We start from the raw sequence: 72,089 nt of genomic DNA on the forward strand, positions 1-72,089 counted from the left end.
TACGGGACAGTCCCTGGAATGCTTCAATATTACAACTAATGATCATAATAGTTGCCCGGTAGTGGTTTTGTGAGTTGTAAAACTTGCGAACTTCATGGTTCTGCCATTTTAAAAAGTTCTGAATTGACAAAAAAGTCCTTTAAATTATCTAACCAGCTCTCAAAATTTCACGAGAATAGGTAAACAAATGCGATCTGTAGAGAAGAGTGGGATAACTGGGCAGACATACGATATGAAAACATTTTTACCTTAATTTGCGATTCACGCTTGCTCTATCATTTATAGCAACAGACTGAGCGCTTATTTGCACCGCGTATTTGCCACCGTGGTCGTATAACAAAAGGAAGTAAGCTTGTGTGATAAGTAAATTAGAAAGTAGTTTGGTTAGACATTACTGTTGATATTAATATGATGTGCTGACATTTGTAATAAGGCCGGGTCAAACGTCAGGGTCGGATTGATACATCACCGAAATGGAGCAATTATATTCGTTATGAAATTAAATCTAAGGCAGACCCATAATTTATAATACAGCCTTTGACTGTGAGTACGCCCACTTCTTTCCTTAAGAGTCCCTAGCAAGCTCGGCCGAATTCTACCTTCCCATACAAACGGAGTTTCGTACTCATTATAAAACTACGTGTTCGATTGTAATGAAACCTACCACAAATACCGAAATTCGCAAATACCGGGCATCTTTTTCTGTCACTCTAATTACGCCTTAATTGGAGTAAAAGAGAACGATGCCCGACATTTGCGAACTTAGGTAGGTGTTCGCGGTAGGCCCTCAGCATCCGATCGATGTAAAGCCTGACCAGGAATATATGATCACGCGCCATGTTGCGGAATTTCACTGGAACTAATTTTTTCATACTATACTGAACTGTCACAAGGGCTTCTATCGATCGATTTAGGCTTTGCTCCTGCCAAATGCCTGGCATATAAAAACCTCCTCAGTCCCAGAGTCATTTTTGCATTTTGAATTCGGAACCTTCTTCTATTTCCTTATAGTTTAAAATTCGATTTGATTTTGTTCTTTTAAAACGACATCGGGACTCAAGAGGAATTCTTACAGATAACTAAACCATTACAACAATTTAGAATTAAATAAAAACGGACAAGTGCGAGTCGGACTTGCCCACCGAGGGTTCCGTACTTTTTAAGTATTTGTTGTTATATATAGCGGCTACAGAAATACATCATCTGTGAAAATTTCAAGTTTCATGAGATACAGCCTGGTGACAGACAGACGGACAGTGGAGTCTTAGTAATAGGGTCCCGTATTTAGTATTTACCCTTTGGGTACGGAACCCTAAAACGATCGCTATATAGGTATATAGGACCTCCTACAACTCCGTGCGTTATTGTACTAATTGTTTAAACCCTAATTATCTATTACTCAGCAGTTACATAATTCTACATGATTAACGATTTATTTCAAAGACAGCGAATATTAAATTATCATTATCACACCAGTAACACGAAAGTTAAAAGCTCTAATGACCCGAAAAGCTGTAAGCGCTGTAATTGTAATAAAAATTTGTGTATTTCATTCACTTCGAAATACGACTGAACTAAACCTACATAAGTTCTAGGCAAAAATTTATTTTTTGGTACAAGCTTTTATCGCTGACTGTACTTTTCTTTCGACAAGCAACGAATACTCACCGAGACAATTCTAAAAACCCCAAACACAATTAGTTTGCGTTGTTTCATCACAGAATTCCTATGGCCACCTCCTGTCTCCATCATCAGATCAGCTCGATGCTATAATATTGCATTGTCATCCGACTTACACATGTATGCAAATTTTCAGCCTCATCGGAAACTGGGAAGTGGGTCAAATTTAATTTGCAAGATTTGACCCTTACAAACATGTTACATACATATTACATACATACTTACATAGGTACATTGCAAGTTAAATAAAAGCTTGTAAAAAGCACAAAACTTTAATAACTAAAACTGCTATCACATCATGCAATATGCATGCATGAATACAAATATATATTTTGGTATAGCAACGTATGTTTTTCTGCAAAACTATATTACGGAAATAACTTCAGAAATATTTATTATTATTTATTTATTATTTAAAACTAATAATACATTTTTAATGTTGTTTATGACAAATTGCAATGATTATAACTTAAAAAAAACCATTTTACTGTAGGTATACTAAATTTTCAAAGTCCAAAAGCTCAAAGCTCTGACCGATAAAGCTATCACAATACGCATGCGCAAAAACCGAACTTTATTTATTAGGAAAAGTAGTCACATTATTATCTAGGCGTTTTGCAACCGCTCTCAAGTATATATAGGAGGAGCGCTCGTTGACTGTACATTCGCAGGTTCGACTCCTAGGTTACCACACGTACTCGTAAAAATGAAACTGGTGAGTTTTTTGTGTCGTCGTTTATAATACGAGTAATATTACTTTGTATTAATAAAAAAATATATATATAATTATTGGTTTTGTAAAAAAAATCTTTTTATATAGGTATAGGTTTTGTTTTTAGTGATTTAGAAAAAAAAAACATAATAATTAGTTATTCAAATATCCACTTGAGTACCTACTCGTATTGCATTAACAATTGCATCGTGATTATATTATATGAACTTTAATAAGTAACTGTCAAGACTATAATGAAACAAAACATTGATATAATCTAATTGCATCTAATTAAACATAACAAGTTATAATTATATCGTCATGTAAAATAATTCAAACTTAGCCAGCGACACTTCCACGCCCGCTAATAATTATAGTGATATAGATACCATAGATAGGTAATATAGGCTCCTCTTAACACTTTAAGTATTCTTGTATGTTTTTTTTACAAAAATTGAAAATATATCTTTATCCCATTTCAAAATTTTCGATGTTATCTGAAAAAACTAACCTTATGAATTCGATTTTTTTTACTCAGAATCATAAATCTCGTTGCATCTTAGCAATAATCCTCATTGTGTTATAAAATAGACCAAAATGTAAAAGAAAACTTATTAACAATTTTTTCCTAAAGTAATAAACAAAAAATCAACAACCAAAAATTTTTTTTACAGGATTGCGTTATTCAAAAAGGTCGATTTTGACAGTAATGAGACTTCCTTACAATCCGTCGTAACATTCTCACAAAATCTAGCTCAAAATAGAACAATAGCTCATCATATACAATAGGTTCATAACCGCCTAACTATATAATTAATAACTCTAATGAACGTATAAGTTTCTTATAAATAATACAGGACTTATACCCGTTTCTAATTCAGTCAATTATTACATTAGGTTTAGCTTTGTTAGATAACAAACTTGACATGTAGCAATGACAGGTCATGCTCGTGCTTTAGGCAATATGTTATATGACCATTATTTCATTTTGCAACTGTGTGCGGTTTATTAATTGATTAAGCTTTAATAATAATAGTGTAAGATGTATTTTAATGGCTAAGGTGTGGTGCCGGTATAATATTTTGAAATTAAAGCCTGACCAGTAATATTTATGATCACGCGCCATGTTGCGGATTTTCACTGGAACAAATTTGTTCATACTAAACTGAACTGTCACCCTATACATAAGAATAACAGCGCCCTCTTGACAATGATCATATTCATAACTGGTCAGGCTTTATTCATAAATCGATTCGGATTTTTTAACGTTGCAAAAGTATCATTTAAATTTTAAAGCGATAATACATGATCTGTGGTAAAACTCAGTATTATTTTGTACAGGCAGTCAAATATTTCATGAAAATCTTAGTGCCAGATATATCGCAACACACCCCATGAAATAAAGGATGTGTTGCGTTTTTATTGGGCCATTTTGGCTATTGCCAACTATTAGGTGCTGACAGTACTAATGAAGATTAACAATACCATTACAGTAATTTTGCATAGCCCACTCCTCTCTGAACTACCTTAGATATTGCCTATATGCCCCTCATTCGTAGGGAACTATTACTCCCAAAATCGGAAATATATTATATAAACCTATATAACCTAACCATCATAAGGATAAATTTGCCTTAGTTCTTCCTTAATGTAACTGCAATCTATCTAGCTTTTTACATTACTTATCATGATCCATTTTTCCCCCAGCTCCTGATCTCCGCTCTCCTCGGCGTGGCCGCCGCCGGCGTTGCCCCAGCCTACCCCGAGCAGTCCAACCGGCCCCAGGCCTCGTTCGAGAGGAACGCCAGGATCCTGGCCCTGGACTCCGATGTCAAGGAGGGCAACTTCAGATACAACTACGAGACAGAGAATGGAATTAAGGCTGAGGAGCAGGGCCATGAGGTAAGCCCATAAGATATCACATAAGATACATGAATGAAAAATATTTTATAGTGTTTTTTTTTTTTATTTTTTATTTTTTTTTTTTTTTTTATTCATGCAAAAATGTGAAATCCACAATTTTTTGTACCATCTTAGTAAGGATTCGAGTAAAAACGTAAAATTTTAACATATTTTTTTATTGCGCAAACGTACGAGGCTAGATGACACATTTTCATTAATGGTATCAATCGATCAGGTTTATTTTTAGGATCAAATGTCTATATGGGACCCATCAAAAGTCAGAAATGATAGTCAAAGTCTGACAGTCGTACTTCACTCGCGAAACGCTCCTAACAAAACCATAAGTGAACGTGACGTCAAGTTCACTGAGAGCCCATTTTGAGTGTATGGACAAAACGAGAAAATTGCTTTTTTGTCGGTGAAATATTGCGTTTATGTATATAGTTGCTATACAATCTTTTTATAGATAAAATGTAAGGAATCGAATAGTACCCTTACTTTTTTCCTTTTTGGAAGTTAAAAAATTACTTAAATTTCGAAACTTTCTAGTCCTGTATTTTTGTATTATTTCCATATATTATTTTAATATCTACATTATTGTGATAAATTTCTCATTTGACATCTATGTTACTAGATTTCGTTATAAAATTCAACATGTGTCATCATCCCTATTATATTAAACACTCGTTAAATGCTAGGGTACATTAGATAGCAGCTTTATCTATTCAAAATATATTATTAATCTCACGGGAAATAGAATCGATTGGCAACTTTCAAGAACTTATGTATAAATATTTATTGATTTATTGACACATTAAACAACAATAACACACTTCCACTTGCACTTTCTTTTGACAATATAGCTAATTGCGCTTGGATCTTCATCTTGATAGTTGGCCGCTCCCTGGTATACGTAATAGGTAACAAGTATACTTATTTAAGAACTACCGTAAAATGGGGTGAGTAGGTTTCGCGGGGAGAGTTGGGTTATGAATGGGGAGAGAAGGTTTAAAAGGGGGGTGAGATGGGTTTTTAGGGCTACTGCTACAAAAATAATGTATTCTAATTTAAAATGGAGCTATAGTAATACTCATAATAAAAAAAAAAGATCCAACAATCTTCCAAAATTACCTTTGTATGAAAACCCATCTCACCCCAATTACGAGGGGAGGGACGACGGGGTGAGGCGGTTTTTCCTGTTTATCGTCAAAGTTATGAAATGTAACTACCCAAAATAAAATAAAAACTAAAATACAAACGTCCGGAAAACTTAACTTAAAACTTAAATCAAGAGTGAATAGACATCTTTTAGGTAAGCATGATCCATCCTAGACGGCATCGGCACTTACCATCAGGTGAGATTGCGGTCAAGTGCTTGCCTTTTTGTAATAAAAAAAAAAAAAAATTATATACACCATTCATTTTGCAATATGTACAAATAAAATGTTATCGAGGTTTGAATGTCAGTTTTGATCCTACTCACCCCATTTTACGGTACTGAGATTCTTATCAAAAGCAAAGCAGCGAATCATCCATCAAATGAGCCCATTATTCAAGAATCGCCAATCGTGAAAGCTTGACATACGGTGCAAAAAAAATGTCGGATGGTTTGCAAGATCGTAATGATATGACCGTACAGGGTTAAAGTTTGCGTAAGGCACTGATGAAACTTTCGGCAGGATTAATGTTGATTGAGATGATAATGATGGATTTGGGACATGATAAAATGACTTGGGTCAGTTGAGGTGGTATTACGTGTTTTTTTTTGTGATAAACTTAAAACTAAAATTACATACAAAATTATAACTAAAACTATAGGAGTTTATAAAATAGGTAGGAGTATTTGTATATATAGACGACCGGTCTGGCCTAGTGGGTAGTGACCCTGCCTGTGAAGCCGATGGTCCTGGGTTCGAATCCCGGTAAGGTCATTTATTTGTGTGATGAACACATGCAGATATTTGTTCCTGAGTCATGGATGTTTTCTATGTATTTAAGTATTTGTATAAGTATTATATATATCGTTGTCTGAGTACCCACAACACAAGCCTTCTTGAGCTTACCGTGGGACTTAGCCAATTTGTGTAAGAATGTCCCTATAATATTTATTTATTTATTTATTTATATTTATATTCATATCTTTGTTTTTATAGATTAACTATTTAATTAGTCCTTTTTCTAAAATGTACATCATAATCTTGTATTTTGTGATTCACAATTCTCGAAAGTTCTTGCTGTTCCAATAAACCAATAAACAAAGGTAGGAGTTGAAGTTTACCACGAAAATGGTCTCGCCTCTGCATAATGCTGACCCGAAAATCAGCGCTGATCTTCCGGCGGGACCATTTTTAAACGGGAACTTTTACTTGGCTATTGGCATAGAGTAACTTATACTACAGCGGTACTCATAGTAAATTTTGTAAACCCAGTAAATTCACTGCCATCTGTCGACACACTTTAAAACTAAAAATGAAGATTTATAAAAATACGATAAAATGTATTTAAATATGGATAAATGATTTTTTTTTATTTGCATTAATTATTTTTATGATTTTGACCCATGTTCTTTCACTGATATGCGTTAAAATTGTTAAATAACAAACGAAACTGTCAACGCCATCTATACGACAGTAGGCCAAAGCTAGTAGCGGCCTCTGAACGAGAATCAAATTTTCTTGATTTTCAAGGCACGTTTTTTCCTTAGACTGAATCCATCTATTACGGAGTTATATCTATCTTTGCTATTGGCAATAGAGTGAAATATAAACGATTCATGCAGTAGAGAAGAAAGCGCAAAAAACAATCTTATCTTTATCTAAAAAATTAAAGCTATGAAATTATACTTAAATGGATTGTATAGCGTCTTATTTATGCACCTGAAATCTAGATCTCTTATACGAGACATTATAATTAAATGACACGGTCTTTTTGGTAATTAAATAACATGATGTTGATTGAAAGAGTTATCGTTTAAGTGGCAATCAACCTTCACATATACAGGCTTGTAAGTACTAATGCATTTTGATCTAATTTTATAACTTCGTACGCATCATATAATAAAGAAGTTATTTTTTAACGATCAATTTATTTACATACAAGATATATAAAGAAGCTTTAGTTTTAGTAGTTTTATTTTGTAAGTAATCATAATTTTGTTTTAGGTATACAATTAATCTAACCAGTAATATTGTTCATGAAAAATGATACTAGCCACTACAACACTGCTGAGATGTTATCTTATCACTTCATGGTTATAACAAAGATAGATATAACTCCGTAATAGATGGATACAGTCTAAGGAAAAAACGTGCCTCGAAAATCAAGAAAATTTGATTCTCGATCAGATGGCGCCACTAGTTTTGGCCTACACTCGTATAGAGGGCGTTGACTGTTTCGTTTGTTATTTATAATTTTAACGCATACCAGTGAAAGAACATGGGTCAAAATCATATAAAAATAATTAATGCAAATAAAAAAATCATTTATCCATATTTAAATACATTTTATCGTATTTTTATAAATATTTATTTTTAGTTTTAAAGTGTGTCGACAGATGGCAGTGAATTTACTGGGGTTACAAAATTTACTATGACAGTAACGCTCTAGTATAAGTTACTCTATGGTTATAATAAAGAAGGATATACCTAATAAAATATAATATATGGAGACAAATTAGGTATGCGTTACACTAATTTAAACTTTCTCGATTTCTACACAAATTACGATTACGATTTCAAATTATGCGTTTTTGTCTTATCGTTAAAAATAAAGACAGTTTTTCATCACACTTGCTCGTAAAAGGTGTTATTACACGTAGGTGATGCGGTCCGTAGATCCTAAATTTCGACCTAAGCCTACAGCCCTAACTTCTGCCCAATTTCTTACGTAAATTACAATGTATAGGTACGTAATAAATTGGGCAGAATGATGCTTTATTTATTTGCCTTTTTTTCTTCACAAGTGTGATGAAAAACACTGTGTGCACGGGTGGAATTATCAATTCGTGTTAATTAAGCCTTCGCTTTCGGCTTTGGGCTTCAATTCACTCGTTCGTAAATTCTTGTTTACCACTCTTAATACACAATGTACTTTTGAGAATATAAACTTGGTACATTTGTTCTTTGGTCAAACTTTGCTTTTGACCGCAAAATGGTTCATTTCAACACCCGACCACATTCCAATGTCAATCTCAGAGAGACGCAAACATAATTATTAAAAGTGCAAATCTATTTGAACTTGAAAATTACCTGACACAAGGCTGTGGATTTAGTAGATTGTTAACCAAGGGATGAAAGGCACTCATTTCTGCCGAGGTATTTTGGCACTCGAACGCAGTGAGAGCGCTAATAGTCCGAGGCAGTTAAACACTACTTTTCATTTCGAATACGAGAAAAGTAAAATGTATATTTGTATTTTTAAAAAACATGACTAAGTATACATTTTTATAGTATTTCTTGAGGGTACTTTCAATTAACAGGCAAAAGTATTGTTATTTATAGAATGGAGAGTGAAATATTTGAATGGAAATTGTATAACAAATCCATTGAAACTCAAATTTCAATTGCTTATCGTAAAAAAATTAAAAAAATCGTACTTCGTACGTAAAATGCTGTAATGCAGACACCATAGAGTAACTTATACTAGAGCGGTACTGTCATAGTAACCCCAGTAAATTCACTGCCATCTGTCGACACACTTTAAAACTAAAAATAAGTATTTATAAAAATACGATAAAGTGTATTTAAATATGGATAAATGATTTTTTTATTTGCATTAATTATTTTTATATGATTTTGACCCATGTTCTTTCACTGGTATGCGTTAAAATTATAAATAACAAACGAAACAGTCAACGCCCTCTATACGAGTGTAGGCCAAAACTAGTGGCGCCATCTGATCGAGAATCAAATTTTCGTGATTTTCGAGGCACGTTTTTTTCCTTAGACTGTATCCATCTATTACGGAGTTTTATCTATCTTTGCAGACACGTATCATTTTCTGCACACCTTTTAGAACAACAATGGCCCTCTTTCAGAGCATGAGAAATAAAAAAATAACTTCTTTGTGTTGTCTTATTAACCAAAAATAAACAATTTTAACATATTTGACGAAATATACTAAGAAATCGTATATATCATTTGTATTCAAGGAGAGTGAACTTCGAATTACTTACTCTTATTATTACTATATCTTTCATCAGTCAATCAGTACCTGCGATGAAGTTGGTAATGTTTCATGAAATCGGTACCTCCTTATTCAAATATCGTTTCGAAGGTTTAAGTAATCACTAGAGACATTTCATGGATTGGTATTGGTAAAATCACATCAAGCAATTAGCATTTAAAGTTAAATGATATGCGGTCCTAATCAAACCAATAAATCTGTACTAGCGCTGCCATATTGACCTTTGTGTCTGTAATGGTCACTGGTCACTGCCCTTTACGCTCCACGGCAATCGCACGTAGGCTGTAGGTCGATTTGAACCGGATTTGATACACTATTTCAGTAACTATAGCCCAGTACTATAAATGTGGTCCACAAGCCACAACTGTACATTGTTCTGTAAAAAAAACATCACGTAATGAAGTACCTATCCAGAAAATTCTCTTTTTCACCTCAGCAGCTCGAACAAGCTTACTTTCATCACTCCCTGGAGTGAGAAAAGTGAGACTTTCCTCACCCCAGGCAGTGAAACAAAGTAGCTTTTTAATTTAGTGAAGGCCATGAACCACTTCATTCTTCTATTACAAATTCGTTTTTATTTCCTCTGTATTATTCTGTGTAATTCGAAATACATTTTAACCTTTAATATGTTCTCACTACTGAGATGAAAAATGATATGTGCAACACGAGAGCAAAGTTATTTTACATCTCGTGTTTTTGAGTCCCTCGCTGCGCTCGAGATTCTAACTTGGAATCAGTCGCTTCGCTCGTGATTCAATTATAGAATCTTTCGCTTTCTCGGGACTCAAGATAAACACTCGCAAGAAAAAAACAACTTTCCTCTCTTGTTGCACAAATGACTATTTGGTGTTTCCTGAGTTTTTTCTTCCTTTTATGAAACTGTTTTGCCTCATCTTAAATAATTTCGGTGCTTGCATTTAATTTTCATGTCTCAATTATAACACCAAATGCGTGCGGGTATCGGTTATATTAAAATTATTAATTATTAAAAGTGCGCAAGGAAGTTGTATGCTGTCATGGATGCTTCATTTTAAGTATACTTACCTAATGTGCAATCCGATGATGCCACATGTGCATGTACTTCACGAAACAATAGCGCATAAAGATGCTCAAAACTATATATTTTGCTAACGATACCGATTTGCAATACATTGTCTAAAGTTAGGTATTAAATCAAGGCACAAACTTTTTCTAACATCATTTTTTCCGACACTAGCGCTATCGTAAAATCATTCCCAAAGTGACAAAAGCATGTAAAACTGCAAGTTCCTTGTACAATACTAACAAAGGTGAGAACTGCATTGTGCCGACACAAAGGCATAGCCTGTTATTGAAGGTCCTGAACTTTGGATGACCGCCGACGTATTCGACGTAGAATCCTAGAGTATCAAGGGCACATTCTAAATGTTTTCCTGTTATGATTTGAAGTCAAAAGGCTGAGTTGTGGAAAGGTCACGTAGAAATTGAAGTTTGCGTGGTTGTACTCAAGGACATTATGATAAAAGTTTTTTAATGCAGCTTAAAGTTATACTTTTGGTTGTTTCAATAGATTAAAACCAAAATTTGCAAGTACACATATCCTCTTAAAAAAATAAACTGACCCAAATACCTAACAGTTATAGGTTGGTTGGTTTAATTAGTATAACATGTATATCGAGTTACGTATAACAACCGTAAGTGCCGTTGGAAAATTTGTTAAAAATATAAAAAATACGGTGGATAATGGGAGAGAATTAAGAAATTAATTAATGGATCATCAGATCGTCGAACTATAAATTTTGTACGGAATCAAATGATACAAAGTTTTTATTTGACTTTCCAGGCTGACGGTATCGAGTCCCAGGGTGGTTTCCAGTACACCGGCGACGACGGTCAGGTGTACTCCATCTCCTTCGCCGCCGGCCAGGGAGGCTTCCAGCCCCAGGGCGCCCACATCCCCACCGCTCCCCCCGTCCCTGAGGAAATCCTGAAGGCTCTGGAACAGAACGCTGCCGATGAAGCCGCCGGGATCATCGATGATGGTGAGTACGAGTATCTTCTTCTTCCTCGGTCCCCCATTGCTGAGGATCGCGACCATGTCATGCTCTCCATATTGTGCGGTCATAAGCCATATGGGTCACGCACTGCATGTTGCCGCCAACTACCCTCTTCACAGCATCAGACCATCTGCTGGGTGCTTTTCCTCGGGCACGCTTGCCATCCACTTGACTCAAGATAATCTGCCTTTCTAGGTCATGCTTTTTAAACTGCATGACATGACCAAAAAAGCTGAGTGCGCCGAGTTCCCATCTCTGGATCTTTTGGCTTCCTTAAGAAGCTCTCAAAAATCATGATCGTCCGTTCATTACATTGACTCAAAGGTGATGCTTGGATGTCAATACATAACAGTTGCGATGTATGTATCTATAAACTCTTTATTGTACAAAACATAAATTAATGGTACAGGATAGGCAGTACAAAGACTGCGATGTTACTGCGACGGCGTTAATCTCTCCGCTTTATATGTTAATTTCCACGATTGACAGATTTAACGTCATAAAATCGCTGCAGTAATGACAGATAGAGCAGCCCCTTCAACGTCGCCGTAGTAATGTCGTAACAGTAATGCAGCTGCAGTTGACATGCGAATGTCACCATTACTTGATTTACTAGACCCTTTCCTCTCCTTGGAAAGTTCAGCCATCCAGATTAACTAACAGTGCACTATTTTATCCTCGCTCATTAATCAAGTATTCATATTCATAACAATTAAATAATACTTTCATATCAGACATTCACTGTTAAGAAATGTGTCATTACGAATGTCGAATGTCTTGTGCCTATTCAATTTAACTACGAGAAAATGTTCAGAATATCACACGAAAATTTAATTTCCTGGTCTTAACTGGTAGCTCATATTTCCATTAAAATTCTGAAATCCGTTTTTCTAATTACGACCTTTAAACCTAATTACCTGTATCAAAATCTAACCTACAAAGAACGTTAATAAAACGGCTGCAAAATTACCTGAGATAATTCCATTCTCTTACAATTCAGGCGAATCTTTCAATCCAGCATAATAGTGGTCTCTGATCACTTATAATTGTTATTGATATCCAAGTCATACTATACTGGATTGCAAAAGATTTCGATGTTGTTCACTCAATCGGTCCGGACATTTGGAGAGTAATTTATGAACACACCTGTTGTACTGACCTTTCGATGTTTCACAATGACCCCTCACTCTAGATCTTGGGAAACAGTCCATTTGCGCTCCGTTCCTTAATGCTATACAATTAAAGGTGACATTACCTTGTTCAATTGGAATTTCGAGAAGATCGTATAAATGGTGGGATGGGAATTTGTGAAGGATAATGAGCGGGTGACTAACAAGTAACAATACGTTAGTGAAGGTGTCCTAATAGATGTAAACGATTATAAAGGTGTAAAACATGACGTTAATGAGCTACCTTAAAATCATGAAATAAACATGTCTGTGTTGTCATTATCATGTTCTAAAGTTTTTTGGGACATTGCTAATGATCTTAAAGTACGAGTTTCTTTGAAACTTTGTTAGAGATATATTAAATCTTTACGCCATTGCTATGAGGTTGAACCGGTACATTAATTCTACAAACTTCGATGTTTGTTATGAAAATTATTCGTAAATTATACTTAGCTTTTTGATTTTTGCATATGATAAATTTATTCGCAATGAAAGTGACCAGTCTTGGAATACTGATTTACAAATATTGTTCATTTAATAGATTGTATAGGCTATGCCAAACCATGCCAAACTGAATAAATAAAATTATTTAATTAATTGTTAACAAGCAGAAACGTCTGTGAATGATGCAATTAAGCTTAGAATAAATTTAAAAGTGGAAAAATGACTGCCTTGGGTGAGACTTGAACTCACAGCCTCTGGAATATTACCAAGTTAATACTATCCAATTGTAAATCTGTCTCAAGTCAACGTTCCATGCCAAATAGGCAAATTTTTTAATTTAATTAAATATGCATTTATTTCAGGCACGACCCATACAAATATGTGTTAGTAACAGACATAAAACCTAATCCTAAAACATAAAATTTCATAAAACCTAACATGCAAAACAATTACCTACTTAGGGCTAGGATACAACCGAGTGAGACTTATTCGGTTAAGCTTATTTTAACAAAATTCCATTTTCAAATTCTAGGTCAGTACAAGCCCGAGCAGCACGGCGCCGGCGCCGCCTACGGTCACCAGCAGCAGCAGGGCTTCGCGCGTGCGCAAGCCAGCGCCGGCTACAGAGGCTAAATAACGCTGTCTCGCTCTAACTGTAAGGTTTCAACTACAAACCAAAACGCTGTCTCACTCTAAGGACAACAAACGAATACCAACATACGTAGACAAAACAAAGATGGTGATAATAAACATACATGACAATAGGTAGAAACAATTGAAGATAAAGATTCAAAAGACATTAAATACAAAGAAATAGTAACACACGAAGAATCAATTGAATTCAAAAATGAAAATGAAAGTAATTGTGAAATATATGAAGCAATATGATTCACAATTACTTACACTCATGCTCACAAAATACCTATTGATAATAATGTTGAAATCGTTGAAGACAAAAGTAGAATAGAGGCTGTTGAAGTGACGTTAAAAAGAACCAAACCAAAAGAAATAATCAATATTCTAAACACTACAATTGTATAGTTGGAAATTCATGATTTCAAAATAGTGTTATGAAAAATCAAACGTAAAGTTTGAAATTGTACGTCATTTTAATAGACTCTTCTGTTAGTTTTGTGGTTTGTTACAATGGTTAATACTCTGATCTTAGCAATAATGACCATGATGATGTGGGTGAAATTATTTATTCTGTGAATAAAAGGACATTTTTTTATAAAAGCATCGTTTTCATTTTTGCCCTATTAGCCTAATCATAAAAACAAAGGACATTTAAATGGATAACGGTAAAAACAAAGAAACAAATAATAATCTCGCAATTCGCAATGCCTACCATAGATTAGTATATGTTATATGCCTACTTAGTCGACAAGTTAAAAATGATGAAAAATGCAGATACTACTCCTAAAAACACATGTGATACTGATATTACTGATACCTAATATAAATTGTTATATACAGATGTCAATCAAAATGATAAAATCGACGAGGATCAACTCTGGTCGACGTGGGACTCGAACCCACATCCTTGGATTGCCGGTTTGGTTGGACCGATACAATTTATAGATTGTAATGTGGTACGTCCCACAATAAAAAAGCAAAAAATATTAACATTTACGTGTGACCTCATTGGATTCGGAATGATGAATAGAAAAATGTATTCGAAGCGTTTATTAGCCCACAAAAAAATTCATAATTATAGAGAAAAAGAGGCAAACAAAAGATATTATTTATTCATCAATATCTCAAAAAGTTAATATTTAAGAAATATAAAAAAATATAATTAAAGAGGAGAAAATTTCAAAAAAAAAGAAGTTTCACCATTACTGAATACTCAACTACAGTTACTACAAAAACCAAAAATCTTATAGTCCCTGAGAATGTGTTTTTTCGATAGTTTAGAAAATGTTAAGAAAAAATATTTGAAACTTTTATGTAATTCTCTTGGGGACCACAGTTACATAATTTAATTAAATGCGCTCGATAGTAAAATTTGTTTTAACAAATCGTACATAACTTGATGATAGACATCAAAATAAACGTATATGATGACGTCAGCAATGTCGGGAATAATAATTATTGTTCTATTTAATTTGTCAGTTATGTTATTATGTATTTTTTAACGAAATTTTACTATACTCGTACTATATGCTGTAGCTATCCCTCAGCATATTCAAATCCTCTCTTCATAGCACAATCGGATTAGGACTAACTTCGAAATCTCTAGAACAGTCCTGAAATTTGGCATGTATGTTAATTAAAGGTCTTTGAAAGGACGTAGTAAAGTTGGAGGAATGTAAATTCCACTTTTGTCTATACATTTGTACATGATCTACCCCAATATCAATATTTTACTAGACTGTGGCAACCAAAACTTTCTGGTTAAGTCACAGTCATGAAGATATCAAACAAAATTAAATCCAAATGAACGACATTAAATATTTATCATTAAAATCATCATTTAAAAGTCAATTCTACCAACTAACATAAGGAAACAACTCAAAATTTGCATTAATCGCACTTAAACTATTGTGAGACATATTTCAAAATATTTAGATCAGTAACACAGATTAATAAATAGTGTACGGTTTTTACTCACTATTATTTTTAGTCGCTTTTGGCGACATGTTTCGGATTCTTTGGGAATCCTTCCTCAGGCACGAGTAAAAACCGTACTGATCTAAATATTTCAAAATTTGCATCTCAAAATTTGCCCCACATGTGGATTAAAATTAAATGCAACTTTCTCATCTAGTGGAAGCCGCCATTTTTGAACAATCAAGAGAGTCTACGACCAGCTGGTGTGGTGAAAATACTTTTGTAGGGATGTAACAAAGCGAAATACACAACAATAAAAAAACTGGACAAATGTATTTAATAAGGTATTTATTTCAATATTATGTTTTAATTATGCGTAGGAAGAAAATAGTGATTGAATTTGTACACTGAAGTGCAAATATGCCTATATTACTTAAGTAACGTAAAATGGGCATATTTTGCTCCCAACTTCGAAATTTTAATTTTTTCTTTCAATTATTATATTATCAAAATGCATGGCATTTTCTATGAAAAGGGACCTTATTGTCGATGGCGCTTACGCCGCACAGCGTCGCGCGGCATTGTATTTATTTCGGAGCAGTTTATAATGGCGTAAGCGCCATCAACAATAAGGTCCCTTTTTATAGAAAATACCACATATGCCGATTTAAAGTAGACGATCACTACTATCATGTTAAATATGACGCTTAAATAAGGTTGTGATATAGTTTTCCTATATAAAAAAAAACTGTTGGAGCCCTATGTGGGTAGCATCGTAGGAACATTTTACGGTAGATATTAATAAAATTAATTATATAAATAAATAAAGAAATTAATAAATAAATATTATAGGACGTTATTACACAAATTGACTAAGTCCCACGGTAAGCTCAATAAAGCTTGTGTAAGCTTAGACAACGATATATATAAATTCACGTAACAAATAACAAATCTATGACCAGAGAGAATGCCAAGTTCGTCGTTTAAAAAGTAATTATGTACACATGCAGTCTTTGAAAGTAAGGTAAAACAGTGAGCATCAATAGTAGCGTAGTGTAGCATTTTGTATTAACTTACCAAAAAGAGATATATTATAAAACAAAGTCAACTTTCAACAAGACAACTTTCCGAGCTGCTAGTGAGGGGAAAATACTTTTGGCACTTTGTTATCAGCTACTATTTATTATTGATGATTACAGTACCTATAAAAAATTGCCTACATACCAATTTATAATTAAAAAGATAGCAAAAAATATTTAAATTTTTTTTTTCAAAAATTTTGTTTTTGTAATTAATTAACAAAATTAAATAGCACGGGTGTACGAAAATACAACTTAATAACGAAGTAATTTAAATAATATTAAAAGAGGAAAACAATTCATTAAATCAAAAATCGAATGCTCGGAGTCCAACAGAGTGTAAAAGCGGCACAATAAACGTACAATTCCTGTGAAGATAAGACGTTCATGGTGCCGCTGCCACACTTTGTTGCCGCAGAGCTAGCTTAGACGGATTTTAGTATTGTCATTTCGTGTACATCAATATTTGTATCCAGTGTTAGGGTTGAAACTGGTCTGATGGCTGGATGATCCGAAGCTAGATGCTGATGATGACGAGTGGTAGGAGGAGCTGAACCCTGACCCTGATGAGCTGGAGCTCATTCCACCGCCATGCTTCGCAGCGTCATATTTTCCTGGAACAATGAAAAACATGACAAAAGTCAGCTATGATAAGATCCTATTTTTTAGGGTTCCGTACCCAAAGGGTAAAAACGGGACCCTATTACTAAGACTCCGCTGTCCGTCTGTCCGTCCGTCTGTCCGTCTGTCCGTCTGTCTGTCTGTCACCAGGCTGTATCTCATGAACCGTGATAGCTAGACAGTTGAAATTTTCACAGATGATGTATTTCTGCTGCCGCTATAACAACAAATACTAAAAACAGAATAATATAAATATTTAAATGGGGCTCCCATACAACAAAAGTGATTTATTTGCTGTTTTTTTCCGTAATGGTACGGAACCCTTAGTGCGCGAGTCCGACTCGCACTTGGCCGGTTTTTATTATACAGGGTTGGTTCACTCGTGACCTCACGATGCTCCCCAATAACGGCAGAGAGGGTAACGCCGCAGGGGAAGTTCGTGGGTATTGTCCTCCCCTCCCTCTAAGTAACAGAGGGAATACCGGAAGAGCGAGTCCTACATACCACCCCATCCCCAACGGGCCTTCGCAGCTCGGGGGTGAGATACGTAAATGTATTTACCCCTGCGAAAAAAAAAGGTGACGCGATCAGGACCAACCCTACGCTCTCATTAATGTACAGTCGCCATCAGATATATCGAAGCGGCCAAGGTGCTCACAAATATCTGAACACGCCTCTATTGTCAAGGCGTTAAGTGCGTGTTCAGATATTTTTGAGCACCTCGGTCGCTCCGATATATCTGATAGCGACTGTAGCAGCTCCGTTCGTGGCCCACAAAAGATCAGCGCTGAATTTTGGGTTAGCACTATGCTGAGGTGGGACAGTTTCGTCACGTGGTAAACTATTTATTTATTTTGTTTATATTTATTTGTTGTTATATACGTGTGTTTGTTATAGTTTATCACGAATAAATGCGATGATTAATGGATTGATAAAAAACCGTCCAAGTGCGAGTCGGACTGCAACCACCGACCGAGGGTTCCGTGCAAATTTAACTTTTTTTTACTTTTTTTTTACAAATTTACATTTTTCTGATTTATCCATGTATTTGTAGTGTAGGACGATATAACTTGCCAAATTTCATAGTTCAACGGAAAGTTGTTGATTCCCTTGAGCGTGTAGAGCGTATATACGTTTTATTGCGGAAAAAACGGTCGTATCATTTTTTCACGTTAACTTAGAAGTTTGATTTTTGTTACATTCTATACTCATACTCGCTCCTCCCGTTCATCCTCTGTTAGCCCCAGGGAGGGGAGGAGAATACCTACTAACATCCCCTGCGGCGTCACCCTCTTTACCGTTAGGGGAGCGTCATGGGAACGCTTGCGGCAAGGGGGGCTGTGTGTGTGTTGTGGGGGGGAGGGGGGGGGGGTTAGTGTGTATATGGTTTTAATTTCAACTCGATCCGGCGGAGAACAAAGTGATCCTATAAGGGTTCCGTTTTTTCCTTTTGAGGTACGGAACCCTAAAAAGGCTTATGCCCATAAGTCAGGAAAATAGAAAGTAACAAAAGATTGCGACGGAAGATTTGGCGATTGCGTGGCTTTTAACGTCTTACCTCAATAACTCTGAAAGTATATACTAATATACTTCAAAGTATTTATATACTTAATTTTTTTTAAGTATATTAAAAATTTGCAAGTCAAATCCCTTGGCTATATCACCATACTATACTAAAAGCTTGCTTGTTAAATATATGTATAGTTAGTTTGCTTGTATTCTACGTTGAATGTTATGACTAAGTTCAATAGATGTCGCTGTTGTGCTTATAAATCTCCAATTAAGAATCTTCTTTGTACTGTGCACTATCGCGTAGTTCTCGCTATTTCTCACAGATGGCGCTAAGAACCATAGATAGATGGAATCATAGTACCTAAGCAATACCTAAGTAAATGTTCATGTTGTTAATAGTATTCCATTTTTTTTGCTTTTTTATATAAGCACCGATCGGTAGCAAAAAAACATACATCCCGCCATATATGGCAAGGGATTAGCGTAAGTTACGGATGCTTGCCACTTTAGGGGTGTATTTTCCACTTTGGTGACCCTAAATAGAGAGATTTGATGGTAAGACCGTCCTAGAGATGCAGGTGTCCATAGGCTACGGTGACCGTTTAGCGTTAGGCTGGCCGTATGCTTGTTTGCCATTAAAAAAACTTCACGATATGTAACGTAACTTACCGTCGTCAAAAATGCCAGCAGCCTCATCCTTAGCGTTCTGCTGAAGAGCTAACAGTATAGCCTCAGGGGTGGGGGGAGCTACGGGTAAGTGCGCCCCCTGGGGCTTGTAGCCCCCCTCTCCGGCGGTGTACGTGATGGTGTACGTGTGGCCATCGTCCCCTTTGTACGAGAAGCCGCCTTGGGAGTTGCCAGCATTGTTCGATTCTTCAGCCCTAATGCCGTTGGAGGTCTCGAAGCTGTAGCGGAAGCCTGGAATATGTACATATTGGTTTATCGCCTACCAAGAAAACATGGAAATAAGTACCGTGAACTTACCGTACATTGTTACCAAGTAACATTTTGAAAAAACATTGATTGTTTACTCATGGGCGTAACCTATCTGCCCCCAGTGGCAAAGCAATTTGATGCAAATTTTGAGTTGTTTCCTCATGCTAATTGCCTGGTGGAATTGACTTTTAAGTGATTACTTTGAATTATAAATATTTAATAGCGTTCATTTCAATTTGATTTGTAATGTACACTTAGTATTTTCCTCGCGTTGATGTGTTAAAAAAATGTGTGTTTCACTCAGTAGCAAAGTTTGTTTATCTCTCGCGCCTTGCAACCCGCGAAACGCTCAAGATTTCACTTTTTTTATTTTGGAATCTTTCACTTGCTCGCATATCAATATTAACAGGAAAAGTTAAACAACAGCTCTGCCCCCTTTTAAAACAAATAACTATTATTACACTACACATAATATACCTTCAGTCACATGAACCATGATGTACCTGCTCGTAGCTCAGATGGAATCAAGGTCTTGGGCAAAGTTACAAACTTATTATTTATCTTCCGAGTCTTGTTTCAGGATATCAGTATTCTTCTCCGTCTCCTGCTGTGGACGTCTGTTCCTAGTGTCTCCAGAGCTGTAACTCTCGAAGTCACTGAAGGTGCCCTGGCTCTGGAAGCTACTAGCCTGGGACAGAGCCCAACTGGGGAGGTACCTCCACCTTACAGAAAACCGCAGCGAAATAACACTAGACCCTACTAATAGTGTTGTGTTCCTGCCGGTGAGTAAGGTTGCCAGAGCTCGAGGGAGAGGAGTGTTAGGGTCGGCAACGCGCATGTAACTCCTCTGGAGTTGCAGGCGTACATAGACTACGGAGACTGTTTAACATCAGGCGGGCCGTATGCTTGTTTGCCACCGACGTAGTATAAAAAAAACGAGGGCAGGTAGTTTCAGTGCTGACTTACCAGATTCGCCAACTTCCGTGTTCTGTTTCAAGATATCAGCATGCTTCTCCGTCTCCTGCTGCGGACGTGTGTTCCCAATATCTCCAGAGCTGGAACTCTGAAAATTGCTGAAGCCTCCCTGGCTCTGGAAGCTACCAGCCTGGCCGGGGCAGCTAGTTTCATTGCTGACTTACCAGATTCGCCAACTTCTGTATCCTGTTTCAAGATTTCAGCATGTTTCTCAGCCGCCTGCTGCGGGCGTGTGTTCCCATTGCCTCCAGAGCTCTGAAAGCTGCCCTGGCTTTGGAAGCTGCCTTGGCTTTGGCTTTGGGATGGAAGGTAGCTCCGGGATGGCAGCTGGGCGCTGGAACCGAGGGCGATGATGGCCAGGAGCGTGAGGTTTAACTGAAAGTTTAATTTAGAATTAGTCGTATAAGTCACGCATTGCGTTACAGCCCTACATGTAGGCAACGAAATGTATGTGACATTTGTTGTATAATTTCAAACATCATAGCCGATAGTGTGACTGCAGACGGAGCCGGCTCTGTGTTGTCATATCCCGCATACTAAAATGACAGGTCGATTGGTCAATTTCACGACCGTTCTGGCCTTCTGGTCTGGGTTCGAATCCCGGTAAGGGCATTTATTTGTGTGATTTCCACAGATATTTGTTCCTGAGTCATGGGTGTTTTCTATGTATTTAAGTATTTAAATGTTATATATATCGTTGTTTGAGTACCTATAACTCAAGCCTCCTTGAGCTTACCGTGGGACTTAGTCAATCTGTGTAAGAATGTCCTATAATATTAAAAAAAAGAAGTAATTTTTGGATTTTTGTATTGATTGATACATATTGATAAAAACTATAGGTACTAACTCAGTGATAATACGAAAGCTTACCTACGCATGTCTAATCTTATATTTACGAGTTCTAAATCCTTTGAACAGATTGAAGCAAACAGATTGAGTTTGTACCTATTTAACAGTTTAAATAGGTACAAACTTGGAGAGGAACCCACAAACAGGAAATATCTAAACAGTACTAGTCCATTATACGCGGTGGCTAAAAAATAAGTGCATTCCCGTTGCCAGGGAAATTTTGGGATTATACTGAGCAACTTTTACTATGGGACCAACCCCGAAATCGCAAAAAAAATTGGCTGTTTCAGTTGTTTCATACATTTTGGCTGGTCCATTTTCTATGGGAGGCTAATTATTTTTCGCGATTTCGTAGTTGTTTCCATAGTAATTAGCCATCCTGTATACCTACCCGAATTAACCATTATGCCACATCGTTCCAATTTATTCTTAATTTCTTAAGCCCGATTTAGACGGTTCAGGAACTTGCATGCAATATTTGATACACTGCTAACTAGAGATTACAAAAAATTCAGTCGATCTACCTAATACCGCAATGTAACGAAAGTCGCAGGCAATTTTTTGAACCGTCTAAATGGGGATTTATGCTTCCGTGTTAAAATAAGAGTTCCATAAAAATACCACTTACTAAATACATGATTGTAATCGAAGCACAACGGATGACACCTAGAATCGAACTGTGCCCGTTGACCCTATTGGGGCACTTTTATACGGTTTCGAAATTACCCTTATTACGCTAAAACGGAACTCTGAAACCTTGGTACTAATGTAATGAGAGAATGCTGTAATTGCGATTGGGAGCTACTTACAATGTGCGACAGAAAGGTTCCGATACGATTTAAATGTCACGACTCACGATTAGTCGATGACGACGACATGACGACATTTTGAATTAATTCCCAACATCTCAACTATGACCATTTTTGCGCCGAGGTTATAAGTACAAAAAAAATAGTTATTTGTGCAACAAGAGAGGAAAGTTGGTTTTTCTTGCGAGTGTTTTTTTTTTTTTTGTTGCTATGTGATTAATTGTTTATTGTTTATTTATTTATATCAATCAGACAGCACTAACAGATAAACCTTACGTGCTATTTGGCATTATATTACTTATTATCTAACATGCATTAATTACTTTAAAATAGAAGGAAAAAATACAATATTTGGCAAGACAAATAGGGCCGTTAATTACCGTAAATAAAATAAATTTAAATTAAATTAGATTGAATCAATTAATTATACATAACCGAATACAGAATTAGGAATAATGAGTTAATAATAATGTCACAATTTTCACAATTAAAAAATAAAATAAAATTAAACTCATCTTGAGTCCCGAGATCATTTTGAGTCCCGAGAAAGCGAAAGATTCTATAATTGAATCACGTGCAAAGCGAGTAAAATAACTTTGATCTCGTGTTGCACACATAATTTTTCACCTCAGTAGTGAGAACATATTAAAGGTTAAAATGTAATTCGAATTACAAAGAATAGTACAGACAAAAAAAGTAGTAAAAGTATGAAGTGGCAGTTCATAGCCTTCACTAAATTAAAATGCTACTTTGTTTCACTCCCCGGAGTGAGGAAAGTACGACTTTCGTAAGTAGCGACGAAAGTAGGCTTGTTCGAGCTGCAGGCTGCAGAGGTGAAAAAACAATTTTCCAGTCCCCCGGAAAATGATTTTACCCCCGGCCTGACAGGAGCACGTTTAAAAAGTACGAGGACAAATAACTTAGATGTTTAAGTCGGCGGCCGATCATAAGATCAGACATCGTGAAACGTGAAAATCCTTGTCTCGTTCCCTGAATCGACGGGGCTCCGCGTAGCGGGGCTCCTATTTCTGGACAGTTTGCCCTTTGGGCATCTGAAGGTCCTAACAAACATATCCTACCTATCTATTGGTTTAATGTGACTTACCGTCAAAACATTACACAGGAACATTACGATCTGCCTGATCTTACGATATACGATACGATCTTACATTCGATATTGATAAAAATATGACATATCACAACACCGTTATGTAATTTACACTAAGTAAACTAAACAATAGTTATTTGTTATACAAGGGTGCAAAGTTGTATTTTACCGGCGAGTGTGGAATTGAAATACGAGCAAGCGAAAGGATTCTATAGTTGAACCACGAGCGAAGCGAGTGGTTCTAAAATAGAATCCTGAGCGTAGCGAGTGTTTCAACACACGAGAAGTAAAATACATTTGCACCCGTGTGTAACACAAAAATTTTCCCCTCACTATAGCGAGGAAAGTGCAACATCCACAGGCGTTAGATTATCTTCATCACTGGAATCACTAATTTTTTTACGATAATACGATATTATAACAGAAAACTCTGGAAGTTGTATATTTTTACGTGTCGGAGTCGGTAAGAAATTTTTTGTTTTGAAATTGCATCGACTCAACTTGTGCGTTCAGAATTACAATCAACATCATTAAAAAAAACAAATGTTTCTTATGGAATTATAAGGTGTATGACTTAAAATTATTAAACAAATCTAAATTTGGTAATTTTTAATAAATTCTCAAACCATTTATTTAATGATAATTAATATCGAACAAACCATTATTATGAGCATTTTACGTTTTGTTATCTGTCAATAGCTACTTAAACACGCTCCATCCAATGTCAAATTACTTTCCCCACTAGTGGATAAAATGCGTTTTTCCCCGCTTGTTTTAAAGGATAAAAGACGGCTTTCCGAGCTAGTGAGGGGAAAATAATTATTCATCATACCGAAAGTTGAAAATCGTATAGTCTAAATATGAGGATGTCCACAGAAAACAAACAGAATTAAATTACAGCCTCGTTTGATACAAATAAATAAACCCGTTAAATTAATTAAAAAAAACACAATGGAGATTCCTTTGTTTAACATTTAATTAATTAGAGTACATAGCTGGGCTAGGCTGAGCCTCCATAAAACTCGGTTTCCAACTGGCTTGTCTATTTTGAGACCATTTTGCATTTAGACAGTTTTTTGGTTCTGTCAAGTTAGCTGCAGTTCAATTTAAACATTATTTAAACAGGTTGTCTGGAAGAGATCGCTTACAGCGATAAGACGTCGATAAGAAGTCGATATCTTTAATAACAGTAAACTGCAATTCAAGAAAAAAGTACTGAAATTGGCAATGGATAGTTAATAAGAGATCATAGGCATAATACCTACATAGTAGCTATATTGTGAAATAGTATTGTTAGTCGTTACTGCTTTGTTTATTTTTGTTTTTGTTTCTGGTTTTTTTTTCTTTACTTTGGCTCTTTCTCCCTTAATAGTCATAATTTTGTTTGATGAGCTTGCACCTAGTGTTAGTAAATTGGTAACTGTATTTAGTACCCTAAGAGTAGTTTAAGTGTAGTATATTTCCATTACATGTTTTAGTGAGAGCTGTTAAGGGAATAAGTGAATGTCCTTAATGTGTATTTGTAAACTCATCTCCTGCTCACTTATTTCTGTTTGCTTTCCAAATAAAAAAAAAAAAATAAAAAAAAAAAAAAAAAGACCGCCTGTTGCTACCTTTATTTACTTTGTAAATCTGTTATTGACTTTTCTTTTGTGGTGCAATAAAGTGTGTTTACTTACTTACTATTTACAAAGACAGATATAACTCCGTAATAGATGGACACAGTCTAAGGAAAGAAACGTGCCTCAAAAATCAAGAAAATTTGATTCTCGATGAGATGGCGCCACTACCTTTGGCCTACTCTCGGATAGATGGCGTTGACGGTTTCGTTTGTTATTTAATAATTTTAGCGCATAATATCAGTGAAAGAACATGGGTCAAAATATTTTAAAAATAATTAATGCAAATATTGCAAATAAAAAAATCATTTATCCATATATAAATACATTTTTTGATATTTTTATTATTTTTAATTTCAATCGTGTGTCGATAGATGGCAGTGAATTTACTGTGGCTACAAAATTTACTATGACAGTACCGCTCTATCCCATTATATCCTCTTTGCTATTTATTTACACAACATATTCCACATATACACATACAGAGCTGGTTCCTACACTAGGCCTTGCCTGTATCCTGTAAATCAATAGAAAAAACCGGACAAGTGCGAGTCAGACTCGCCCACCGTGGGTTCCGTACTTTTTGGTATTTGTTGTTATAGCGGCAACAGAAATACATCTGTAAAAATTTCAACTGCCTAGCTATCACGGTTGATAAGATACAGCCTGGTGACAGACAGACGAACAGACGGCCAGACGAACAGAGGAGTCTTAGTAATAGGGTCCCGTTTTTACCCTTTGGATACGGTACCCTAAAAATGATATCCTAATGATATTTATAGCAGTGGCTTTAGGTTCGTATGATTCTTAAAGTCTGATAAGTTGACACAATACCACCCAATCGATTTCATAACATCGGTAACACTTGTATAATCACCCTAAACCGTGAGAAGTACTTAAACTGCGTTACAAACTTACAAACGCCACCTTGCTTTCACTGCCAAGATCACACTTGCTCGAAGCTCCAAGATAAGAGTAATGGGCCCAAAGAGCATATAATTACTATGGGCCAGTAGGTCACTTTGCTACAAAATGTTGCCAGTCTCTCAAAAAATCTGTATATCGTCTAATTTTGTTTCAATGAGTCGCATATTGTGTTGTGTGTCTTAAACAAATAAATAATTTTGTATTTTGTATTTGTATATGTTAGCATTTTTAGGGTTCCGTACCCAAAAGTGTAAAAACGGGACCCTATTACTAAGACTCCTCTGTCCGTCCGTCCGTCCGTCTGTCACCAGGCTGTATCTCATCAACCGTGATAGCTAGATAGTTGAAATTTCCACAGATGATGTATTTCTTGGTACACAACGAGGGCGCCACTAGTATAAACGAACTTTTGAAGGGGGCATTTTTTTGTATGAAGTTATCGTTCTTCTCCTAGTAAGTTTTACTTATATTCTTTGTACGGAACCCTTCATGCGCTAGTCCGACTCGCACTTGGTCGGTTTTTTTTTAAATTCGTTTCACCAGTCTTAGAAATATGGAATACCTTATAATGTAAGCTAAAGTGACAGTATGAATATAATTTTATTTCATCGAATTTTATAAAAAATAATAACGTCAGTTTTTTTTCGCATCTGGCTACACTCACTGAGGTGCTCAACCTTTACATATTTTGATACATATTTGCAACGATGGCCACTTTCTCTGTCGTCCAAGGTCTTGGCCGTAGTGAACGTACGTAATACAAACGACTAACTGTGCACTTTATGCCATTGAATTAAGGTTCAAATTGGTTATTAAAATTTGTCTTTGGTGGTGATGCTTCTGTAGACTTCACTTATCATGGACTTTATGTCGATGGGTTAAGATTCACCATGGTTAATAATGGGCTATAACCGCGAAAATCGTAGTTAGAATCTTTCTCTGTCACCCTAATTACGCCTTCATTGGAGTAAAAAAAAAAGATTCCCGCAATTTGCGAATTTCGGTTTTCGCGGTATGACCACCACAGGCCCAGAATAAAGCTTATTATACGCTTAAAGATAAAGATAATTGTGGTATTTTCTATAAAAAGGGACCTTATTGTCGATGGCGCTTACGTCATTATTAACGATGCTCCGATATAAATCCAATGCCGCGCGAATCTGTGCGGCGTAAGCGCCATCGACAATAAGGTCCCTTTTCATAGAAAATGCCCCAAATATCTCGTTTTAGAGAGAGGTACACTGGTTTTTATTAAAGGTACACTGAGGTACACTGAATGTACATGTTTATAAATATTTCGTTGAAATCGCTGAGGTCCACCCGCCATCCTGATGCTCACGAAATATGTTACTAGCTCGGATGGTGTATTCCCAACGCTTACCAAGCGCATGCGAGTTTACGCCATCAAGTGTGTGTGACATGATTAAGCGCGGTTATTAGGAATTGTGAGTCGCGTTATACTGGTTTACTGCTCGTGCGTCCGTCACCGGGTCAAAGGGAACTCGTTGCCTGACGAATGTCGGCGAGGACGGCGAGCTACGAAGCAGTTAGCATGGAGATGTCAATTTGCTTACAATAACTTTGGTCCGCTGGACGATATCGGCCTGTCAGTTGTTCGGAACTGTCAAATTTTTGTTCTAACTGACAGGCCGATATCGTCCTGCGGACTGATAGTCAGTGGGCCCCTTAAGATTAGGTGATCGGCGTTTCGTAGTAAATTTTTTTGTTCGTGATGTTTTTATGAAAAGCTTATATGTTTCATACAGTTTTTCTACTAACTAACACCTGTTGCTGATGGGAAGACAAATTAATAGTTTTTTTGTTAAACATTACGGTTTTCGCGTTTTTAGGGTTCCGTACCCAAAGGGTAAAAACGGGACCCTATTATTAAGACTCCGCTGTCCGTCTGTCCGTCTGTCTGTCTGTCACCAGGCTGTATCTCACGAACCGTGATAGCTAGAGAGTTGAAATTTTCACAGATGATGTATTTCTGTTGCCGCTATAACAACAAATACTAAACACAGAATCAAATAAATATTTAAGGGGGGCTCCCATACAACAAACGTAATTTTTTTGCCGTTTTTTGCGTAATGGTACGGAACCCTTCGTGCGCGAGTCCGACTCGCACTTGGCCGGTTTTTTAGATCACGTGTTAGATGGAACTACATAGTTACTTTAGGAGCAACATATTATAATATATGAAAGTTTTTTTACGATAATTGTATGGGTTTTGATTGAGCTATACAGGGAACGTTTTCAAGTACGTAAGGTCAGATTCAGACTATACCAGCATTACACTACAGTAATGCGGCGCGACATTACTCCCACAAATGTAAAAGAGTCCCTGACAGTAAGATCGATTTTGAGATTTGCAGCAGTGATGCAGTCTGCAGTAATGTCGCGCTAGAATTGTGCTGTAGCAGTAATGGAATTAAAGTAGATTTTATACATCTAGTTTTTAATTTATATTGTTTTAGTTTTATGTAGTTGTAGCTCGTTTAGGTTTAATTATTAAGTAATAATTAGTTTTAAGTGATTTATTTTTTCGTATTTTTCATTTCATATTCGTTTTAGACCTATGTTCGTGATTCTTTTTATCGAGCGAAAATCAAAAAATCTATATTCGAATCTATGAAGTCACTAGAGAAAGGTCTCAATATTGCTAATTAAATTTTTGGCAATCGTATTGTGATCTAAAAAAGCGGTACGATTTTTCAAAAACTAAAAAATTCGCAAATAGGCCATAGTGCTGTGGTTGCCATACTCGTAACTAGTGACGTCATATGCGCGTGACCACGCCCTTCACCCGACCGTGATCTGCTTCGTAATGTTATAATCGTTCTTTTGTACTAAACTTTAAGGTTAATTTGTGTTACGTGATTCTAATTGATTATTGGGCGGGTTATTTGAGTGACCATTTAATTTATAAGCTGTATTAATAAAGTTCTTCTTTACTTCTGTTTCTGGATATATGTTTAAAACCCGGCTTAGTGCGAGTCGGACTTGCGATCCAAGGGTTCCGTTACACAATTTTTAACAATGTATTTTTTAACGTGAAACGTGAGTGAAATGTCTTTAAAAAACTTTAAAAAAGACCGGATACGCTGATTGTGGTTGGAAACACCGAAGGCAGAAGATCGCGCGGTCGTTCACCAATAAGATGGACCAAATATCTAGGTCACATGCTCACTGTGTAGTGTGTAGGTGAACTGAATAGATGGGTCCACACAGAGCGAGCCGCCTCGAGAAGAAATTGACGCGCAAAGCAGTTCGGTCGGTGGAGAACGTGCCTCCGAGGCATTGCGGCTGCGAGTGCGTTTGCTTCGCCCGAGCCACGTCTACACACACCGAGCGGTTTGCGAGGCAATTTCCTCTTGAGGCGGCTCGCTCTGTGTGGACACGTCTATTCAGATCACCTACACAGTCTACACAGTGGGCATATGACCTAGATATTTGAACCTGTCAACTATTTTAAGGGAAACACCCCCAGCTCGATTCTAGACAGAGTGGTTATACCTATTATACTTTCGTGCCTTAAAAATTAGCAAGCCGTTTTTGGTGGCATTATATTTAAGGTCGTGCTGTTGAGCGTATCCCTCGCATAGTTCAACAAGTTGCTTTAAGGAGTCGATTGAGAATCGTCTCTCGCGAGGCAGCTGCTTCTGTGTGGACCCGCCTAATGACATGGATATGGAAAGGGAGAGAAGCTGCTTACTGCTTACGCGAAAAATAGTTTTGTTAGAAGGGCATGCAGGTTGTACAACGAAAAATTTCTGAATCTCGATATTTTCTGCGAGAAACTTAATAGATTTAAAACACTATCCATGCAGTGTAATAACCCAGATCATTAGTTTGGCGCTATTAGGAAAAAATCTCAGTATTGAACGTTAATAAGTAATAAGAATAGTAAAACCTTTTTAGTATTCAGTTTATATACAATTTAATTGTTAACACCCTGATACTCTTGCATCTTTTTTTTTTTTTTTTCATTATTGTTGTTATTGTTTTTGTTCTTGTTTGCACAAATAGCTCTGTTTTACTCTGTAGAAACTTTATTAAACATGATGTTAAAATATTTTCATTAAGGAAACTGTAAGTCTAGCTTTAAGAAAATTTCCAGTGTTATGTATAACTATAGAAGACTGTTTGTTTCTTAAATAAATAAATAAAAAAAATAAAAAAAATAGAAGAGCGATGGCTGTAAGAGGCAATATGATCGCCCGCATTTTTTCACGGTGTATCTGATGCAATTCATAGCTTATTGTCAAAAATGTTACACGTGTGACGTGCTCTACTAACACCCATTGCCTTGAAATGGCACCTACTTAAACAATAAAAATGTCTCTTTGTTTGATAACAATTGCCAAAATATGAGAAGTTGAATCGAATATGTATTTTTCGTCAATAAATTATTTAATCAGGTGATACTCATTAAATAATTAAATATCGGAAATTGATCGATCATATTTTGCGAATTAAAGATGAGTTTATTGTAAAAGACGTTTAAAAATTAAATTATTATTTATTTCAGGCAGTGGTCCCATAATGTGTTTTATTAACTATTACGAGTGTTCCTGTGTTTATGTTAGTTACAAAATAAATACAAAATGTATGGTCTGAACAAAATTCCAAATAAATACAAAATAAAATAAAATTGGGTCTATTTAGTGTAACAGACTGCGGGCGTTGTTACAGAAGTAGCATAGATTATAAAATCTTTCTTTTTCTACTTTTCGACTATATAATGGTTAAAATAAGTTACACCTCTTCTACTATCAATATATCTATGAGATATTTTAGGCGTGACATCATATTTGTACGAACAAAAGTTATAAAAACTGTAATTTAGATTCAATTTAGTCAGTCCATAAGCCAAACTGTACCATTGAACCCAATCAGTACATTCGTAAGTCAAAGCGCTGAATATCGACATGTATCTCAAATTGTTGTATATTATACCATTGCTTAACACTGTTGTTAGCAGTCATGGCCTTAAATTGCAACAAGTGATCGCTTTGTCGAGACACAATATTCGGACACCGACAAACAGTAACGTGACGTTGTATTCCCCAAAAACTTGGCCTACATTTAACGAAGAAGCAGGTTATTTAACCGCAAAAGGAAGCGTCCTGGAAAAAGCTATGGGGAAATATGTTTATGATTGGTTGATTGAAGAGAAGTTACTACAGACTAATTCCTTCGAAGATGACGTTTTTGTATACGCTAACAATGTGGAAAGGACTATAGAAACTGCAAAAGCTTTTGTTGAAGGTGCAGGTTTTGGTGTAGATGTGTATTATAAGAATACAACAGATGCGGACCCAGTTTTTGAAATAGTACTAAAAACTGACACGGAAGAGTTTATACAAGAAGTTACAAGCGCCATGGAAATCAAATTGAATAGCTTCAACTTGACAGATGCCTATTTAGAATTAAATAAAATTGTGGATCTTGAAAATTCGGCAGCTTGCGAATATTACAGTATTTGTGATTTGAGTACATTAGAAAGTGGAGTTAGTGTAATAGATGGGAAATTGACTACCAAAGGGGGTATAAGATACGGTTTTCTTTTTCTGGATCATTTCTTGATGGAATACTATGACGGGAAGCCTCTGGACGAGGTAGCTTGGGGCGAAATACGAACACCAAAGCAATGGAAAAAATTAACTGCAGTATCAGAAGCTTCTAAAGATGTGAGGTACAGAACTAAGCCATCTGACAAAGATATGTCTTCAACATTACTTGAATATATGACCGATGTATTTAAAAATGGTTCTAGGAAATTCTATCTTCTAGTGGCGCACGATACTAATATAAGTTTGTTATTGTCTTCTTTAAATTTTAAAAACTACACTCTGAATGATCAGTACGAGAAGGAGCCTATTGGCGGGAAAGTATTGTTTGAGAAGTGGTACGACGAAGTGTATGGTAGAGAGCTGCTGCGCGTGCGCTACGTGTATCAGTCCTCAACGCAAATCAGAGATGGCGTTGAAGCCAGTATAACAAATCCGCCGCTGGAGGCGCTGCTGCAAATGGAAGGTTGTGCTTTTGATGCAAATGGTTTTTGCCTGTGGGACGAGTTCATAACTGTATTGAACAATGTATAATTATAGTATTGTTCCTAGTTACCACAAATATAAATTTAATATCAAATACTTACTATTAAAATCTTACCTGAATAAATAAAGACTGCCAAGACTGGGTTAAAATTTAGTTTTAATGGGCATTCACGTTACTTCTGGATATATATATCGTCCAATTTTGTTTCAATGTTAGTATTTTTAGGGTTTCGTACCAAAAGGGTAAGAACGGGACCCTATTACTGAGACTCCTCTGTCCGTCTGTCCCTCTGTCCGTCTGTGCGTCTGTCCGTCTGTCTGTCTGTCCGTCTGTCTGTCACCAGGCTGTATCTCATCAACCGTGTTAGCTAGACAGTTGAAATTTTCACAGATGATGTATTTCTGTTGCCGCTATAACAACAAATACTAAAAAGTACGGAACCCTCGGTGGGCGAGTCCGACTCGTACTTGTCCGGTTTTTATATTCTGCCTGTACTGGTAATTTATATAATGTTTAAGTAATTATGACAGTTATCCAAAGCCCGCCAAAAGCGTTCCTTTTCGCGCGTAAGACGAATATGTTTTACTCGTATCTGCATATCCCCTACGTCCTATCACATACGTATCCCACTCACGAGGGGGGCTTTCACGTAATTTGTGGTATTATAATTTTTAAAGGAATACCTTTTTAATACAAATAAATAAATTTTAGGGTTCGGTACCCAAAGTGTAAAAACGGGACCCTATTACTAAGACTCCGCTGTCCGTCCGTCCGTCTGTCTGTCCGTCTGTCACCAGGCTGTATCTCATGAACCGTGATAGTTAGACAGTTGAAATTTTCACAGGTTTGCCGTCGTTTGTTGCCGCTATAACAACAAATACTAAAAACAGAATAAAATAAATATTTAAATATTCCCATGCAACAAACGTGATTTTTTGCCGTTTTTTACGTAATGGTACGGAACCCTTCGTGCGCGAGACCGACTAGCACTAGGCCGGTTTTTTATAAATTCGTTACAACAGTCTTAGATATATGGGAACACCATATAATGTAAGGTAAAGTGAAAGTGTGAATATAATTTTATTTGATTTTATCGGATTTTATCAAAAATCAAAAAATTAATAAGTAAAAAATCAAGATTCGAATCGATGAAGTTACTAGAGACAGGTCTCAAGATAGCTAATTAAAATTTTGGCAACCGTATTGTGAAATATTTAGATGAACGGTTTCACTCACTATTATTTTTAGTCGCTTTTGGCGACATGTGGCTGATCTAAATATTTCGAAATATGTCTCACGATAGTTTAAGTTCGATTAACATTGTGATCTAAAAAAGCTGTGCGATTTTACAAAAACTCTAAAAAATTTACAAATAGGCCATAGTGCTGTGGTTGCCATACTCGTAACTAGTGACGTCATATGCGCGTGACCACGCCCTTCACCCGACCGTCATTTATAAGCCGTATTAATAAAGTAAAACATAAAAAACATAAAACATATTTATTCCTCTTTACAAATTCAAGTTGATGCTTACACATAATAAAGAGCTATAAGTACAGTGCAGAATTCGAAAGAACAGGGTCTGTGCCCTCCAGTTGACCTGGTTCCTACACTAGGCGGGGCCTGTCCCGTAGGAAACCAGCTTACATCCGAGTTTCACCATTTGGCGCGAATTGATACAAAGAGTAATATGAACGTATTTAACATATCTATTGATAAGTTAAGTTAAACTAGGCTACAACTAAATACTAACTAGTCTAAGAGTGGTCTAAGATAAGGAAACAGAGCTGCAGAGGTTATAATAGTAGATATAACAATTGGTAATTACACTAATTACTTAATTTCTAACTTTATTGCTTAAGGTATGTGATTTAATGTGAATGTGCGTGTGTGTAAGGGTGAGCGTGTGTGTGCGAGGGAGAAGTTAGGTGTGTTAGAACCAGTGTACTAAATTCCTTTCAGAAGGCTCTCGGTTTCAGCATAGGTTAAAGTGCTAAGCCATTCGTAAAGCTTCGATTTTAATTGCTTGGTCGTAAGGTTTTTAATTTCTAGTTTGCTGCTCACTTGGTTGTAGATAAACGGGTGAAGATGTGAACTAAACCTTTTGGCGAAAATTGTTACCAACTGTGGATAGGGGATTTTAAAGATTCGTTTCTCTAACAGTGTGGTGTAGTTGGGTGACCTCAGAAGTTCAGTGTGTGTCTTTAGCGTTGCGCGCATTATGAATAAGGCACGTACGCTGAGGACGTTCATATCTCTGTATACATCAGTAGTTGGATACCTAATACCTTTTTTTAGTACGGTCTTCAGGACTGCTCTTTGAGATCTTTCAAGGGTTATCATGTTAGTTTTTGCAGCTCCTCCCCAGGTGGAAATACAATAGGTCAACACCGATTGGCATATGCTTATATATACTGATCTCAGTAAATCTATCCCTGCTGCATTACGTAAGTTTCTAAATACATAAATTAACTTGCGGACCCGGTTTGCTGTTGTATTGACGTGCTCTCGGAAATCTAGTTTTTCATCCACGACCACGCCGAGGTATCTGATATGGGGAGTTCTGCTAATACCTTCACACGAACATGGTGGTGACTGTAGATCGAGGTTAACGCAGCTATGTATTTTAATTGCAGGACAGTGAGCAGGAGCCGAGGCTTTTGTTTTGTGGAAACATATATACTTTGTTTTTGACAGATTAAGAGTCAATAGGCTGTCGTGAAGCCACCCTGAAACCTTTCTCAGTCCACATTCCGCCAAGGTGAATGTCTGCTCCCATGTTTTCCCATGGAATATGATGGCTGTATCGTCAGCGTAGCAGAAAATATTTGCGTTTGCGTTTGAGGATGGTATTAGCTAAGTCATTTATATAAATAATAAACAGCGTTGGTCCCAGTATGCTGCCCTGGGGCACACCGTAGCTTATTGGTAAAGGATTGCTTACATTCTGGTCGATAGAGACGCGTTGAGTCCGTTCTGAGAGGTAGCTTAGAAACCACTCTAGTGCATTTCCTCTGATACCGCTAAGTTCCATTTTTCTCAAAAGTATAGGGATGAAGACGGTGTCAAATGCCTTGGCCAGGTCCAAAAACACACCAATGCAGGAGTTATTAGCATCCAAGTGTTGGGAAATTAGTTTAGTCATATGAGCCACCGCCTCCTCCGTCGACTTGTTTGCGCGGAACCCGTATTGAGACTCAAAGAAGATACTGTTTTTATACATGAAACTGACTAGGCGCCTGCTTACCAGCTTCTCTAGTATTTTGGAGAAAACCCCCAGTAAGGATATTGGCCGGTAATTGCTAGGGTCCGATTTGTCTCCCGCTTTGTGTATCGGAATTACTGCCGCTTCTTTCCATTTGTTTGGAAACCTTCCCGTTGAGAAGCTTAGGTTACAAATAAAGGTGAGTGGCATTACGATTTGGCCTGTGACTGCTTTCACGAACATGTTTGTGATGCCGTCCATCCCCGGGGCACTATTTAGTTTTAAACCGTTTATTATGGACTCTACCTCTGCTTCGACAGTAGGCGTAAGAAACATAGACTGTGGAGGGCTTCTTTCAAGGTCAACTTTAGAGGCCAGGTGCTCCTCAGTGCTGTTAGTGACAGTAATAATGCTGTTTGCTAAATATCTTCCCACGCCTGAGAAATAATCGTTGCATTTGTCAAGGGAGGCTGTTATAGAGTCTCTGATTAGAGTGAGAGCCTGTGAACCTTTTTTAGACTTTTTTGTGTGCGCTATTGTCTTGATGGTATTCCAGAGCTTTTTAGTGTTATTTTTGTTTTTTTTCAAGTTCCGAGGACTCGTGTTCATATTTTAGTTTTTTAAGAAGTTCTTCTTTACTTCGGTTTCTGGATATAATTATATAATTATGAATAGAATAGAATAGAATAGAATAGAATACTTTATTCGTAAACACACACACAGACAATAGACATACATTAAAAGAACATGAAAATAAAGTGTCACGAAATGGCCCCATCTCAGCATGCTGCTGGCGACTTCCAGCGCTGATCTTCCGATGAGACCATCAGGTGAGAATCACGGAAGGTAACAGACAAAAATATGGCGAAAAATAAAATTACACATCGTTTACACAAACTAATACAAAAAGAGATACAATATGACGACATAAGAACATAACATAAGTACATAACATTAAGTTACACGGATCAACCGACCGAACATGTGCCGGTCCGGACGGACCATATCGTGGCGCGACATTAAGCGTGCATAACTAGCGCCAGTGGTGGCTACATGACATTAAATTCAATGACAATGACAGAATTGACAAACAAGCATAAATATAGAAGTGAAGTGAGTGAATCTAATATTTTATTAATTGTAATCCGTTATTGATCATGAAAACCATAAAACAATGTTATAAAGTTGACTAACATAAACAAAGAAACAAGAAAACATATAATGACACACAGACAGAAGGATGGCATGTCTGGAATGATTCTACAACCCATCTCGGGCAGTCTTTTCGTCGTTCGATTGGTGTCAACTCCAAAGTGGAAGGAACAAAAACATTGTGGTAAGTAACAATAGCAATAGCAAAAGTCTAGACTACAGACAACTTGTTTCTAATCTGCAGGTTTCCTGGCTAAGCTGGTGACTAAGCAGATACTGTTTAAGTTTTGTCCTGAAACTATGTATACTTTGCAGGTTCCTAACTGGGGGCGGCACGTTGTTCCAGCAGCGGGATGCAGAATATTTAAAGCTTCCTCGGAAAGCGGCTGAGGCATGACGCGGCGTCAACAGATGAATCCCACAATCCCGGCGTTCGCGGAGCTTCGTGCAAGATAATTTCTTGAAGAGATATGCAGGAGTTTTATAGTTCAGTACGCCAAAGAGCAAACAAGCCAAGTGTAGTTTACGGCGGTGTTGCATTTTAAGGATCCCATGGCTATTCAGATATGGGGTCACATGAGCTCTCAACGGAATATTGAAACAGAAGCGAGCACAGGCATTTTGAACACGCTGTATGAGTCGCTTAGTTTTTGCAAGAAGTCTTGGCCCAAACACAACATCCACATAGTTTAGTTTTGATAGGACGAGTGATTCAACTAATTGAATGCGCAGGTTTTCACTTAAATATGGCCGAATTTTATATAATACCTTAAGTTTATAAAAGCAACTCCTAATGGACTCAGCGGTATGTTTCTCATATCGTAATCCGCAGTCCATTATGAGACCTAAGTTACGCGCCTCATACACCCTTTCAACCGGTTCGTTCATTAGCATAATATCCACTGAGATGCTGGCATCGGCCAGTTGCTGCCTGCTGCCAAACACAAGATATTTTGTTTTGCTGGGGTTAAGCAGCAGGCAGTTTTCTGTAGCCCATCCAGCAATTCTGGTGAGATCTTCATTTAGTTTCCCTATGGTACTGTTGATATCGGCTGGCTTACATGATATATAAACTTGTATGTCATCTGCATAGATGTGGTATTTGCAATGCGTGATGTGAGATGTAATATCAGTGGAGTATAATATAAACAGGAGCGGACCGATCACGGTGTCTGTGAACCTAGCATATCAAGTGCTAGCATCTCAATCTTTTTTAAGAGTTCTAGTAGCATCCCTAATAGTTCTACAGTTCTAGGTGGTTTTTTTTCATAGTTCTGCTCATTTTCGCGAAAAAAATGAAATTTGAAAATGAGATGCTAACTTCACATTTTGACACTCCAGCATCCCAGCCGTTATCCACTCCACAGCCTCAAAATAGCATTCAAACGTAAGATACTAACATTTCTAGACGATATATAACGAGTTCTAGTCAAAACTGTAAAAAAAAATTTTTCCATATATGTATGGGACACGAACATCAAAAGAAATTGTAGGTATATTCTGATTAAAGCTAAGTTTGAGCTAAAATCCCAAATTTGACAGCTAGCATCTCAGCAGTTCCGGATAGCCAGATGCCTAGTGCACTAGAATACACACAGTTGTATCTTCTAGAAGGAAATTTTACAGAGTTTTGATAAACTATATCCGAAAATAGTCGCGAAATCGAGTAATTGCTAAGTTCTGGGCATAGCATCTCAGCCAATGCAGATCTGATACCAGGCATCTCAGCAGTTCTGGATAGCCAGCTCACTAGTGCACTAAAATACACACAGTTCTATCTTCTAGAACGAAATTTGATAGAGTTTTGATAGATTATGTCCGAAAATAGTCACAAAATCGAGTAAATGCTATGTTCTTAGATTAGCATCCCAGCCAATGCGGGTCTGGTACCCAGCATCTCAGCAGTTCTGGTTAGTCAGGTCTCTAGTGCACTAGAATACACACAGTTCTGTCTTCTAGAACGAAATTTGGCAGAGTTTTGAAAGACTATGTCCGAAAATAGTCTCGCATTAGAGAAATTGCTAAGTTCTGAGCATAGCATCCCAGCCAATGCTGATTTGATACCCGGCATCTCAGCAGTTCTAAATAGCCAGCTCACTAGTGCACTAGAATACACACAGTTCTGTCTTCTAGAACGAAAATTGGCAGAGTTTTGACAGACTGTCCGAAAATTGTCTCAAAATCGAGTAATTGCTAAGTTCTGAGCTAGCATCCCAGCCAATGCTGATCTGATACCCGGCATCTCAGCAGTTCTAAATAGCCAGCTCACTAGTGCACTAGAATACACACAGTTCTGTCTTCTAGAACGAAAATTGGCAGAGTTTTGACAGACTGTCCGAAAATTGTCTCAAAATCGAGAAATTACTTAGTTGTGAACTAGCATCCCAGCCAATGCAGGTCTTACACCCAGCATCTCAGCAGTTCTGGATAGCCAGCTCCCTATTGCACTAGAATACACACAGTTCTATCTTCTAGAAAGAAAATTTGATAGAGTTTTGATGAACTATATCCGAAAATCGTCGCTAAATCGAGTAATTGCTAAGTTCTGAGCTAGCATTCCAGCCAATGCAGGTCTTATACACAGCATCTCAGCAGTTCTGGATAGCCAGCTCCCTAGTGCACTAGAATACACACAGTTCTATCTTCTATCACCAAATTTGACCGAGTTTTGATAGGCTGTCCGAAAATAGTCTCAAAATCGAGAAATTGCTAAGTTCTGAGCTGGCATCCCAGCCAATGCAGGTCTGATACCCGGCATCTCAGCAGTTCTGGATAGCCACCTCACTAATGCACTAGAATACACACAGTTCTATCTTCTAGAACAAAATTTTATGAAGTTTTGATAGACTATGTCCAAAAATAGTCTTACAATCGAGTAAATGCTATGTTCTTAGATTAGCATCCCAGCCAATGCAGGTCTTACAACCAGCATCTCAGCAGTTCTGGATAGCTAGAACCCCAGTGCACTAGAATACACACAGTTCTATCTTCTAGAAGGAAATTTGACAGAGTTTTGTTAGACAATGTCCGAAAACAGTCGCGAAATCGAGTAATTGCTAAGTTCTGGGCATAGCATCCCAGGCAATGCTGATCTGATACCCGGCATCTCAGCAGTTCTAAATAGCCAGCTCACTAGTGCACTAGAATACACACAGTTCTATCTTCTAGACGGAAATTTGACAGAGTTTTGATAGACTATGTCCGAAAATAGTCGCAAAATCAAGAAATTGCTAAGTTCTGAGCTAGCATCCCAGCCAATGCAGGTCTTACAACCAGCATCTCAGCAGTTCTGGATAGCTAGAACCCTAGTGCACTAGACTACAGACAGTTCTATCTTCTAGAAGCAAATTTTACAGAGTTTTGATAAACTATATCCGAAAATAGTCGCGAAATCGAGTAATTGCTAAGTTCTGGGCATAGCATCCCAGCCAATGCTGATCTCATACCCGGCATCTCAGGAGTTCTAAATAGCCAGCTCACTAGTGCACTAGAATACACACAGTTCTATCTTCTAGACGGAAATTTGACAGAGTTTTGATAGACAATGTCCGAAAACAGTCGCGAAAACGAGTAATTGCTAAGTTCTGGGCACAGCATCCCAGGCAATGCTGATCTGATACCCGGCATCTCAGCAGTTCTAAATAGCCAGCTCACTAGTGCACTAGAATACACACAGTTCTATCTTCTAGACGGAAATTTGACAGAGTTTTGATAGACTATGTCCGAAAATAGTCGCAAAATCAAGAAATTGCTAAGTTCTGAGCTAGCATCCCAGCCAATGCAGGTCTTACAACCAGCATCTCAGCAGTTCTGGATAGCTAGAACCCTAGTGCACTAGAATACAGACAGTTCTATCATCTAGAAGGAAATTTTACAGAGTTTTGATAAACTATATCCGAAAATTGTCTCAAAATCGAGTAATTGCTAAGTTCTGAGCTAGCATCCCAGCCAATGCTAATCTGATACCCGGCATCTCAGCAGTACTAAATAGCCAGCTCACTGGTGCACTAGAATACACACAGTTCTGTCTTCTAGAACGAAAATTGGCAGAGTTTTGACAGACTGTCCGAAAATTGTCTCAAAATCGAGAAATTGCTTAGTTGTGAGCTAGCATCCGAGCCAATGCAGGTCTTACACCCAGCATCTCAGCAGTTCTAAATAGCCAGCTCACTAGTGCACTAGAATACACACAGTTCTGTCTTCTAGAACGAAAATTGGCAGAGTTTTGAGAGACTGTCCGAAAATTGTCTCAAAATCGAGAAATTGCTAAGTTCTGAGCTGGCATCCCAGCCAATGCAGGTCTGATACCCGGCATCTCAGCAGTTCTGGATAGCCACCTCACAAATGCACTAGAATACACACAGTTCTATCTTTTAGAACTAAATTTTATGGAGTTTTGATAGACTATGTCCGAAAATAGTCAAAAAATCGAGTAAATGCTATGTTCTTAGATGAGCATCCCAGCCAATGCAGGTCTTACAACCAGCATCTCAGCAGTGTTGGATAGCTAGAACCCTAGTGCACTAGAATACACACAGTTCTATCTTCTAGAAGGAAATTTGACAGAGTTTTGATAGACAATGTCCAAAAACAGTCGCGAAATCGAGTAATTGCTAAGTTCTGGGCATAGCATCCCAGGCAATGCTGATCTGATACCCGGCATCTCAGCAGTTCTAAATAGCCAGCTCACTAGTGCACTAGAATACACACAGTTCTATCTTCTAGACGGAAATTTGACAGAGTTTTGATAGACTATGTTCGAAAATAGTCGCAAAATCAAGAAATAGCTAAGTTCTGAGCTAGCATCCCAGCCAATGCAGATCTTACAACCAGCATCTCAGCAGTTCTGGATAGCTAGAACCCTAGTGCACTAGAATACAGACAGTTCTATCTTCTAGAAGGAAATTTTACAGAGTTTTGATAAACTATATCCGAAAATAATCGCGAAATCGAGTAATTGCTAAGTTCTGGGCATAGCATCTCAGCCAATGCTGATCTGATACCCGGCATCTCAGCAGTTCTAAATAGCCAGCTTACTAGTGCACTAGAATACACACAGTTCTATCTTCTAGACGTAAATTTGACAGTTTTGATAGACTATGTCCGAAAATAGTCGCAAAATCAAGAAATTGCTAAGTTCTGAGCTAGCATCCCAGCCAATGCAGGTCTTACAACCAGCATCTCAGCAGTTCTGGATAGCCAGCTCACTAGTGCACTAGAATACACACAGTTCTGTCTTCTAGAACGAAAATTGGCAGAGTTTTGACAGACTGACCGAAAATTGTCTCAAAATCGAGAAATTGCTTAGTTGTGAGCTAGCATCCCCGCCACTGCAGGTCTTACTTCCAGCATCTCAGCAGTTCTGGATAGCCAGCTCCCTATTCCACTAGAATACACACAGTTCTATCTTCTAGAAGGAAATTTTACAGAGTTTTGATAAACTATATCCGAAAATAGTCGCTAAATCGAGTAATTGCTAAGTTCTGAGCTAGCATTCCAGCCAATGCAGGTCTTATACACAGCATCTCAGCAGTTCTGGATAGCCAGCTCCCTAGTGCACTAGAAAACACACAGTTCAATCTTCTATCACGAAATTTGACCGAGTTTTGATGGGCTGTCCGAAAATAGTCTCAAAATCGAGAAATTGCTAAGTTCTGAGCTGGCATCCCAGCCAATGCAGGTCTGATACCCGGCATCTCAGCAGTTCTGGATAGCCACCTCACAAATGCACTAGAATACACACAGTTCTATCTTTTAGAACTAAATTTTATGGAGTTTTGATAGACTATGTCCGAAAATAGTCAAAAAATCGAGTAAATGCTATGTTCTTAGATGAGCATCCCAGCCAATGCAGGTCTTACAACCAGCATCTCAGCAGTGTTGGATAGCTAGAACCCTAGTGCACTAGAATACACACAGTTCTATCTTCTAGAAGGAAATTTGACAGAGTTTTGATAGACAATGTCCAAAAACAGTCGCGAAATCGAGTAATTGCTAAGTTCTGGGCATAGCATCCCAGGCAATGCTGATCTGATACCCGGCATCTCAGCAGTTCTAAATAGCCAGCTCACTAGTGCACTAGAATACACACAGCTCTATCTTCTAGACGGAAATTTGACAGAGTTTTGATAGACTATGTTCGAAAATAGTCGCAAAATCAAGAAATAGCTAAGTTCTGAGCTAGCATCCCAGCCAATGCAGATCTTACAACCAGCATCTCAGCAGTTCTGGATAGCTAGAACCCTAGTGCACTAGAATACAGACAGTTCTATCTTCTAGAAGGAAATTTTACAGAGTTTTGATAAACTATATCCGAAAATAATCGCGAAATCGAGTAATTGCTAAGTTCTGGGCATAGCATCTCAGCCAATGCTGATCTGATACCCGGCATCTCAGCAGTTCTAAATAGCCAGCTTACTAGTGCACTAGAATACACACAGTTCTATCTTCTAGACGTAAATTTGACAGTTTTGATAGACTATGTCCGAAAATAGTCGCAAAATCAAGAAATTGCTAAGTTCTGAGCTAGCATCCCAGCCAATGCAGGTCTTACAACCAGCATCTCAGCAGTTCTGGATAGCCAGCTCACTAGTGCACTAGAATACACACAGTTCTGTCTTCTAGAACGAAAATTGGCAGAGTTTTGACAGACTGACCGAAAATTGTCTCAAAATCGAGAAATTGCTTAGTTGTGAGCTAGCATCCCCGCCACTGCAGGTCTTACTTCCAGCATCTCAGCAGTTCTGGATAGCCAGCTCCCTATTCCACTAGAATACACACAGTTCTATCTTCTAGAAGGAAATTTTACAGAGTTTTGATAAACTATATCCGAAAATAGTCGCTAAATCGAGTAATTGCTAAGTTCTAAGCTAGCATTCCAGCCAATGCAGGTCTTATACACAGCATCTCAGCAGTTCTGGATAGCCAGCTCCCTAGTGCACTAGAAAACACACAGTTCTATCTTCTATCACGAAATTTGACCGAGTTTTGATGGGCTGTCCGAAAATAGTCTCAAAATCGAGAAATTGCTAAGTTCTGAGCTGGCATCCCAGCCAATGCAGGTCTGATACCCGGCATCTCAGCAGTTCTGGATAGCCACCTCACTAATGCACTAGAATACACACAGTTCTATCTTTTAGAACTAAATTTTATGGAGTTTTGATAGACTATGTCCGAAAATAGTCTCAAAATCGAGTAAATGCTATGTTCTTAGATTAGCATCCCAGCCAATGCAGGTCTTACAACCAGCATCTCAGCAGTTCTGGATAGCTAGAACCCTAGTGCACTAGAATACACCCAGTTCTGTCTTCTAGAACGAAAATTGGCAGAGTTTTGACAGACTGTCCGAAAATTGTCTCAAAATCGAGAAATTGCTAAGTTCTGAGCTGGCATCCCAGCCAATGCAGGTCTGATACCCGGCATCTCAGCAGTTCTGGATAGCCAGCTCACTATTGCACTAGAATACACACAGTTCTGTCTTCTAGAACGAAAATTGGCAGAGTTTTGACAGACTGTCCGAAAATTGTCTCAAAATCGAGAAATTGCTTAGTTATGAGCTAGCATCCCAGCCAATGCAGGTCTTACACCCAGCATCTCAGCAGTTCTGGATAGCTAGAACCCTAGTGCATTAGAATACAGACAGTTCTATCTTCTAGATGGAAATTTGACAGAGTTTTGATAGACAATGTCCGAAAACAGTCGCGAAATCGAGTAATTGCTAAGTTCTGAGCATAGCATCCCAGCCAATGCTGATCTGATACCCGGCATCTCAGCAGTTCTAAATAGCCAGCTCACTAGTGCACTAGAATACACACAGTTCTGTCTTCTAGAACGAAAATTGGCAGAGTTTTGACAGACTGTCCGAAAAATGTCCGAAAATAGTCTCAAAATCGAGTAAATGCTAAGTTCTGAGCATAGCATCCCAGCCAATGCTGATCTGATACCCGGCATCTCAGCAGTTCTGGATAGCCAGCTCACTAGTGCACTAGAATACACACAGTTCTGTCTTCTAGAACGAAAATTGGCAGAGTTTTGACAGACTGTCCGAAAATTGTCTCAAAATCGAGAAATTGCTTAGTTGTGAGCTAGCATCCCAGCCAATGCAGGTCTTACACCCAGCATCTCAGCAGTTCTGGATAGCTAGAACCCTAGTGCATTAGAATACAGAGAGTTCTATCTTCTAGAAGGAAATTTGACAGAGTTTTGATAGACAATGTCCGAAAACAGTCGCGAAATCGAGTAATTGCTAAGTTCTGGGCATAGCATCCCAGCCAATGCTGATCTGATACCCGGCATCTCAGCAGTTCTAAATAGCCAGCTCACTAGTGCACTAGAATACACCCAGTTCTGTCTTCTAGAACGAAAATTGGCAGAGTTTTGACAGACTGTCCGAAAATTGTCTCAAAATCGAGAAATTGCTAAGTTCTGAGCTGGCATCCCAGCCAATGCAGGTCTGATACCCGGCATCTCAGCAGTTCTGGATAGCCAGCTCCCTATTCCACTAGAATACACACAGTTCTATCTTCTAGAAGGAAATTTTACAGAGTTTTGATAAACTATATCCGAAAATAGTCGCTAAATCGAGTAATTGCTAAGTTCTGAGCTAGCATTCCAGCCAATGCAGGTCTTATACACAGCATCTCAGCAGTTCTGGATAGCCAGCTCCCTAGTGCACTAGAAAACACACAGTTCTATCTTCTATCACGAAATTTGACCGAGTTTTGATGGGCTGTCCGAAAATAGTCTCAAAATCGAGAAATTGCTAAGTTCTGAGCTGGCATCCCAGCCAATGCAGGTCTGATACCCGGCATCTCAGCAGTTCTGGATAGCCACCTCACTAATGCACTAGAATACACACAGTTCTATCTTTTAGAACTAAATTTTATGGAGTTTTGATAGACTATGTCCGAAAATAGTCTCAAAATCGAGTAAATGCTATGTTCTTAGATTAGCATCCCAGCCAATGCAGGTCTTACAACCAGCATCTCAGCAGTTCTGGATAGCTAGAACCCTAGTGCACTAGAATACACCCAGTTCTGTCTTCTAGAACGAAAATTGGCAGAGTTTTGACAGACTGTCCGAAAATTGTCTCAAAATCGAGAAATTGCTAAGTTCTGAGCTGGCATCCCAGCCAATGCAGGTCTGATACCCGGCATCTCAGCAGTTCTGGATAGCCAGCTCACTATTGCACTAGAATACACACAGTTCTGTCTTCTAGAACGAAAATTGGCAGAGTTTTGACAGACTGTCCGAAAATTGTCTCAAAATCGAGAAATTGCTTAGTTATGAGCTAGCATCCCAGCCAATGCAGGTCTTACACCCAGCATCTCAGCAGTTCTGGATAGCTAGAACCCTAGTGCATTAGAATACAGACAGTTCTATCTTCTAGATGGAAATTTGACAGAGTTTTGATAGACAATGTCCGAAAACAGTCGCGAAATCGAGTAATTGCTAAGTTCTGAGCATAGCATCCCAGCCAATGCTGATCTGATACCCGGCATCTCAGCAGTTCTAAATAGCCAGCTCACTAGTGCACTAGAATACACACAGTTCTGTCTTCTAGAACGAAAATTGGCAGAGTTTTGACAGACTGTCCGAAAAATGTCCGAAAATAGTCTCAAAATCGAGTAAATGCTAAGTTCTGAGCATAGCATCCCAGCCAATGCTGATCTGATACCCGGCATCTCAGCAGTTCTGGATAGCCAGCTCACTAGTGCACTAGAATACACACAGTTCTGTCTTCTAGAACGAAAATTGGCAGAGTTTTGACAGACTGTCCGAAAATTGTCTCAAAATCGAGAAATTGCTTAGTTGTGAGCTAGCATCCCAGCCAATGCAGGTCTTACACCCAGCATCTCAGCAGTTCTGGATAGCTAGAACCCTAGTGCATTAGAATACAGACAGTTCTATCTTCTAGAAGGAAATTTGACAGAGTTTTGATAGACAATGTCCGAAAACAGTCGCGAAATCGAGTAATTGCTAAGTTCTGAGCATAGCATCCCAGCCAATGCTGATCTGATACCCGGCATCTCAGCAGTTCTAAATAGCCAGCTCACTAGTGCACTAGAATACACACAGTTCTGTCTTCTAGAACGAAAATTGGTAGAGTTTTGACAGACTGTCCGAAAATTGTCTCAAAATCGAGAAATTGCTAAGTTCTGAGCTGGCATCCCAGCCAATGCAGGTCTGATACCCGGCATCTCAGCAGTTCTGGATAGCCACCTCACTAATGCACTAGAATACACACAGTTCTATCTTCTAGAACAAAATTTTATGGAGTTTTGATAGACTATGTCCGAAAATAGTCTCAAAATCGATTAAATGCTAAGTTCTGAGCATAGCATCCCAGCCAATGCTGATCTGATACCCGGCATCTCAGCAGTTCTGGATAGCCAGCTCACTAGTGCACTAGAATACACACAGTTCTGTCTTCAAGAACGAAAATTGGCAGAGTTTTGACAGACTGTCCGAAAATTGTCTCAAAATCGAGAAATTGCTTAGTTGTGAGCTAGCATCCCAGCCAATGCAGGTCTTACACCCAGCATCTCAGCAGTTCTGGATAGCTAGAACCCTAGTGCATTAGAATACAGACAGTTCTATCTTCTAGAAGGAAATTTGACAGAGTTTTGATAGACAATGTCCGAAAACAGTCGCGAAATCGAGTAATTGCTAAGTTCTGAGCATAGCATCCCAGCCAATGCTGATCTGATACCCGGCATCTCAGCAGTTCTAAATAGCCAGCTCACTAGTGCACTAGAATACACACAGTTCTGTCTTCTAGAACGAAAATTGGCAGAGTTTTGACAGACTGTCCGAAAATTGTCTCAAAATCGAGAAATTGCTAAGTTCTGAGCTGGCATCCCAGCCAATGCAGGTCTGATACCCGGCATCTCAGCAGTTCTGGATAGCCACCTCACTAATGCACTAGAATACACACAGTTCTATCTTCTAGAACAAAATTTTATGGAGTTTTGATAGACTATGTCCGAAAATAGTCTCAAAATCGAGTAAATGCTATGTTCTTAGATTAGCATCCCAGCCAATGCAGGTCTTACAAATAGCATCTCAGCAGTTCTGGATAGCTAGAACCCTAGTGCACTAGAATACACACAGTTCTATCTTCTAGAAGGAAATTTGACAGAGTTTTGATAGACAATGTCCAAAAACAGTCGCGAAATCGAGTAATTGCTAAGTTCTGGGCATAGCATCCCAGGCAATGCTGATCTGATACCCGGCATCTCTGCAGTTCTAAATAGCCAGCTCACTAGTGCACTAGAATACACACAGTTCTATCTTCTAGACGTAAATTTGACAGTTTTGATAGACTATGTCTGAAAATAGTCGCAAAATCAAGAAATTGCTAAGTTCTGAGCTAGCATCCCAGCCAACGCAGGTCTTACAACCAGCATCTCAGCAGTTCTGGATAGCCAGCTCACTAGTGCACTAGAATACACACAGTTTCATCTTCTAGAACAAAATTTTATGGAGTTTTGATAGACTATGTCCGAAAATAGTCTCAAAGTCGAGTAAATGCTATGTTCTTAGATTAGCATCCCAGCCAATGCAGGTCTTACAACCAGCATCTCAGCAGTTCTGGATATCTAGAACCCTAGTGCACTAGAATACACACAGTTCTGTCTTCTAGAACAAAAATTGGCAGAGTTTTGACAGACTGTCCGAAAATTGTCTCAAAATCGAGAAATTGCTTAGTTGTGAGCTAGCATCCCAGCCAATGCAGGTCTTACACCCAGCATCTCAGCAGTTCTGGATAGCTAGAACCCTAGTGCATTAGAATACAGACAGTTCTATCTTCTAGAAGGAAATTTGACAGAGTTTTGATAGACAATGTCCGAAAACAGTCGCGAAATCGAGTAATTGCTAAGTTCTGAGCATAGCATCCCAGCCAATGCTAATCTGATACCCGGCATCTCAGCAGTTCTAAATAGCCAGCTCACTAGTGCACTAGAATACACACAGTTCTGTCTTCTAGAACGAAAATTGGCAGAGTTTTGACAGACTGTCCGAAAATTGTCTCAAAATCGAGAAATTGCTAAGTTCTGAGCTGGCATCCCAGCCAATGCAGGTCTGATACCCGGCATCTCAGCAGTTCTGGATAGCCACCTCACTAATGCACTAGAATACACACAGTTCTATCTTCTAGAACAAAATTTTATGGAGTTTTGATAGACTATGTCCGAAAATAGTCTCAAAATCGAGTAAATGCTAAGTTCTGAGCATAGCATCCCAGCCAATGCTGATCTGATACCCGGCATCTCAGCAGTTCTAAATAGCCAGCTCACTAGTGCACTAGAATACACACAGTTCTGTCTTCTAGAACGAAAATTGGCAGAGTTTTGACAGACTGTCCGAAAATTGTCTCAAAATCGAGAAATTGCTAAGTTCTGAGCTGGCATCCCAGCCAATGCAGGTCTGATACCCGGCATCTCAGCAGTTCTGGATAGCCACCTCACTAATGCACTAGAATACACACAGTTCTATCTTCTAGAACAAAATTTTATGGAGTTTTGATAGACTATGTCCGAAAATAGTCTCAAAATCGAGTAAATGCTATGTTCTTAGATTAGCATCCCAGCCAATGCAGGTCTTACAAATAGCATCTCAGCAGTTCTGGATAGCTAGAACCCTAGTGCACTAGAATACACACAGTTCTATCTTCTAGAAGGAAATTTGACAGAGTTTTGATAGACAATGTCCAAAAACAGTCGCGAAATCGAGTAATTGCTAAGTTCTGGGCATAGCATCCCAGGCAATGCTGATCTGATACCCGGCATCTCTGCAGTTCTAAATAGCCAGCTCACTAGTGCACTAGAATACACACAGTTCTATCTTCTAGACGTAAATTTGACAGTTTTGATAGACTATGTCTGAAAATAGTCGCAAAATCAAGAAATTGCTAAGTTCTGAGCTAGCATCCCAGCCAACGCAGGTCTTACAACCAGCATCTCAGCAGTTCTGGATAGCCAGCTCACTAGTGCACTAGAATACACACAGTTCTGTCTTCTAGAACGAAAATTGGCAGAGTTTTGACAGACTGTCCGAAAATTGTCTCAAAATCGAGAAATTGCTAAGTTCTGAGCTGGCATCCCAGCCAATGCAGGTCTGATACCCGGCATCTCAGCAGTTCTGGATAGCCAGCTCACTAGTGCACTAGAATACACACAGTTCTGTCTTCTAGAACGAAAATTGGCAGAGTTTTGACAGACTGTCCGAAAATTGTCTCAAAATCGAGAAATTGCTAAGTTCTGAGCTGGCATCCCAGCCAATGCAGGTCTGATACCCGGCATTTCAGCAGTTCTGGATAGCCACCTCACTAATGCACTAGAATACACACAGTTTCATCTTCTAGAACAAAATTTTATGGAGTTTTGATAGACTATGTCCGAAAATAGTCTCAAAGTCGAGTAAATGCTATGTTCTTAGATTAGCATCCCAGCCAATGCAGGTCTTACAACCAGCATCTCAGCAGTTCTGGATAGCTAGAACACTAGTGCACTAGAATACACACAGTTCTATCTTCTAGAAGGAAATTTGACACAGTTTTGATAGACAATGTCCAAAAACAGTCGCGAAATCGAGTAATTGCTAAGTTCTGAGCATAGCATCCCAGCCAATGCTGATCTGATACCCGGCATCTCAGCAGTTCTAAATAGCCAGCTCACTAGTGCACTAGAATACACACAGTTCTGTCTTCTAGAACGAAAATTGGCAGAGTTTTGACAGACTGTCCAAAAATAGTCTCAAAATCGAGTAAATGCTATGTTCTTAGATTAGCATCCCAGCCAATGCAGGTCTTACAACCAGCATCTCAGCAGTTCTGGATAGCTAGAACCCTAGTGCACTAGAATACACACAGTTCTATCTTCTAGAAGGAAATTTGACATAGTTTTGATAGACAATGTCCGAAAACAGTCGCGAAATCGAGTAATTGCTAAGTTCTGGGCATAGCATCCCAGCCAATGCTGATCTGATACCCGGCATCTCAGCAGTTCTAAATAGCCAGCTCACTAGTGCACTAGAATACACCCAGTTCTGTCTTCTAGAACGAAAATTGGCAGAGTTTTGACAGACTGTCCGAAAATTGTCTCAAAATCGAGAAATTGCTAAGTTCTGAGCTGGCATCCCAGCCAATGCAGGTCTGATACCCGGCATCTCAGCAGTTCTGGATAGCCAGCTCACTAGTGCACTAGAATACACACAGTTCTGTCTTCTAGAACGAAAATTGGCAGAGTTTTGACAGACTGTCCGAAAATTGTCTCAAAATCGAGAAATTGCTTAGTTGTGAGCTAGCATCCCAGCCAATGCAGGTCTTACACCCAGCATCTCAGCAGTTCTGGATAGCTAGAACCCTAGTGCATTAGAATACAGAGAGTTCTATCTTCTAGAAGGAAATTTGACAGAGTTTTGATAGACAATGTCCGAAAACAGTCGCGAAATCGAGTAATTGCTAAGTTCTGAGCATAGCATCCCAGCCAATGCTGATCTGATACCCGGCATCTCAGCAGTTCTAAATAGCCAGCTCACTAGTGCACTAGAATACACACAGTTATGTCTTCTAGAACGAAAATTGGCAGAGTTTTGACAGACTGTCCGAAAATTGTCTCAAAATCGAGAAATTGCTAAGTTCTGAGCTGGCATCCCAGCCAATGCAGGTCTGATACCCGGCATCTCAGCAGTTCTGGATAGCCACCTCACTAATGCACTAGAATACACACAGTTCTATCTTCTAGAACAAAATTTTATGGAGTTTTGATAGACTATGTCCGAAAATAGTCTCAAAATCGAGTAAATGCTATGTTCTTAGATTAGCATCCCAGCCAATGCAGGTCTTACAAATAGCATCTCAGCAGTTCTGGATAGCTAGAACCCTAGTGCACTAGAATACACACAGTTCTATCTTCTAGAAGGAAATTTGACAGAGTTTTGATAGACAATGTCCAAAAACAGTCGCGAAATCGAGTAATTGCTAAGTTCTGGGCATAGCATCCCAGGCAATGCTGATCTGATACCCGGCATCTCTGCAGTTCTAAATAGCCAGCTCACTAGTGCACTAGAATACACACAGTTCTATCTTCTAGACGTAAATTTGACAGTTTTGATAGACTATGTCTGAAAATAGTCGCAAAATCAAGAAATTGCTAAGTTCTGAGCTAGCATCCCAGCCAACGCAGGTCTTACAACCAGCATCTCAGCAGTTCTGGATAGCCAGCTCACTAGTGCACTAGAATACACACAGTTCTGTCTTCTAGAACGAAAATTGGCAGAGTTTTGACAGACTGTCCGAAAATTGTCTCAAAATCGAGAAATTGCTTAGTTGTGAGCTAGCATCCCAGCCAGTGCAGGTCTTACACCCAGCATCTCAGCAGTTCTGGATAGCTAGAACCCTAGTGCATTAGAATACACACAGTTCTATCTTCTAGAAGGAAATTTGACAGAGTTTTGATAGACTATGTCCGAAAATAGTCTCAAAATCGAGTAAATGCTATGTTCTTAGATTAGCATCCCAGCCAATGCAGGTCTTACAACCAGCATCTCAGCAGTTCTGGATAGCTAGAACCCTAGTGCACTAGAATACACACAGTTCTATCTTCTAGAAGGAAATTTGACAGAGTTTTGATAGACAATGTCCAAAAACAGTCGCGAAATCGAGTAATTGCTAAGTTCTGGGCATAGCATCCCAGGCAATGCTGATCTGATACCCGGCATCTCAGCAGTTCTAAATAGCCAGCTCACTAGTGCACTAGAATACACACAGTTCTATCTTCTAGACGTAAATTTGACAGTTTTGATAGACTATGTCCGAAAATAGTCGCAAAATCAAGAAATTGCTAAGTTCTGAGCTAGCATCCCAGCCAACGCAGGTCTTACAACCAGCATCTCAGCAGTTCTGGATAGCCAGCTCACTAGTGCACTAGAATACACACAGTTCTGTCTTCTAGAACGAAAATTGGCAGAGTTTTGACAGACTGTCCGAAAATTGTCTCAAAATCGAGAAATTGCTTAGTTGTGAGCTAGCATCCCAGCCAATGCAGGTCTTACACCCAGCATCTCAGCAGTTCTGGATAGCTAGAATCCTAGTGCACTAGAATACACACAGTTCTATCTTCTAGAAGGAAATTTGACAGAGTTTTGATAGACTATGTCCGAAAATAGTCTCAAAATCGAGTAAATGCTATGTTCTTAGATTAGCATCCCAGCCAATGCAGGTCTTACAACCAGCATCTCAGCAGTTCTGGATAGCTAGAACCCTAGTGCACTAGAATACACACAGTTCTATCTTCTAGAAGGAAATTTGACAGAGTTTTGATAGACAATGTCCAAAAACAGTCGCGAAATCGAGTAATTGCTAAGTTCTGGGCATAGCATCCCAGGCAATGCTGATCTGATACCCGGCATCTCAGCAGTTCTAAATAGCCAGCTCACTAGTGCACTAGAATACACACAGTTCTATCTTCTAGACGTAAATTTGACAGTTTTGATAGACTATGTCCGAAAATAGTCGCAAATTCAAGAAATTGCTAAGTTCTGAGCTAGCATCCCAGCCAACGCAGGTCTTACAACCAGCATCTCAGCAGTTCTGGATAGCCAGCTCACTAGTGCACTACAATACACACAGTTCTGTCTTCTAGAACGAAAATTGGCAGAGTTTTGACAGACTGTCCGAAAATTGTCTCAAAATCGAGAAATTGCTTAGTTGTGAGCTAGCATCCCAGCCAATGCAGGTCTTACACCCAGCATCTCAGCAGTTCTGGATAGCTAGAACCCTAGTGCACTAGAATACACACAGTTCTATCTTCTAGAAGGAAATTTGACAGAGTTTTGATAGACTTTGTCCGAAAATAGTCTCAAAATCGAGTAAATGCTATGTTCTTAGATTAGCATCCCAGCCAATGCAGGTCTTACAACCAGCATCTCAGCAGTTCTGGATAGCTAGAACCCTAGTGCACTAGAATACACACAGTTCTATCTTCTAGAAGGAAATTTGACAGAGTTTTGATAGTCAATGTCCAAAAACAGTCGCGAAATCGAGTAATTGCTAAGTTCTGGGCATAGCATCCCAGGCAATGCTGATCTGATACCCGGCATCTCAGCAGTTCTAAATAGCCAGCTTACTAGTGCACTAGAATACACACAGTTCTATCTTCTAGACGTAAATTTGACAGTTTTGATAGACTATGTCCGAAAATAGTCGCAAAATCAAGAAATTGCTAAGTTCTGAGCTAGCATCCCAGCCAACGCAGGTCTTACAACCAGCATCTCAGCAGTTCTGGACAGCCAGCTCACTAGTGCACTAGAATACACACAGTTCTGTCTTCTAGAACGAAAATTGGCAGAGTTTTGACAGACTGTCCGAAAATTGTCTCAAAATCGAGAAATTGCTTAGTTGTGAGCTAGCATCCCAGCCAATGCAGGTCTTACACCCAGCATCTCAGCAGTTCTGGATAGCTAGAATCCTAGTGCACTAGAATACACACAGTTCTATCTTCTAGAAGGAAATTTGACAGAGTTTTGATAGACTATGTCCGAAAATAGTCTCAAAATCGAGTAAATGCTATGTTCTTAGATTAGCATCCCAGCCAATGCAGGTCTTACAACCAGCATCTCAGCAGTTCTGGATAGCTAGAACCCTAGTGCACTAGAATACACACAGTTCTATCTTCTAGAAGGAAATTTGACATAGTTTTGATAGACAATTTCCGAAAACAGTCGCGAAATCGAGTAATTGCTAAGTTCTGGGCATAGCATCCCAGCCAATGCTGATCTGATACCCGAAATCTCAGCAGTTCTAAATAGCCAGCTCACTAGTGCACTAGAATACACCCAGTTCTGTCTTCTAGAACGAAAATTGGCAGAGTTTTGACAGACTGTCCGAAAATTGTCTCAAAATCGAGAAATTGCTAAGTTCTGAGCTGGCATCCCAGCCAATGCAGGTCTGATACCCGGCATCTCAGCAGTTCTGGATAGCCAACTCACTAGTGCACTAGAATACACACAGTTCTGTCTTCTAGAACGAAAATAGGCAGAGTTTTGACAGACTGTCCGAAAATTGTCTCAAAATCGAGAAATTGCTTAGTTGTGAGCTAGCATCCCAGCCAATGCAGGTCTTACACCCAGCATCTCAGCAGTTCTGGATAGCTAGAACCCTAGTGCATTAGAATACAGACAGTTCTATCTTCTAGAAGGAAATTTGACAGAGTTTTGATAGACAATGTCCGAAAACAGTCGCGAAATCGAGTAATTGCTAAGTTCTGAGCATAGCATCCCAGCCAATGCTGATCTGATACCCGGCATCTCAGCAGTTCTAAATATCCAGCTCACTAGTGCACTAGAATACACACAGTTCTATCTTCTAGAACAAAATTTTATGGAGTTTTGATAGACTATGTCCGAAAATAGTATCAAAATCGAGTAAATGCTATGTTCTTAGATTAGCATCCCAGCCAATGCAGGTCTTACAACCAGCATCTCAGCAGTTCTGGATAGCTAGAACCCTAGTGCACTAGAATACATACAGTTCTATCTTCTAGAAGGAAATTTGACAAGAGTTTTGATAGACAATGTCCAAAAACAGTCGCGAAATCGAGTAATTGCTAAGTTCTGGGCATAGCATCCCAGGCAATGCTGATCTGATACCCGGCATCTCAGCAGTTCTAAATAGCCAGCTCACTAGTGCACTAGAATACACACAGTTCTATCTTCTAGACGGAAATTTGACAGAGTTTTGATAGACTATGTCCGAAAATAGTCGCAAAATCAAGAAATAGCTAAGTTCTGAGCTAGCATCCCAGCCAATGCGGGTCTTACAACCAGCATCTCAGCAGTTCTGGATAGCTAGAATCCTAGTGCACTAGAATACGGACAGTTCTGTCTTCTAGAACGAAAATTGGCAGAGTTTTGACAGACTGTCCGAAAATTGTCTCAAAATCGAGAAATTGCTTAGTTGTGAGCTAGCATCCCCGCCACTGCAGGTCTTACTCCCAGCATCTCAGCAGTTCTGGATAGCCAGCTCCCTATTCCACTAGAATACACACAGTTCTATCTTCTAGAAGGAAATTTTACAGAGTTTTGATAAACTATATCCGAAAATAGTCGCTAAATCGAGTAATTGCTAAGTTCTGGGCATAGCATCCCAGGCAATGCTGATCTGATACCCGGCATCTCAGCAGTTCTAAATAGCCAGCTCACTAGTGCACTAGAATACACACAGTTCTATCTTCTAGACGTAAATTTGACAGTTTTGATAGACTATGTCCGAAAATAGTCGCAAAATCAAGAAATTGCTAAGTTCTGAGCTAGCATCCCAGCCAACGCAGGTCTTACAACCAGCATCTCAGCAGTTCTGGATAGCCAGCTCACTAGTGCACTAGAATACACACAGTTCTGTCTTCTAGAACGAAAATTGGCAGAGTTTTGACAGACTGTCCGAAAATTGTCTCAAAATCGAGAAATTGCTTAGTTGTGAGCTAGCATCCCAGCCAATGCAGGTCTTACACCCAGCATCTCAGCAGTTCTGGATAGCTAGAATCCTAGTGCACTAGAATACACACAGTTCTATCTTCTAGAACAAAATTTTATGGAGTTTTGATAGACTATGTCCGAAAATAGTATCAAAATCGAGTAAATGCTATGTTCTTAGATTAGCATCCCAGCCAATGCAGGTCTTACAACCAGCATCTCAGCAGTTCTGGATAGCTAGAACCCTAGTGCACTAGAATACATACAGTTCTATCTTCTAGAAGGAAATTTGACAAGAGTTTTGATAGACAATGTCCAAAAACAGTCGCGAAATCGAGTAATTGCTAAGTTCTGGGCATAGCATCCCAGGCAATGCTGATCTGATACCCGGCATCTCAGCAGTTCTAAATAGCCAGCTCACTAGTGCACTAGAATACACACAGTTCTATCTTCTAGACGGAAATTTGACAGTTTTGATAGACTATGTCCGAAAATAGTCGCAAAATCAAGAAATTGCTAAGTTCTGAGCTAGCATCCCAGCCAACGCAGGTCTTACAACCAGCATCTCAGCAGTTCTGGATAGCCAGCTCACTAGTGCACTAGAATACACACAGTTCTGTCTTCTAGAACGAAAATTGGCAGAGTTTTGACAGACTGTCCGAAAATTGTCTCAAAATCGAGAAATTGCTTAGTTGTGAGCTAGCATCCCAGCCAATGCAGGTCTTACACCCAGCATCTCAGCAGTTCTGGATAGCTAGAATCCTAGTGCACTAGAATACACACAGTTCTATCTTCTAGAACAAAATTTTATGGAGTTTTGATAGACTATGTCCGAAAATAGTATCAAAATCGAGTAAATGCTATGTTCTTAGATTAGCATCCCAGCCAATGCAGGTCTTACAACCAGCATCTCAGCAGTTCTGGATAGCTAGAACCCTAGTGCACTAGAATACATACAGTTCTATCTTCTAGAAGGAAATTTGACAAGAGTTTTGATAGACAATGTCCAAAAACAGTCGCGAAATCGAGTAATTGCTAAGTTCTGGGCATAGCATCCCAGGCAATGCTGATCTGATACCCGGCATCTCAGCAGTTCTAAATAGCCAGCTTACTAGTGCACTAGAATACACACAGTTCTATCTTCTAGACGTAAATTTGACAGTTTTGATAGACTATGTCCGAAAATAGTCGCAAAATCAAGAAATTGCTAAGTTCTGAGCTAGCATCCCAGCCAACGCAGGTCTTACAACCAGCATCTCAGCAGTTCTGGACAGCCAGCTCACTAGTGCACTAGAATACACACAGTTCTGTCTTCTAGAACGAAAATTGGCAGAGTTTTGACAGACTGTCCGAAAATTGTCTCAAAATCGAGAAATTGCTTAGTTGTGAGCTAGCATCCCAGCCAATGCAGGTCTTACACCCAGCATCTCAGCAGTTCTGGATAGCTAGAATCCTAGTGCACTAGAATACACACAGTTCTATCTTCTAGAAGGAAATTTGACAGAGTTTTGATAGACTATGTCCGAAAATAGTCTCAAAATCGAGTAAATGCTATGTTCTTAGATTAGCATCCCAGCCAATGCAGGTCTTACAACCAGCATCTCAGCAGTTCTGGATAGCTAGAACCCTAGTGCACTAGAATACACACAGTTCTATCTTCTAGAAGGAAATTTGACATAGTTTTGATAGACAATTTCCGAAAACAGTCGCGAAATCGAGTAATTGCTAAGTTCTGGGCATAGCATCCCAGCCAATGCTGATCTGATACCCGAAATCTCAGCAGTTCTAAATAGCCAGCTCACTAGTGCACTAGAATACACCCAGTTCTGTCTTCTAGAACGAAAATTGGCAGAGTTTTGACAGACTGTCCGAAAATTGTCTCAAAATCGAGAAATTGCTAAGTTCTGAGCTGGCATCCCAGCCAATGCAGGTCTGATACCCGGCATCTCAGCAGTTCTGGATAGCCAACTCACTAGTGCACTAGAATACACACAGTTCTGTCTTCTAGAACGAAAATAGGCAGAGTTTTGACAGACTGTCCGAAAATTGTCTCAAAATCGAGAAATTGCTTAGTTGTGAGCTAGCATCCCAGCCAATGCAGGTCTTACACCCAGCATCTCAGCAGTTCTGGATAGCTAGAACCCTAGTGCATTAGAATACAGACAGTTCTATCTTCTAGAAGGAAATTTGACAGAGTTTTGATAGACAATGTCCGAAAACAGTCGCGAAATCGAGTAATTGCTAAGTTCTGAGCATAGCATCCCAGCCAATGCTGATCTGATACCCGGCATCTCAGCAGTTCTAAATATCCAGCTCACTAGTGCACTAGAATACACACAGTTCTATCTTCTAGAACAAAATTTTATGGAGTTTTGATAGACTATGTCCGAAAATAGTATCAAAATCGAGTAAATGCTATGTTCTTAGATTAGCATCCCAGCCAATGCAGGTCTTACAACCAGCATCTCAGCAGTTCTGGATAGCTAGAACCCTAGTGCACTAGAATACATACAGTTCTATCTTCTAGAAGGAAATTTGACAAGAGTTTTGATAGACAATGTCCAAAAACAGTCGCGAAATCGAGTAATTGCTAAGTTCTGGGCATAGCATCCCAGGCAATGCTGATCTGATACCCGGCATCTCAGCAGTTCTAAATAGCCAGCTCACTAGTGCACTAGAATACACACAGTTCTATCTTCTAGACGGAAATTTGACAGAGTTTTGATAGACTATGTCCGAAAATAGTCGCAAAATCAAGAAATAGCTAAGTTCTGAGCTAGCATCCCAGCCAATGCGGGTCTTACAACCAGCATCTCAGCAGTTCTGGATAGCTAGAATCCTAGTGCACTAGAATACGGACAGTTCTGTCTTCTAGAACGAAAATTGGCAGAGTTTTGACAGACTGTCCGAAAATTGTCTCAAAATCGAGAAATTGCTTAGTTGTGAGCTAGCATCCCCGCCACTGCAGGTCTTACTCCCAGCATCTCAGCAGTTCTGGATAGCCAGCTCCCTATTCCACTAGAATACACACAGTTCTATCTTCTAGAAGGAAATTTTACAGAGTTTTGATAAACTATATCCGAAAATAGTCGCTAAATCGAGTAATTGCTAAGTTCTGGGCATAGCATCCCAGGCAATGCTGATCTGATACCCGGCATCTCAGCAGTTCTAAATAGCCAGCTCACTAGTGCACTAGAATACACACAGTTCTATCTTCTAGACGTAAATTTGACAGTTTTGATAGACTATGTCCGAAAATAGTCGCAAAATCAAGAAATTGCTAAGTTCTGAGCTAGCATCCCAGCCAACGCAGGTCTTACAACCAGCATCTCAGCAGTTCTGGATAGCCAGCTCACTAGTGCACTAGAATACACACAGTTCTGTCTTCTAGAACGAAAATTGGCAGAGTTTTGACAGACTGTCCGAAAATTGTCTCAAAATCGAGAAATTGCTTAGTTGTGAGCTAGCATCCCAGCCAATGCAGGTCTTACACCCAGCATCTCAGCAGTTCTGGATAGCTAGAATCCTAGTGCACTAGAATACACACAGTTCTATCTTCTAGAACAAAATTTTATGGAGTTTTGATAGACTATGTCCGAAAATAGTATCAAAATCGAGTAAATGCTATGTTCTTAGATTAGCATCCCAGCCAATGCAGGTCTTACAACCAGCATCTCAGCAGTTCTGGATAGCTAGAACCCTAGTGCACTAGAATACATACAGTTCTATCTTCTAGAAGGAAATTTGACAAGAGTTTTGATAGACAATGTCCAAAAACAGTCGCGAAATCGAGTAATTGCTAAGTTCTGGGCATAGCATCCCAGGCAATGCTGATCTGATACCCGGCATCTCAGCAGTTCTAAATAGCCAGCTCACTAGTGCACTAGAATACACACAGTTCTATCTTCTAGACGGAAATTTGACAGAGTTTTGATAGACTATGTCCGAAAATAGTCGCAAAATCAAGAAATAGCTAAGTTCTGAGCTAGCATCCCAGCCAATGCGGGTCTTACAACCAGCATCTCAGCAGTTCTGGATAGCTAGAATCCTAGTGCACTAGAATACGGACAGTTCTGTCTTCTAGAACGAAAATTGGCAGAGTTTTGACAGACTGTCCGAAAATTGTCTCAAAATCGAGAAATTGCTTAGTTGTGAGCTAGCATCCCCGCCACTGCAGGTCTTACTCCCAGCATCTCAGCAGTTCTGGATAGCCAGCTCCCTATTCCACTAGAATACACACAGTTCTATCTTCTAGAAGGAAATTTTACAGAGTTTTGATAAACTATATCCGAAAATAGTCGCTAAATCGAGTAATTGCTAAGTTCTGAGCTAGCATTCCAGCCAATGCAGGTCTTATACACAGCATCTCAGCAGTTCTGGATAGCCAGCTCCCTAGTGCACTAGAAAACACACAGTTCTATCTTCTATCACGAAATTTGACCGAGTTTTGATGGGCTGTCCGAAAATAGTCTCAAAATCGAGAAATTGCTAAGTTCTGAGCTGCCATCCCAGCCAATGCAGGTTTGATACCCGGCATCTCAGCAGTTATGGATAGCCACCTCACTAATGCACTAGAATACACACAGTTCTATCTTTTAGAACTAAATTTTATGGAGTTTTGATAGACTATGTCCGAAAATAGTCTCAAAATCGAGTAAATGCTATGTTCTTAGATTAGCATCCCAGCCAATGCAGGTCTTACAACCAGCATCTCAGCAGTTCTGGATAGCTAGAACCCTAGTGCATTAGAATACAGACAGTTCTATCTTCTAGAAGGAAATTTGACAGAGTTTTGATAGACAATGTCCGAAAACAGTCGCGAAATCGAGTAATTGCTAAGTTCTGAGCATAGCATCCCAGCCAATGCTGATCTGATACCCGGCATCTCAGCAGTTCTAAATAGCCATCTTACTAGTGCACTAGAATACACACAGTTCTGTCTTCTAGAACGAAAATTGGCAGAGTTTTGACAGACTGTCCGAAAATTGTCTCTAAATCGAGAAATTGCTAAGTTCTGAGCTGGCATCCCAGCCAATGCAGGTCTGATACCCGGCATCTCAGCAGTTCTGGATAACCAGCTCACTAGTGCACTAGAATACACACAGTTCTGTCTTCTAGAACGAAAATTGGCAGACTTTTTGACAGACTGTCCGAAAATTGTCTCAAAATCGAGAAATTGCTTAGTTGTGAGCTAGCATCCCAGCCAATGCAGGTCTTACACCCAGCATCTCAGCAGTTCTGGATAGCTAGAACCCTAGTGCATTAGAATACAGACAGTTCTATCTTCTAGAAGGAAATTTGACAGAGTTTTGATAGACAATGTCCGAAAACAGTCGCGAAATCGAGTAATTGCTAAGTTCTGAGCATAGCATCCCAGCCAATGCTGATCTGATACCCGGCATCTCAGCAGTTCTAAATAGCCATCTCACTAGTGCACTAGAATACACACAGTTCTGTCTTCTAGAACGAAAATTGGCAGAGTTTTGACAGACTGTCCGAAAATTGTCTCAAAATCGAGAAATTGCTAAGTTCTGAGCTGGCATCCCAGCCAATGCAGGTCTGATACCCGGCATCTCAGCAGTTCTGGATAGCCAGCTCACTAGTGCACTAGAATACATACAGTTCTGTCTTCTAGAACGAAAATTGGCAAAGTTTTGACAGACTGTCCGAAAATTGTCTCAAAATCGAGTAAATGCTATGTTCTTAGATTAGCATCCCAGCCAATGCAGGTCTTACAACCAGCATCTCAGCAGTTCTGGATAGCTAGAACCCTAGTGCACTAGAATACACACAGTTCTATCTTGTAGAACGAAATTTTACAGAGTTTTGATAAACTATGTCCGAAAACAGCCGTGAGATCGAGTAATTGCTATGTTCTGAGCTAGCATCCCAGCCAATGCAGGTCTTACACCCAGAATCTCAGCAGTTCTGGATAGCCAGCTCCCTAGTTCACTAAAATACACACAGTTTTATTTTCTATAACGAAATTTGGCAGAGTTTTGAAAGACTGTTGAATAATCGGCAGAGGTATGGAACCATGTTCGTCGACGGTTCGACATTCTACGTCGTTAAGTAAAAATTCCCCCAATTTATCCTTATCGTAAGGCATGACCGCTCCAATCCCACTTAACAGTTCCAAGTAATAGAACTTTTTTTTTTTACATTTTTCGGACAGCAACAAACAAATAGACATAAACGAAACGACCAATCGATTTTGACTTCGATTTATTTATTACAACAAAACCAAACGACCTTATTTTGACTTATAGTTTTATTTATTTGTTTATATTGCAAATTGTACGAAATAATTGTTAATACAATCAATATTCGAACAGAAAGAAACGCAGAATACAAACACAGATTTATATTGGTGTAGAAACCAAGATTTATTCGAACCAAAGTTATCCAAACGGATAGCGTTTAGCGGTATAAAAGCGGAATCGGAATTCAAAAACAAGCCAGGGTCAATATCAGGGAAATCACCAGAGTCCAAGATGAATAGCCAAGGGTCGTCAGAATTTTCAGAGAGCGTATAGCGAGTTAGGGAGTAGTAGCGACAACAACGAGATGCAGTGTGCGACTGATTGCTTTATTTTATATTATAATTGGCTTTCTGTGACAAGGGGCAGAGATAAGATACTAGAGCAGATATTAGAAACAATGAAAAGGTTCGCCGAGGTAAATGGTTATAGCCCTGTACTCTTGCCTCTTGCTCACACTATGTTGGTGGGAGCGAGCCGGACTGCGAGTGAGTTAACGTGATCACTAAAGTTTAAGTTCGCCTTCAACTCAAATAAGGGTACTCGGAGGGCCTGTCGCTACAAACGAAAGTTATCTGCCTCTTTATCGCACTTGCATAATGGAGCGATAGAGACGCAGATAACAAACTCCGATTTTCGCGGTGAGCCATCTGAATCTGATTGAATTTTTCAAGTAAATATAAATTTAAATTAGTTTAGACAGGATTTTCATAAGGGATTTTTTTTGCAAACTATGTGTCACTACGCACAATAATAACGTTTACATATTTTTAATGTGGACTCTACATATTGATACGTTTTATTTTATTACATCCTTTTACAGAAGCATAATATATGCTTATACGTATTTTGGTGTCTCATTCATTATTTCATTAAACAAGCAAGGTAATTGGTCTCATAACTTCCGTGAGACACAGACATATTAAATATATTAATAACGGGTCACTAACGGGTCGGATGCGGGGCGGGGAAGGGGTGCTTAAACACGGTACTGGACTGAAAAGCTCTCTATTATATCACGATTGTATAAAATACTATAATATGTAATTGGTCTCGTTTATAATATAAGATCGACCAATTTTACGCTCTAAGTACTTATTTGTAAAAAAGGTCCCATAGCTTAGGGAGAATTTACTTGACGATATGCATTGTATCATTGTAGGTAAGAGAGAGTCGGTTATATTACAGATATACAGATCTTTATTGGTAAAATAAAATACATTTTACAAGTCATTATTGTAGGGTGAATATTTGGTTTATGAAGGTTCATCAATTACAAATAGGTTTGTTTGACTGGGCATATACAGTAACAAATTAACATAATTACAAATTTAGTTCATTACATTATTATTGTATATCTAGGAAAATTTTGCAAGTTTATTGCATATTTAAGGGTTAACTAAGAAAGGCTAACAAAGAGAGTATATAAGGGAGAGGTAGAAACGGGAGTTGGAAGGGGCAGACCTCGGCGGACTTTCTCTGATCAGATCGGGGAAATCCTGAAGAAAGGCCAGGTCAAGAGCACCCTAAACCGGCGAGCGTGTATGAGGAATGTTATGAAAGTGAAGGAAGCGAAAGAGGTATGTCAGGATCGTAGCAAGTGGAAATCCGTGGTCTCTGCCTACCCCTCCGGGAAATAGGCGTGATTATATGTATGTATGTATGTAACTAAGAAATATTTATAGCGGAGCCAAAATCATACTTATACGACTAAAAATACCACTACTACTAATAATACTAATGGCGTTATTAGGGTTCCGTACCCAAAGGGTAAAATCGGGACCCTATTACTAAGACTCCGCTGTCCGTCTGTCACCAGGCTGTATCTCATGAACTGTGATAGCTAGACAGTTGAAATTTTCACAGATGATGTATTTCTGTTGTCGCTATAACAACAAATACTAAAAAGTACGGAACCCTCGGTGCGCGAGTCCGACTCGCACTTGGCCGGTTTTTTTCTTAAACGCGTTACTTCCCTGAATTAGCTATGAATTGTTTGTCTTTATCTGTCATTTTGACTTATGCATTTGTAAGAAAGGGATAAAACATAATTTAACTAAATCAGGCCGTTAAGTTGCCCGTACCATTGCCTGTAAAATGATTTTAGTTTTTAATTGGAAATTTATTAGATACTTGCATTTAATTAAAAAAATGCAAGTACTTATTAAATTTATAATTTGCATAAAACAAATTAATAAAGTAACTATATTAGTTAGTTTAGTTGGTACAATAGTAGATTGTGTCACAACTGTCACAAGGGAGCAAAATGACATATTTACGGCGAGGGCGTACAATTGAATCCTAAACGAAGCGAAGGCTTCTATAATAGAATCCTGAGGGTAGTGAGGGATTCATGTGTTAACGCCCAAGGTGAAAATAATTTTGCTACCATGTGACACCCCAGACACATAGTGCTTTTCACATCACCTATGAGGAAATTACATATTAGGTTTATTAGGTCTCAAAACATTTGTATTTTAAGCAAAGATCGATACGGACAAGTGCCAAATATATGTATACACGACCTTAGTATAGGTACATACCTCTGGCACTTTGTCCGTATCGATATTTTCAGACGTGACTGTACTGACAAATTAAAAGTACCTACAGCTCATAATTATGTACCTAATATCTTTTCAAAGACAGCAGCAAACACCTAAAATGATACAATAAAAATCAAGTACATTATTTTTGTGGATTTTTCTGGTAACAAATTAGCTCTTACCCCTTTAAACCAAATCTTCGGAAGAACACTATGAAGACTGATATTACTTATATTTATTATTATAAAGTTATTGATTTAAACTAAGTATTTAGAAATTTATACACAATACAGAACCGCATAATTCTGCTTTGTGAAATATTTGTAAAAAACTTTTTAAATATCAACTTTTTAAATTGCATAGACAAGTATGGATGCGTTTAAGGAGACCTAAAATGTCAAAATAAAAATAAATTATTAAACTAATGTTTTTTTACGTTTCTTTGTAAATATTACGCTAATTAATTAATTTACTTCATTTAAATATGCTATTAATTAATTTAAAATACGCTAATTACATTTATTGTTTACAATTACAACAATAGTTATTTGTTATACAAGGGTGCAAAGTTTTATTTTACCCGCGAGTGTGGAATTGAAACACGAGTAAGCGAAAGGATTCTATAGTTGAACCACGAGCGAAGCGAGTGGTTCTAAAATAGAATCCTGAGCGTAGCGAGTGTTTTAACACACGAGAAGTAAAATACACTTGCACCCGTGTGTAACACAAAACTTTCCCCTCACTATAGCGAGGAAAGTGCAACATCCACAGGCGTTAGATCATCTTCATCACTGGAATCACTAATTTTTTAACGATAATACGATATTATAACAGAAAACTGGAAGTGTATTTTTAGGTGTCGGAGTCGGTGAGAATTTTTTTGTTGACAATGTTGACATTTTTGACGATGCGTTTTGAAATTGCATCGACTCGAATTGCAACTTGTGCGTTCAGAATTACATACATCATTTAAAAAAAGAAATGTTTGTTATCGAATTTAAGGTTTATGACTTAAAATCATTAATAAAGCTAAATTTGGTATTTTTTATTAAATTCTCAAACCATTTATTTAATGATAATTAATATCGAACGAACCATTATTATGAGCTTTTTACGTTTTGTTATCTGTCAAGCTACTTAAACACGCTCCATCCCAAGGTCAAATTACTTTCCCCACTAGTGGATAAAATGCGTTTTTCCTCGCTTGTTTTAAAGGATAAAAGACGGCTTTCCGAGCTAGTGCGGGGAATAGTTATTTGTTATACAAGGGTGCAAAGTTGTATTTTACCCGCGAGTGTGGAATTGATACACGAGCAAGCGAAATGATTCTATAGTTGAACCACGAGCGTAGCGAGTGGTTCTAAAATAGAATCCTGAGCGTAGCGAGTGTTTCAACACACGAGAAGTAAAATACATTTGCACCCGTGTGTAACACAAAACTTTTCCCCTCACTATAGCGAGGAAAGTGCAACATACACAGGCGTTAGATCATCTTCGTCACTGGAATCGCTATTTTTTTAACGATAATACAATATTATAACAGAAAACTCTGGAAGTTGTGCATTTTTACGTGTCGGAGCCGGTGAGAAAAATTTTGTTGACAATGTTGACATTTCTGACAATGCGTTTTGAAATTGCATCGACTCAACTTGTGCGTTCAGAACTACATTCAACATCATTTAAAAAACAAATGTTTCTTATGGAATTTAAGGTTTATGACTTAAAATCATTAAATAAAGCCAAATTTGGTATTTTTTATTAAATTCTCAAACCATTTATTTAACGATAATTAATATCGAACGAACCATTATTATGAGCGTTTTACGTTTTGTTATCTGTCAAAAGCTACTTAAACCACAGAACTAGGATGACATAAGCATAAATTTTAGGACTGTGACTTAAACACGCTCCATCCAAGGTCAAATTACTTTCCCCACTAGTGGATAAAATGCGTTTTTCCCCGCTTGTTTTAAAGGATAAAAGACGGCTTTCCGAGCTAGTGAGGGGAAAAAATATTATTTAACTTAGAAAAATAGTATGCACGTTATCGATTATAACATATTATAATATTTTAAACTGGCAATAAAATGTCCCTGAACAGAAAAGTGCCACTTTGATCCCTCCTAGCAGGGAAGAAAAGTTCCCTTTTCGAATACCTTGATGTGAACAATAATTTGTCTAGGAATTTGTCATATGTTTTCTTTTTGAGTTTTACTGTGCGAAAACATTAAACCCTTGAGCGGCACAAAAGGCATATTTTTAAAGAATGCAAGAATGCATATGTGCAAGCAAATGCAAAACAGAATTTTACGTCAGAATCAAAATGATTAGATCAGCATTGGCTGGGATGCTATGCCCAGAACTTAGCAATTACTCGATTTTGTGACTATTCGGACATAGTCTATCAAAACTGTGTCAAATTTCCTTCTAGAAGATAGAACTGTGTGTATTCTAGTGCACTAGGGTTCTAGCTATCCAGAACTGCTGAGATGCTGGTTGTAAGACCTGCATTGGCTGGGATGCTAATCTAAGAACATAGCATTTACTCGATTTTGAGACTATTTTTGGACAGTCTGTCAAAACTCTGCCAATTTTCGTTCTAGAAGACAGAAATGTGTGTATTCTAGTGCAATAGGGAGATGGCTATCCAGAACTGCTGAGATGCTGTGTGTAAGACCTGTATTGGCTGGGATGCTAGCTCAGAACTAAGCAATTTCTCGATTTTGAGACAATTTTCGGACAGTCTGTCAAAACTCTGCCAATTTTCGTTCTAGAAGACAGAACTGGGTGTATTCTAGTGCACTAGTAAGCTGGCTATTTAGAACTGCTGAGATGCCGGGTATCAGATCAGCATTGGCTGGGATGCTATGCCCAGAACTTAGCAATTACTCGATTTCGCGACTGTTTTCGGACATTGTCTATCAAAACTCTGTCAAATTTCCTTCTAGAAGATAGAACTGTGTGTATTCTAGTGCACTAGGGTTCTAGCTATCCAGAACTGCTGAGATGCTTGGTGTAAGACCTGCATTGGCTGGGATGCTAGCTCACAACTAAGCAATTTCTCGATTTTGAGACAATTTTCGGACAGTCTGTCAAAACTCTGCCTATTTTCGTTCTAGAAGACAGAACTGTGTGTATTCTAGTGGACTAGTGAGCTGGCTATCCAGAACTGCTGAGATGCCGGGTATCAGACCTGCATTGGCTGGGATGCCAGCTCAGAACTTAGCAATTTCTCGATTTTGAGACAATTTTCGGACAGTCTGTCAAAACTCTGCCAATTTTCGTTCTAGAAGACAGAACTGGGTGTATTCTAGTGCACTAGTGAGCTGGCTATTTAGAACTGCAGAGATTCCGGGTATCAGATCAGCATTGGCTGGGATGCTATGCCCAGAACTTAGCAATTACTCGATTTCGCGACTGTTTTCGGACATTGTCTATCAAAACTATGTCAAATTTCCTTCTAGAAGATAGAACTGTGTGTATTCTAGTGCACTAGGGTTCTAGCTATCCAGAACAGCTGAGATGCTGGTTGTAAGACCTGCATTGGCTGGGATGCTAATCTAAGAATATAGCATTTACTCGATTTTGAGACTATTTGCGGACATAGTCTATCAAAACTCTGTCAAATTTCCTTCTAGAAGATAGAACTGTGTGTATTCTAGTGCACTAGGATTCTAGCTATCCAGAACTGCTGAGATGCTGGGTGTAAGACCTGCATTGGCTGGGATGCTAGCTCACAACTAAGCAATTTCTCGATTTTGAGACAATTTTCGGACAGTCTGTCAAAACTCTGCCAATTTTCGTTCTAGAAGACAGAACTGTGTGTATTCTAGTGCACTAGTGAGCTGGCTATCCAGAACTGCTGAGATGCTGGTTGTAAGACCTGCGTTGGCTGGGATGCTAGCTCAGAACTTAGCAATTTCTTGATTTTGCGACTATTTTCGGACATAGTCTATCAAAACTGTCAAATTTACGTCTAGAAGATAGAACTGTGTGTATTCTAGTGCACTAGTGAGCTGGCTATTTAGAACTGCTGAGATGCCGGGTATCAGATCAGCATTGCCTGGGATGCTATGCCCAGAACTTAGCAATTACTCGATTTCGCGACTGTTTTTGGACATTGTCTATCAAAACTCTGTCAAATTTCCTTCTAGAAGATAGAACTGTGTGTATTCTAGTGCACTAGGGTTCTAGCTATCCAGAACTGCTGAGATGCTATTTGTAAGACCTGCATTGGCTGGGATGCTAATCTAAGAACATAGCATTTACTCGATTTTGAGACTATTTTCGGACATAGTCTATCAAAACTCCATAAAATTTTGTTCTAGAAGATAGAACTGTGTGTATTCTAGTGCATTAGTGAGGTCGCTATCCAGAACTGCTGAGATGCCGGGTATCAGACCTGCATTAGCTGGGATGCCAGCTCAGAACTTAGCAATTTCTCGATTTTGAGACTATTTTCGGACAGCCCATCAAAACTCGGTCAAATTTCGTGATAGAAGATAGAACTGTGTGTTTTCTAGTGCACTAGGGAGCTGGCTATCCAGAACTGCTGAGATGCTGTGTATAAGACCTGCATTGGCTGGAATGCTAGCTCAGAACTTAGCAATTACTCGATTTAGCGACTATTTTCGGATATAGTTTATCAAAACTCTGTAAAATTTCCTTCTAGAAGATAGAACTGTGTGTATTCTAGTGGAATAGGGAGCTGGCTATCCAGAACTGCTGAGATGATGGGAGTAAGACCTGCAGTGGCGGGGATGCTAGCTCACAACTAAGCAATTTCTCGATTTTGAGACAATTTTCGGACAGTCTGTCAAAACTCTGCCAATTTTCGTTCTAGAAGACAGAACTGTGTGTATTCTAGTGCACTAGTGAGCTGGCTATCCAGAACTGCTGAGATGCTGGTTGTAAGACCTGCATTGGCTGGGATGCTAGCTCAGAACTTAGCAATTTCTTGATTTTGCGACTATTTTCGGACATAGTCTATCAAAACTGTCAAATTTACGTCTAGAAGATAGAACTGTGTGTATTCTAGTGCACAAGTAAGCTGGCTATTTAGAACTGCTGAGATGCCGGATATCAGATCAGCATTGCCTGGGATGCTATGCCCAGAACTTAGCAATTACTCGATTTCGCGACTGTTTTTGGACATTGTCTATCAAAACTCTGTCAAATTTCCTTCTAGAAGATAGAACTGTGTGTATTCTAGTGCACTAGGGTTCTAGCTATCCAGAACTGCTGAGATGCTGGTTGTAAGACCTGCATTGGCTGGGATGCTAATCTAAGAACATAGCATTTACTCGATTTTGAGACTATTTTCGGACATAGTCTATCAAAACTCTGTCAAATTTCCTTCTAGAAGATAGAACTGTGTGTATTCTAGTGCACTAGGGTTCTAGCTATCCAGAACTGCTGAGATGCTGGGTGTAAGACCTGCATTGGCTGGGATGCTAGCTCACAACTAAGCAATTTCTCGATTTTGAGACAATTTTCGGACAGTCTGTCAAAACTCTGCCAATTTTCGTTCTAGAAGACAGAACTGTGTGTATTCTAGTGCACTAGTGAGCTGGCTTTTTAGAACTGCTGAGATGCCGGGTATCAGATCAGCATTGGCTGGGATGCTATGCCCAGAACTTAGCAATTACTCGATTTCGCGACTGTTTTCGGACATTGTCTATCAAAACTATGTCAAATTTCCTTCTAGAAGATAGAACTGTGTGTATTCTAGTGCACTAGGGTTCTAGCTATCCAGAACTGCTGAGATGCTGGTTGTAAGACCTGCATTGGCTGGGATGCTAATCTAAGAACATAGCATTTACTCGATTTTGAGACTATTTTTGGACAGTCTGTCAAAACTCTGCCAATTTTCGTTCTAGAAGACAGAACTGTGTGTATTCTAGTGCACTAGTGAGCTGGCTATTTAGAACTGCTGAGATGCCGGGTATCAGATCAGCATTGGCTGGGATGCTATGCTCAGAACTTAGCAATTACTCGATTTCGCGACTGTTTTTGGACATTGTCTATCAAAACTGTGTCAAATTTCCTTCTAGAAGATAGAACTGTGTGTATTCTAGTGCACTAGGGTTCTAGCTATCCAGAACTGCTGAGATGCTGGTTGTAAGACCTGCATTGGCTGGGATGCTAATCTAAGAACATAGCATTTACTCGACTTTGAGACTATTTTCGGACATAGTCTATCAAAACTCCATAAAATTTTGTTCTAGAAGATGAAACTGTGTGTATTCTAGTGCATTAGTGAGGTGGCTATCCAGAACTGCTGAAATGCCGGGTATCAGACCTGCATTGGCTGGGATGCCAGCTCAGAACTTAGCAATTTCTCGATTTTGAGACAATTTTCGGACAGTCTGTCAAAACTCTGCCAATTTTCGTTCTAGAAGACAGAACTGTGTGTATTCTAGTGCACTAGTGAGCTGGCTATCCAGAACTGCTGAGATGCCTGGTATCAGACCTGCATTGGCTGGGATGCCAGCTCAGAACTTAGCAATTTCTCGATTTTGAGACAATTTTCGGACAGCCTGTCAAAACTCTGCCAATTTTCGTTCTAGAAGACAGAACTGTGTGTATTCTAGTGCACTAGTGAGCTGGCTATTTAGAACTGCTGAGATGCCGGGTATCAGATCAGCATTGGCTGGGATGCTATGCTCAGAACTTAGCAATTACTCGATTTCGCGACTGTTTTCGGACATTGTCTATCAAAACTCTGTCAAATTTCCATCTAGAAGATAGAACTGTCTGTATTCTAATGCACTAGGGTTCTAGCTATCCAGAACTGCTGAGATGCTGGGTGTAAGACCTGCATTGGCTGGGATGCTAGCTCATAACTAAGCAATTTCTCGATTTTGAGACAATTTTCGGACAGTCTGTCAAAACTCTGCCAATTTTCGTTCTAGAAGACAGAACTGTGTGTATTCTAGTGCAATAGTGAGCTGGCTATCCAGAACTGCTGAGATGCCGGGTATCAGACCTGCATTGGCTGGGATGCCAGCTCAGAACTTAGCAATTTCTCGATTTTGAGACAATTTTCGGACAGTCTGTCAAAACTCTGCCAATTTTCTTTCTAGAAGACAGAACTGGGTGTATTCTAGTGCACTAGTGAGCTGGCTAATTAGAACTGCTGAGATGCCGGGTATCAGATCGGCATTGCCTGGGATGCTATGCCCAGAACTTAGCAATTACTCGATTTCGCGACTGTTTTTGGACATTGTCTATCAAAACTGTGTCAAATTTCCTTCTAGAAGATAGAACTGTGTGTATTCT

General features: G+C 38.7%; 3 protein-coding genes across 3 annotated transcripts; 2 read left to right on the forward strand and 1 right to left on the reverse strand.

Annotated features, from left to right (window-relative positions):
- Positions 1 to 2,324: 2,324 nt before the first annotated feature.
- LOC134749577 (cuticle protein 3-like) lies at positions 2,325 to 14,356 on the forward strand. The gene is made up of 4 exons (XM_063684576.1): positions 2,325 to 2,395; positions 4,100 to 4,294; positions 11,301 to 11,499; positions 13,660 to 14,356. Exons 1-4 carry the CDS (start codon positions 2,387 to 2,389, stop codon positions 13,758 to 13,760), a joined length of 504 nt encoding a protein of 167 aa, XP_063540646.1. The 5' UTR covers positions 2,325 to 2,386; the 3' UTR covers positions 13,761 to 14,356.
- Positions 14,357 to 17,202: 2,846 nt separating this feature from the next.
- On the reverse strand, positions 17,203 to 22,324 carry LOC134749575 (pupal cuticle protein 27-like). The gene is made up of 4 exons (XM_063684573.1): positions 22,281 to 22,324; positions 20,968 to 21,178; positions 19,562 to 19,810; positions 17,203 to 17,373 (listed from the first exon to the last, which is right to left on the reverse strand). Exons 1-4 carry the CDS (start codon positions 22,287 to 22,289, stop codon positions 17,219 to 17,221), a joined length of 624 nt encoding a protein of 207 aa, XP_063540643.1. The 5' UTR covers positions 22,290 to 22,324; the 3' UTR covers positions 17,203 to 17,218.
- Positions 22,325 to 31,046: 8,722 nt separating this feature from the next.
- LOC134749682 (glucose-1-phosphatase-like) lies at positions 31,047 to 32,222 on the forward strand. The gene has a single exon (XM_063684700.1). It carries the CDS (start codon positions 31,047 to 31,049, stop codon positions 32,220 to 32,222), a length of 1,176 nt encoding a protein of 391 aa, XP_063540770.1.
- Positions 32,223 to 72,089: the final 39,867 nt, after the last annotated feature.

This window comes from Cydia strobilella, chromosome 18 (genome assembly GCF_947568885.1).
Source record: "Cydia strobilella chromosome 18, ilCydStro3.1, whole genome shotgun sequence".
NCBI classification, from domain to species: domain Eukaryota; kingdom Metazoa; phylum Arthropoda; class Insecta; order Lepidoptera; family Tortricidae; genus Cydia; species Cydia strobilella.

What these genes read in the sequence shown, in the direction of transcription:
- LOC134749575 (XM_063684573.1), bottom strand. An exon ending in TACAGAAGTTGGCGAATCTG is followed by an intron (nt 19,811 to 20,967) that starts GTAAGTCAGCAA and finishes TACATATTCCAG; the next exon opens with GCTTCCGCTACAGCTTCGAG. An exon ending in TGCTGGCATTTTTGACGACG is followed by an intron (nt 17,374 to 19,561) that starts GTAAGTTACGTT and finishes TCATTGTTCCAG; the next exon opens with GAAAATATGACGCTGCGAAG.
- LOC134749682 (XM_063684700.1), top strand. Translation starts at nt 31,047, where the DNA reads ATGTATCTCAAATTGTTGTATATTATACCATTGCTTAACACTGTTGTT.
- LOC134749577 (XM_063684576.1), top strand. An exon ending in CTGAGGAGCAGGGCCATGAG is followed by an intron (nt 4,295 to 11,300) that starts GTAAGCCCATAA and finishes TTGACTTTCCAG; the next exon opens with GCTGACGGTATCGAGTCCCA. An exon ending in CGCCGGGATCATCGATGATG is followed by an intron (nt 11,500 to 13,659) that starts GTGAGTACGAGT and finishes TTCAAATTCTAG; the next exon opens with GTCAGTACAAGCCCGAGCAG.